The sequence below is a fragment of the Hydra vulgaris genome, chromosome 15, assembly GCF_038396675.1.
Source record: "Hydra vulgaris chromosome 15, alternate assembly HydraT2T_AEP".
NCBI lineage: Eukaryota > Metazoa > Cnidaria > Hydrozoa > Anthoathecata > Hydridae > Hydra > Hydra vulgaris.
The window spans coordinates 2,673,872-2,745,960 of NC_088934.1; the positions used below are offsets into that span (position 1 = coordinate 2,673,872).

The 72,089-nt window shown below is 27.2% G+C and overlaps 3 protein-coding genes across 4 annotated transcripts in view; 1 reads left to right on the forward strand and 2 right to left on the reverse strand.

Annotated features, from left to right (window-relative positions):
- Positions 1 to 6,505, reverse strand: part of LOC136072025 (tubulin beta chain-like) — a 17,008-nt gene extending 10,503 nt beyond the window's left edge. The window contains exon 1 of the mRNA XM_065819945.1: positions 6,275 to 6,505. Coding sequence (XP_065676017.1) covers positions 6,275 to 6,490 — 216 coding nt within the window. The 5' untranslated portion in view covers positions 6,491 to 6,505. The remainder of the gene's footprint in view (positions 1 to 6,274) is intronic.
- Positions 6,506 to 11,513: 5,008 nt separating this feature from the next.
- LOC136092198 (tubulin beta chain-like) lies at positions 11,514 to 34,067 on the reverse strand. 2 transcript variants are annotated; one of them, XM_065819946.1, is made up of 4 exons: positions 33,947 to 34,067; positions 17,428 to 17,536; positions 16,754 to 17,322; positions 11,514 to 13,088 (listed from the first exon to the last, which is right to left on the reverse strand). In XM_065819946.1, the coding sequence occupies exons 1-4, from the start codon at positions 34,001 to 34,003 to the stop codon at positions 12,480 to 12,482; spliced, it is 1,344 nt and encodes a 447-aa protein (XP_065676018.1). In that variant the 5' UTR covers positions 34,004 to 34,067; the 3' UTR covers positions 11,514 to 12,479. The 2 variants fall into 2 exon arrangements, with proteins under 2 accessions (XP_065676018.1, XP_065676019.1); XM_065819947.1 differs by lacking the exon at positions 33,947 to 34,067 and adding an exon at positions 17,650 to 17,760.
- Positions 34,068 to 34,990: 923 nt separating this feature from the next.
- Positions 34,991 to 42,345, forward strand: LOC136091537 (tubulin beta chain-like). The gene is made up of 6 exons (XM_065819210.1): positions 34,991 to 35,153; positions 39,267 to 39,315; positions 39,934 to 40,452; positions 40,538 to 40,646; positions 40,996 to 41,564; positions 41,656 to 42,345. Exons 3-6 carry the CDS (start codon positions 40,396 to 40,398, stop codon positions 42,253 to 42,255), a joined length of 1,335 nt encoding a protein of 444 aa, XP_065675282.1. The 5' UTR covers positions 34,991 to 35,153; positions 39,267 to 39,315; positions 39,934 to 40,395; the 3' UTR covers positions 42,256 to 42,345.
- The last annotated feature ends 29,744 nt before the right edge of the window (positions 42,346 to 72,089 follow it).

The window sequence follows — 72,089 nt, forward strand, 5'->3', positions numbered from 1 at the left end:
TCTTGTGCCAGATCTAGTTTGTATTTAGACATAAAAAGTATATTTTAATAAATATCTATTTGAAAGACATTTAGTGCTTTCATTTGTTCCAATTAGGGCTGAGCATGACTAAATTTGTCTTTTTTTTATACAAGTCTTAAGACATGTTTTTGACGTAAATATAACGGTTCTAGCTAAGATTTGTGAGCACTGCTAAATACTATACTTGCATACATAAGGTAGCAATGTAAAAAAGAAAACAAGTTTTAGATTATTTTGAGGCAACAATGGTCTTGCTTTGTAGGGTAAAACTATATTTTTAGATATTCGTGCGTTTATGTAACTAATATGGGTTTTCCAAGATATATTTTCATTAATCAAAATCCCTAAAGATTTGGTATTCTGAGTTCTTTCAATATTTATGTTTTCTAAATTAATTTTTGGAAGACTTATCTTATTATATTTATCTTAATTTTTTGTTGACCGTAGTAAAAGTTTTTTTTCTATATTTATTAATATTTTATTTATCTTAAACTAAAATGTTTAGTTTTTTTAGCTCAATATATTTTATTTTAAAGAGATTTTTGATTACTGTTGAGGTACAAACGAATAAAAAACGAATATAAAAACCAAAAAAAAAAAAAAAATTAAAAAAAGTTTAAAAAAATTTAAAAAATAATTTTATTTAAAGTAGTTTAAAGTGAACAAATTTTATCTTTAATTTTTAATGTCGTTTAATATTTCCCGTATATCTTCTTCTTAGTTTGCTATTGTGGCCTCCAGTTTTATGCTCTTTGTCTAGCGTTTCGGGTTTTATATGAAAGTTTATGATATCGTATCCTTTCAAATATTTAAACATTTGAATCATATAACCTCTTATTCTCCTATTCTCCAATGATAGTAAACCCAACTTTTTAAATCTCTCTTCATAGCTACATCCTCTTAAACTTGCTGTTCTAGTAGCTCTCAGTTGAACACTCTCTAGTTTATCTTTATCATACTGCCAATAAGGATTCCATATGGGAGCTGCATATTCTAAATGTGGACGAACTATAAGCAAGAGTTTTGTTGTTTTTTTCATCTAAGAATTTAAAAGTGTGCTTGATCTGACCTATTTACATGGTATTTCCATCCAAAATTGTCAGAAACGTACACACCTGCTTCTTTTTCCATACTTGAGTACACTAAAGCTGTATTGTTCATTGAAAATTTGTGTTGGTTATTTCCAATTACCATAATCTTACATTTTTGCTGGTTAAACTTCATCAACCAATCATTAGACCATTCCATTAATACGTCTATATCTTGTTGAAGTTCAATTATATCATTATCATTTTTTATTGCTCTAAGGATTTTCGTGTCATCAGCAAAGAGTTTACACCTTGATTTTATTTTATTGGAGATATCATTGATATAGGCTACAAATAGTAGTGGTCCTAGCACTGATTCTTGCGGTACTCCACTCATAACTTCTTCCCATTCAGATGTAATATCTTCTATCACCACTCTTTGAAGTCTATTTTTTCAAAAATCCCTGGCACCAATCCAATAATTTTCATTTAAAACCAAGAGCATTCAGTTTTAACAATAATCTTTCATGATCAACCGAATCAAACGATTTGGCAAAATCTAAAAACAAAACGATCATATCCCAACCATTGTCTATTGAACTCGTGATGAAATCTAGAGACTCCAATAGTTTCGTCACACAACTTTTATTATTAACAAATCTATGTTGGTTTTTATTGATTAACTTGTTATCTACTAAATATTTCATCCTTTTATCCTTAATTATCCTTTCCATGACTTTACAAACTACAGATGTTAAAGATACAGTTCTATAGTTGCGTGGGTCTAATTTGTTAGCATTTTTAAACAGCGGAACAATATTAGGACACGACCGTAACTTTGGAAGTTTACTTGTTTCAAAGGATTTATTAAACACTAATGATAGGGTTTGGCTAAAGCGGATTTACGCTCCTTTAGAACTTTTGGGTGAACTTTGTCCATTCCAGTTGCTTTATTAGTATCCAATTTGTTTAAGTATTCATCTACAACAGAGACATTAAAATCTGGATTTGTACAGAAAGTTTGTGTTTCTATATCTATGATTTGAACAGATGAATCTTACGGCTAGATAAATACTGATGCAAAATACCCATTTAATGCATTTGTAATTACCTTTAAATCTGTTACAATACTACCGTTTTTTAGTTGGATCGCTCTTATATTCTCTTTGACTTATTTTATTTTATATATGCATAAACTTTCTTTCTAAACGTTTTATTATTTATATATGCATAAACTTTCTTGGGGTTAGATTTCGAATTTAAAGCAAGATCATGTTCAAAGTTTTTGATTCTCTGCCCTACCACTTTTTTTAATGTCTTGTTTATTTCTTTGTATTTTGCAAGTAAATGAATGTCTCTGAATTTCTTCCCTCTACATTTGATACAAATTTTTCTTTTTTCTTTCGACAACGCTTTCAATTCTTTATTTATCCAGAGAGGTTTTGTGTTGATTTGAATATTTCCCACTTTAATGATTGGAATAAAAAGTTTACATCCTTCTTCGTAACGGCATAGCCATTTTTTGAAACATTCGTTTATTTCCAAACCTTTGAATTCATCGTTCCAGTTTATAATTTTAAAATAATTATTTAATTCATAGAATTTCCCTCGATTGCAAATGAACTTATCTTTTTTAAACACACTGTTATCAATACACTTTTTTCTATGACTGTAGTTAAATCTAATAATGTGATGACCGTGGTTAATACCTCCCAATGGTGGAAGGTGTGCCAGTTTATAAACTCTATTTTTATTTTCAGTTATAATCAAATCAAGTACATTTGTTTCATCTCCTATGTTATTTTGAAAGATTTGTTCAATCACATTCTGATGCATGAAGAAATTATTTAAACATTCTAAAAATATTTTGGCTTTGTTATTAGACTCACAAGTTAGTTCGCTATAATAATCCTTCATCCACCTAGTTGTGTGGAAATTAAAATCCCCACAAATAAGGACTCCAGTATATTTCTTTGATAGTTTCTTTGAATAAGCAAATTTAATAGACTTTGTGATGTTGATACAGTTATTTATGTTGCTATTTCCGGTTCTGTAAATACTACCACATTATATTTTTTCATATCCTAATTCAATAACACACCAGATTTGTTCTATATTAGGGTTTTTTAAAGATTTTTCAGATATTTCATAAGCCTTTATATCGTTTTTTATATATATACATACTCCTCCACCTCTACCAACATCTCTGCCTTTTCTAAATAAGGTGTATTCATTGATATTAGTTACTGACTCATTATTCCACCAAGTTTTACAAATCATTACTACATTAGCTTTGTTTGAGTTAATAACTTTGATTACTTCATCGAACTTATTGTTTAATGAAGTTGCATTCAAGTATAAGCACGTTATTTCACTGAGTTTATATCTTAATCTTGATGGTGCTTCAAATATTTTATTGGTTTTTTATTTCAATTTTCTGCAACGAATCAAATGTGGAACTTTTATCTTCTTCTAGTTTATTTAATCTATTTCTTTTACCAAGTAGCAATTTAAAGCTAGCTCTTTCTCTATAAGTTAGATCTGGATTAATAAATACTTTATTTTTTATATGCTTCAATTTTATTTTATCAATTGTTTATTAATATATTTTTAAATAAATATTGAGTTTTTCTAGGAATTGGATTCTTTTTCATGTTTAATTTTAGTTTCAAATATTTCAGCTTTCATGTAAATTTAAAGACAGCGATAATATAAGCTCTTTATATTTCCATTTGTCGAAACAATTTTTTAGCTCGAAATAGGAGTTCATCACTTGAAGTAACCCAGAAATCATGTTTTTTTATTGTTAATTTTGGGGATAAAATGTTTGTAGGCAATACAACGATAAATAAAGTGTTTCGATTAGTTGATACAAAAAATGGATTGTATTTAATAGTAAATACTTAATTACCTCGGTTGTAGCTTAAAATTAAAATTCAATTTTGAACATTGGTTTTGAAACTACTAAAATAATCTTTAGTGAGAGTTTCGGGCATTAAGAAATTAGAAGACATGTTTAAAATAGAATTTCTTTTATAGGTAAATTATAAATACATAATTATAATTAAAGAACCTTTAGTTGTTAATACCATCTAATAAACACATATAAAAACGTTCTTTTTACTCATATTAACATTAGCTCGTGACTTTTTTGAATAAATAAAAAGATTTGACCTCATTGATTTCTTAACGGAAAATATTTTTATATACAGAAGATTATATTCAGAAGAATTTTCGCACAAAATGAAAAACAATCTTTGAAAATTTGGAGCCTACTTTATCTATTTCATTTCAGTTACAAACAACGCGGTCATGTGATCCAAATCATGCCTTTTTCCTTAGCATTTATCAATAGTGAAACCGCATTTTGTCTGCCGTAGAATAGAGATGCTATTTTCTTCTTTTTCCCCGTCACGCTCTCCTACGGAAAAAAAAAGGAAAATACCAACCCTACCTTAGCAGACCAGTTTATCAGTATTTAAATTTTTTATTTTTAAATCTACAAACAAAGAGACATTAGTTGTTATTCAAAAATAAAACATTTTAAAAAAAGTTCAGAACTTTTCCACCTATTTCTCTTCTCGCTTATGCAATAAAATTTAAATTATTTATTCTTTCTATGAATATTTCTTTTCAATAATAAAAACTTGTAGAAATTGTTAAAAACGTTGTACAACTGTTATTTGTACTAAGTTAAAAAAAAACAAAAAAACACAATATAAAACATATATTCCGAATATTAAAAAAAGAAATGATTAGAAATCAGTGCTTTTAAAAATATTCCATTGTCTGAGCTTAAATAATAAATAAGCTCAAAATAGATTTAAAATATTTTATTAAAACTGAATACAAATGAATTAAGGAAAAAAAAAAGAAAAGAAATGAAGTTTCAGATGAAGTTATTAAATGTTAAAAAGGTGAAAAGCTAATAAAAAAATGGTAAAAAAGAAAAATCTCATTTAGAACTTTGATTTTCTTTTGAAAATAAAATTTTTTTATATAATAGAATCCCCCATCCAATATTTTAAACCCCCCATCTAATACTTTAAAATTGTATTAACACCTTTTCTTTCTTCACAGGGAAAAAACGCACAAAAAGAATTTAACTTATTTTGTAAAGTTTATAAAAAAATTGTCATAAAAAAATATTTTACATGTTTATAAAGTTCAAATTAAAAACATTTTTAATAAAAAATTAAAGTAAAAATGAACAGAAACAAAAATTAAATCCGTCAAAAAAATGTCGGAACCAGAATCATTCCATTGAAAGTTTTTATAAATGTCTTCATCAATATTTATTATAAGTAATAAATAATGAAATAAATTTCATTTTTATAATAAATGAATGAAATATATTTATTTATAGAGAACTACATTAGATATTTAAGATAGATATAATCTTTCGTCAATATAAATTTTTTTACAAAACTGTTAACAAATTGACTGGAGCAAGCAGAAGACGATGGTCTTATCATCTTGCCGTTACGTTAAGTTATTCAAAAAGACTTTTTTTTCTATAGTCTAATATTAAAGTCATAAACTAAAACTCTTAAAATACATATTGCAGAACATAAAAATGCAAAATTTACGCAAAAAATTTAGCAAAGCATAAATTGTAATACTACCCCACCAAGGCAGATAGAAGCAAGCCACCAAAATGTTATTTCTTAAGAAATCTTTACACTAATCTATTTTAAAACCCTTCTGGGTTCGAAAATTCACAAGCAATGATGTCACGTAATAAAATGCTTTAATTTTTATTGGCTGAATTCATTTTACCTTATTTTTTACTACTATTGCTGGGCCAAGATTGGGTTATACGCAGAAATTATGCAAAGTCAAACCAATTTGTATATACCATAATGTGGGACTTTTCCCCTTCATTTCAACAGGTTTATGTATGGTATATATGGACTTGCTTCCTTTTGCTGTGACAAGGCAGAATAGCAGATAATAAATTGATTTTATAAAAAATAAAAAATAAATTAATAAAACATAAAAACGTAAAAACATAATCAAAAAATATTATCAATAACAAAAATCTTGAATTTGTAATTTGAATATATAGTAACCATTCTGAATATTAAGTAAAAAAATATAACTTTTTTTTAACAATAAACTTTATAAGTATTTATAATAAACTAGATTTATTAATTTTAAAAACTAAAAAAGAGACTTTCGGTATATCGATACTAAAAATGGGAATTTATTTATTTAACATTTACCTTGGCACCTATTTGGTTTCCGCACTGTCCTGTTTGAACGTGTACGATTTCACGCATGGCTGAGCGTTCACCTAAAGATGTCTGACAACAAAAATCTTCCTTAAAAAGTAGATTTCTAAAATCTTTTTTTTTTTTTAGCAATTTAATATATAACATAAAACCAAAAAGACTGTCGGGGAAAGTAAAATTACCGGGGGATATAACTTTGCGCAACATTTTTTGTTTTAATTTTTTATTTTTCAAGTTAATTTTTGTTTAAGCAAATAAAAAAATATAATTATAACTTTATTAAATGAGTTTAAATGCAAAAAAAAAAAACATTAAAAAAATTTCAAAATCTAAATATACGTAGTAACTTTTGCCTCCATATACAATTTTCCATATGTTTTAATACTTAAATAAAAAGTTTTCTCTAATCGCAAAAAAAATTTCAATTTGATAAATTATTAAAGACTTTATTAACCAATCAATATTTTAACGCCTTTCAGGTATAATTTGATTGGTAGAAACAACCATACTCTAATTGATAAATACATTCCTTAGTTAAAATACCAACTTCTATACCTATACAAACTTTACATATGATTGGTTTTGATAACTGTGAAATGTTTTGATAAAACCTTTATGTATTGATTCAACTTTAAAAAATATGAATTTTTTTATTTCTTATAATTACTAAATTAATATTTATGCTGTTTTCTACATGATTCTTCATTATCTTTACTTTTGAGTGACACTGCAAAAATAATTTTGAATAAAAAGGAAAGGTGCCACTTTTATATATAGCTTTCGATAAAGTTTTTTGTTCTACAAGGAAGCCCGTACAATATTTTAAAAATAATATTACAGTGAATATGTTAACTTCTGTAATATTATTTAAAAAATATTGTACTGCTAAAAATAAAATTTGTTTATGCATAAACAAATTTTATTTGGTACGATAAAAAAACACAATTAATAAAGCTTTATTTTTTAAAATAATTTATATTTTAAAAAATCTTTCAACATAGATTTATGTTTTGGCGTTTTATTCGCTTTGTTTTATTTCTTGATTCTTTCCTTTCAGTTTTTATTATTGTTATTATTTTTTATTTATGAGACAAATATTTTGCATAGAAATAATTACAAAAACGTAGATAGACAAAACATACCTACTTTTGATTAAGAAAACGTTTTTGGAATGTGAGGCAGACATATTTTAGATATAACAAGGGATTGTTATTCTTATCAAAAAATCAAGACTGTTGTTAAAAAGTTTTGTTTTTTTTACCTTTTCTTAATTATTCATTTTAACTTTTTGTTTAAACTTTTATTTTATGTTCAGACATTTGCCTGATTTCATAAAGACAAACAGTTATAAAAGTATTTAACAAATACTATCAACTATCTGTTTGGACCCGTAAAATACGGGTCTAGGTGAAGGTATTCCAAACCGATCTCTATTTATATACTTAATCAGCTATACTTAATTATCTATAGACCTCGATTTCTATAATTATGGTTTACTTCAATGTTAATAAACAGTAAAAAAATAATTCCTTTTAATATTGCTCTGCCAAGTAATCTCAAATTCAATAATAAATTAGTTGTTGATAAATCTATGATAGCAGAAACGCATAATAACTTTTTTGTTAATGTTGGTAAAAGTTTAGGCGCTAAAATTGAACCATCTAAAATAAGCTTTAAATCATACTTGACATCAAATAATGCTATTATGCCTAATCATAAACTTACGAAGGAAGAATTATTAAATTCAGTATCCATGTTAAAACCTAACAAAAGTTCAGGTTTAAATGATGTCAGCAGTAATGTCGTTATCAATTCATTAAAATATATAACAATACCACTTTTACATATTTTTAATTTATCTTTAAAACATGGAGTTTTTCCTGAAAAACTAAAAAGTGCAAAGGTTACACCAATTTTTAAAACTGGTGATCCTTCTACAGACTTTCTATTATTCTTTCTAAATTTGCTTGAATCTATCACCTTAACATAAGTCATCTCTAACATAGATGGCTATTTCGTAATATTTCTACCCGAGTTCTTCAAAGTTTAAGGTTGCTCTATCGTTAAAAAACAAATTTTGCATTTTAAAGATAAATGTTTCCAAATAACTTTAAATGAAAAGAATAATCACTTTTTATCAACGAATACACTCCAAAAAATTATAAATTTTTTTTTGTTTTGCTGAGTCAGCAGAAAATAAGTAAAATATAAACACACTTTTAAAACTTTTAAAACCTAAACATTTCAGAACTTCTTTATTATTCAAACACAAAAGGGAATGTAGCAAAATTTTTTAGTAAAAAATTTGTACATCGAAAATGGCGGATAAAAGCAATCGAAGCAAAATTAAAATCAACTTTTTATTTAAAATAATTATTCCAAACTTACAACAATATCATTAGTTTTGTGTAACTCTGCTCCAGTCGCTCAAGTAATTGGTAAGGAGTACTCTCTAAAAATTTCAAGTTGATGGCTTTTATACTTTTTAAGAAAACTCATTTTAAGTTTTGCGCAATATAAAAAAAAAAAACAATCCCGTAAAATACGCATTTAAAAAACATATAGTAATATTTTCTAATATTTTCCTGGAAAGTAAGATTTACCACCTTCAACATTCTTTTCTTTATTGATACCTCTTATCATTTTTCTGTCCTTTTTAAGTGCTGCTGGAGATTTTCTTTTTAAAGCGATGTTGACAGTGGCTGTCTATTTTACACGAATCATATTTACCAAGATATATAAATTTGAGATTAAGTATCTCAAGAACTTTTAAAAAACCAGACATTCCATCATTGAAATGAATAACAGCTGAAGCTACACAAGTATCTAAAATCTCTTTACAAGCAAATACATCTCGAAAAAAAGGGATGTTACTCATTATATTGAGTTTGAATGTAAATTTTTTTTTTCAGTTTATTTAGATGCTGCCAGAAGTCCTACGATCTTATCACGGAGCACCGCGGGAAAGCATTTAATCAGAAGTTCACGCCTCCTTCCTTAGCAATGTCACTTATTAGGCTTGAGCCGGCGTTGAACCCCGCATCTCTGGGCTCTGAGCCAGAACTCTAACAATTGCGCCATGGCTGCTATATAAAGATACATTTTTTCTGAATCTAGAATAAATTTCAAACAAGATAACATTAATTTTTTGTTGTTGATTTTTTAGTGGTTTTTAACCATAGAGTTACCTTAATGTTATAATAAATCTCAACCTTTCAATAAAAATAATTTATTTACAAAACAAAAGAGGACCTAGAAAACGGGTCACAGGCAGCCAGATATGCTTAATAAGCTAACTGTCTATTAGACTTTTCTTGTAGCAACTTTTATACAATAAATTCTCATAGAGAAAAAACTTTAAATTAAGCTGTTTTTTCATACCGGTTTGGCGGGTTATTAAATTATGGCGTAAATTTAAGCAAGCAAAACTATCAAGGAGGTATGTGTGTGGTGAGGGGGAAGGGAAGGAGTGAAATGGTGAGGGGGTTTAACTTGGCTTTAATGACTGTCAAGAGCTTCGTGTACGCAGGAGTAGGTACTACTACTACTATTTATTTCAGCATTGTTATGCAGAGATAATAATTTTTTTTTAGTTAATTTCGCTGTTCATATAAAAATAATAAAATTGCAATGAAACTTTTACATTACACGCTAAAAATTAAAGGTAGAGCTTTTTAGTTGAGGTAGGATATGCGATATACCCTTAGTAAGGTATAATTTTCTACCTTATAAGGTAGAAAATTATATCTTTAAGTTAAAAAACTGTATGAAAAATAATTGTTTTTAAAAAAATTTTCTACCTTAAAAGGTAGAAAATTATACCTTACTAAGAGCATATCACATATCCTACCCTAAGGTAGAAATTTCTACCTTTTTTTTTTAGTGTGTACACAAAGAATATATATAAAACAGACAGGGGCTCAAAGAAGATACGGATGACTGGTGTCACCACAATCTTTTCATAGAGCACCTTTACAATAACATTTAAAGCCCACATGGCTTTAGTAAGTTTACAATAAAATATTTTTTCTGAAAAATATTACGTAAAGAATAAAAACTCGTATATGCATACATACTCACATATTCATATACACATAAACACACATTCATATACAACCATACTTACATATATGACAGAAATTAAGGAGTTTCATTCGTCGTTTAAAAGAGAAAGTGAAAGTGAAAGTGCTTTTCAAATTTTTTTATATTGCTACTTTTCAATTGATTCCATAATGGCGGACCTGGCTGAGAATTTTGACACTCGTGATTTTACTCTGCTCAAGTGATAGTTATGGTTGGTATTTGACCGAAGATTGTATTTTTGTGAAAAAGCCGAGGTAAAAATTTAGTTTTAATTCGAGACAGATGTTGGGACTTTATATATATGATAAATAAAAATGTTATTTAAATAACTTTTGCTATTTAATAAAAGATTAAGTAGTGGTAAATTAATTATCAAAAGAATTTTTTTTATTGGTTATATGGTTATAATGGTTATATTATATGGTTATAAGGCTAACCGATTTCTTAAAATGTTGCTTAAAATGTTCCGTAGGCTTTCTTTTAAAAATATAGTTCATATGCCAAGTAATTCATTTTTTTTATGAAAGAAGTTTTTTAAAAAATATTGTTAAAAGTTCATTTAGTAAACAAAACAGTACCTTGATCTATGTAGGGTATTAATCTAAGTATCTTGGGTAGTAGAACAAATTTCACTTTTACTTTTTTTAATGACTTACTTTAAACTATTCAGATTTGACACCGTACATACATTTTGCATACCTAATTTATGTAATTATGATATTTGTAAGTTAAAATATTTTGATAGGTCTACTAATTTAGTTTTCTTGCGTAAAGTTTTCTGTTAAGTTGTTATTCTGTTAAATAGCTCATTTTTAAAGAAAACTCTATAAAGACTATAAATGATGTAAAATTAGATTTTCTCTAAAAGTTTCCAATTAAATGAATCAAACTATCCAGCTGTGCTTATGGCTTTATTATTATAGTTCTCCTGTTATGTTATCGTATTATTGTAATTTTTTTATTTAAATCAATTGAACTTAATTACAATACTACAAAAAGTAAATGTGTATATATATATATATATATATATATATATATATATATATATATATATATATATATATATATATATATATATATATATATATATATATATGTATATATATATGTATATATATATATTATAGTTATTAGAAATAAAAAACTATAAGGAAAAATTGTCAAATTTTGATACAACTAAGTAGTAAAATTAAATGTTTTTAATTTTCTTTCAATTTGTAAAGAAGTTTTAGATTCTAGTTCACTAAAGTAGTTTTAAACCATTGACAAATTAAAACTTCTGCTTTGTTTGATCAGTGATTGTAAAAGCAACAAGCTTTTCTAGTGTTGTTTGACTTTATCATTCTTTACATAGTATCTCTTATTTATTTCCAGCTGATGTGATATTATAAATAAAACACAATGCTTTAGAAATTATTCCCTTTTTTTATGCTGATATATTCAAGTAATTTTACCGATTCTGTGAATTGGCCAGCCACATTTAAGCATAATTTTCACTGCCTTTTTTTCTAGTTTTTCTAGAATATTTAAGTTATTGTTATTTACATCAAGAAAAATAAAGTAATCATAGTGTAGAGCTTGAAATATTTTTTCACCTTTGGCTTGAAATATTACCTTTTGGTCACTTGAGTTAAATTTAATTTACTATAGCAAGATATCCAGTATTCTTTGCAACTTTACTTAATAAACATTGATGTGTTTAGTAAAATTAAATTTGTAATCTATTTAAATTCGTAAATATTTCACTCAACCACCAAATTCAATAACTATGTCGTCCAAGACTACTTTTACATTTCTGTTTTGGTTTGTTAAAATATCTCTTCTATAATATATTTTTCTCTTTTTAAAATAACAATAAGCATGACCATAAACTTTGTGGTTTTAGTTTCTTATTTTTTTACCATTAACAAAGTACGTTTAAGTTGTGGTTTAATTGACAAATAACATATGATAGATGAATTATAATAGTCAAATAAACTATTTTTGAATATATTCCTTGTCATATTTCTTTTCGCTATAACCATTTTTAGTTAATATTACTGAAAGTTCTTGTACTTATTGTACCTATTAAAAGGTTAAAAAATAATAACCATCCCAAACTCACTTATATTCTTCATTTTTCATTTTCTTGCTGCTCTTCATCATCATCTGTTTGTCCTTCTTCATTAGCAGTAGTGTCCTGACACTGTTGATATTCACAAAGCAAATCATTCATGTTTGATTCAGCTTCAAAAAACTCCATTTCATCCATACCTTCACCAGTGTACCAATGAATAAAAGCTCTTCGTCGTAACATAGATGTGAACTGCTCACTTATACGTTTAAAAAGTTCTTGAATAGCAGTACTATTTCCTATGAATGTTGCAGACATTTCTAAACCACGTGGGGCAATATCACAAACTGCTGTTTTAACGTTATTTGGAATCCAATCAACAAAGTACGTACTCTTTCTGTTTTGAACATTAAGCATTTGCTCGTCTATTTCTTTCATGGACATACGGCCACGAAATATTGCTGCTACTGTTAAATATCGGCCATTACGTGGATCGCATGCAGCCATCATATTCTTAGAATCAAACATTTGTTGTGTAAGCTCGGGAACAGTTAAAACACGATAATATTGGCAGCTACGGCTCGTGAGTGGTGCAAAACCAGACATAAAAAAATGAAGACGTGGAAATGGCACCATGTTTACTGCAAGTTTTCGAAGATCAGAATTTAACTATAAATATATATATATATATATATATATATATATATATATATATATATATATATATATATATATATATATATATAAATTATGTTAGTGTATTCTACAAATAGAGTGCTCAATGTTTTTAAAGAACAGAGTAATAGTAAATTAAATAAATGAAACAATATATATATATATATATATATATATATATATATATATATATATATATATATATATATATATATATATATATATATATATACACATTGTAATTTTTCTGCATTATATTATTGACCTTTTTTCTTTAGAATATTCAATATATAAAAAAAATTAAAATAGTTAAAGAAGTTTCGATTTTTCCAAGTTTCTTCACTTGAAGCAAATATATGATTGTCTATAGAGGTTTTCTATTATTAGTTTTATATTTATTTATTGTAAATCTTGCATTAAGTGCATTTCAATGTAATGAAAGGGATTTTATGATGGAGGATTACATTTTACCGTTTAATGCTAGCAGTACTTGCTGAGCAGACAGGCCTTATAATTTTTTCAGTTTACTTTGTTTGTGTGTTTTTATATGTAAAAATTTTATAATTATTTTTACTGTTTTTTTGATTAAATAGTAATAATATTTTGTATTAATAATAAATACCTTAAATATATAACATTACTCAGTTAAAAAGATTATACCAATTTGTTTATAACTTTAGTTAAAGTTCTTGATATAAATATGTTATATTTACACATTGCTCAATTATTTTGAAACATCTTATTTAAATATGACTAATAGTAGAGTAGAATATAGTTAGATGATTATATTACGCTCTGTTTTATTTGCTTACACTGTATTTTAGATAAGTTTAAGAAAGAAAACTCAAAGTTCAATCTAAAAATAAGAGTTCAACTTTTATTACTTTAGGCATCATTTTTACACACTCCTTTGATGCTTAATTAAATCTGATAATTTAAGAAGTGAAATTATTAGACTTTCTTAAAATGAAAGAAACCCGGTTTTGCAAGCTGTGATAAATTGTCTTCAAAATGAAAGAGATGAGCCTAGGCGAGCTGAGATGAACTGTAATCAAAATGAAAGAAATTAGGATTGGCGTTATTACTTGTTATTTTACTTCTTTAGTTCAACTTTGGTGCTCTACCAACTATCATGTTTACTTTGTCTACTGTTAAAATATGGTTTTAACTTAGTAAACTTTAATTATTTAAAATTTGCTAAGTTGATCATTAGCTAATAGTTTAAAAAGAAATTAGTTGTCACAATAAAGGTAAGAATAATTTTCTAATAAAATTGCAAAATTTATTTGCACCAATAGTTATTGTGTTTTTGTTATTTTGTGTAATAGCTAATTATCTTTGCAATTAATTTCTTTTCTTACAGATTTTGACTATTTTCAACAATGCTCTAGAAAAAGCATCAGCAACAGGTAAATTGGTTTGTAGTTTTTTTTCATTTTAGACAAATCTTACAATGCTTTTTCAGCATTGTAAGATTTGTTAATTTACCAATTGGTAATTGATATTGCAAATTTATTTAAATTTTTTATGTAAATATATCTTTTTTTTTTATATATTTTGTTTTGTTATTATGTATAAATAAATTGATTTCCAGTTAATTCATGTGGTGTATTTTTTCCTTTTTTAGTTCAATTACGTTTTTAAGATTAGTTCTGATGACGTGTTTGTTCAATATTATACATTATAAATATATGGAGTTAAAAACTATTAAAAATTGTTATGTTTTGTTAACTAATAAATTTGTTAATAAAAATATCTTTAAATATCTTTTATCTTTTACTTAATAATTTTATTGCGGCAATATTTGTTTAATTTTGATTTATATGAATTCTTATAAAGCATTTATTTTCCATTTTATAAAGTTTAATGAGCCTTGTATTTTTTCATTTTTATTTTTTTTATTTGTTTTCATTTTTTTTTTTAGTTTTATCTAGGTGCCCCAAGAAGCCCTTACGATCTTATCACAGAGCACCGCGGATGAGAATTTAATAGGAAGTTCACGCCTCCCTTCCTAACCGATGTCATAAAACTTGCACAGGGGTGGGGGTGGGGAGGGGGTGTGTGAGCCACGGATCCTTTGTTTCTGAAGCAAGTGCGCTGCCACGGCTGCTCATTAAATAGTGTTAAAAGATAATATTATAGTATACCAAAGTGGTTGAAGTGGTTCGTGTGGGCTTAAATCCGTTGGTTTTCACACTTTTTTTTTTAAATCTTTTCCAATTTTCTAGAATACAAAGTAAAACAATTTTAAAGGTCTATAGATATTATATGCATATCATATATATAGATAATATATACTATAACAAACGAAAGGGAGAGAACTTTTCAAAAAGCTTTTAAAAATTACTAAAAACATGAAAACACCGTTAAAAATTTGTTGCGCATGTCATGGTAGAGTTTAAGGTTTTCATATGCTTAGTAATAGATTGAGTGATCGCATTAAAGAGACAACTTTAATGCGTGCACTCAATCTGTTTCTAAGCATGTAAAATCTTTTTTCTACAAACTTTTATAGAAAAAAGATTTTACATGTAAACTTAAATTTTCTTTAAAATTAACAGAGTTAGAGTCCTAATAACAGGGATTATCTTTTTCTGGAATTCAGGATTTTTCTCAGCTTTTAGTTTTTCTGGACAGCCAAAATTAGAAATATATTTTTGTAATATATTTGTTAATATATTAATAATTTTTTAATATATTTGTTTTTTAAGCTTTTTCACTCATCACTCATACTAAAATTAAAAAGAAACAACCCAGCTGAAAGCAAATTTAAGAGTGAAATATATTCCGGATATTTTACCCAAACAATTTTCCAGTTTTTTTAAAAAAATAACCTGGACAATCTATGGAATAAGCTGCTGATGGCCTGGAAAAAATTAATAGAAACTTATTAAATAAAAAAATAATAAGGTCCATCCTGGTTTTTTTTTTATATATGTATATAAAAGTTTACAGAAGTTGTAAAGCATTGAAAGTTAATCGTAAACTCAAAAGATTTTCATATTTTGCTCTTTTTAAAAGATTATTGAAATAAAGCGAAATTATTAAAATGGTAGGTGTGGAATAGACTTACAATGACCAGTAATATATTAATATTCAGTAAAAATTATACGGGTAAGTCCGTTATTCCACATATTTAAGTCACCTCAGGTTTTTTGAAACTTTTTATACCAATGGCATTTAATTAACACATTTTAGGCGGGTATTCTAAACATTATTCAGACTGGTACTAGTATCCAATTTGTTGATAAATAGCGATTCGCACAACGTCTATCGAAACATTTAAGGTTTTTAAAATTTAAATATAATAGAAAATTTATTTTCTAGCTTTAAAAGGTAAACAATGAGTATAGTTTTTATATATGTATTTAATTATTTTTCTACCTCTTACTAAAATATATTGAAGTAAGGAATAAGTATCGAGTAGGTCGGTGTGGAATAGATTTACTAAGACCCATTTTACGGGTCATGACAGCTAGTAATTTATAATTCTTTAAAACAAAGTTATGTTAAGAAGGCAAATTGCAGCAACTTTTATTTAATAAACAGGTGTCCGTGCATGTGTGTATAATTAATACAATAAATAATAATCTGAAGGTTTTTTAAGAACAATATTTAAAAAGTACAACCGATATTAATACAAAATGTTTTAAATTTACCTGACCAGGGAATCTTAGACATGTAGTTACACCACTCATTGTTGCTGATACAAGATGATTCAAGTCGCCATATGTAGGCGTGGTCAACTTAAGTGTTTGAAAGCATATATTATAAAGAGCTTCATTATCAATGCAAAAAGTTTCGTCTGTATTTTCAACCAACTGGTGAATTGATAAAATTGTGTTATATGGTTCAACAACTGTGTCTGATACTTTGGGTGAAGGAAAAACACTAAACGTGCTCGTTATTCGATCAGAATATTCCTCACGAATTTTAGAAATAAGAAGTGTCCCCATACCAGATCCTGTACCACCTCCAAGGGAGTGTGTAAGTTGAAATCCTTGCAAACAGTCACAACCTTCAGCTTCTTTTCTAACAACGTCTAAAACGGAATCTACAAGTTCTGCGCCTTCAGTATAATGTCCTTTAGCCCAGTTATTACCAGCACCACTCTGTGCAAATACAAAATTATCGGGTCTAAAAATTGCTCCAAACGGTCCAGACTTAATTGAATCCATTGTTCCAGGTTCCAAATCAACGAGAACAGCTCTCGGAACATATTTACCACCTAAATAATTGTAAAAACACAGACTTAAAAACCACTCTAAGTATAAATTGCTCATAAAAGCTGTTAAATATAGTTTAAAAAATTATTAAAATATTTTTTATTTACCTATTGATTCTGCGTAGTATACGTTAACTCTTTGACATTGCAAATCAAATTCACCCTTGTAACTACCAGTGGAATCAATACCATGCTCACCAGATATTACTTCCCAAAACTAAATTATACAGAAAAAACAAAAAATTTTTTTTTTAACTAATAATAATAAGAATTATAGCAAGCAATCTCAATCTCTCTATGTTCAAAAAATGTTCAAAAAAGCTTTTTTACTGTCAGTTAGAGTTTTTCTAGAACGCTCCAATTTCTTTCCAGATTTGACCAAAACAGCATGAATTTTACTTTAACACTGTTGATAATATCTATTCAAAGTTATCATTTAACTAATGACAAAAGCAAACAGTTTTTGAATTGCTATTTTAAATGAAATTCTAGCTAAAACATTTTTGTTTTTAGCGTCGTTAGGTTTTTACTTATCATTGTTATCATTATATATTATTGCTTTTAAAATATTTTTGGATTTTATGTTCACTTTTTTTACAGTATTTTTTATAGTATATATAATGTATATATATAATGTTTTTGAATTGAATTAAAAAGTATAATTTTAAAATTGTATTTAAGTTTATTTAATAATAATTTTAAATGTTCAAAGTTTTTATTCAAACTTCGAATATTTTTACTTATCAACCAAATTACAAAGTAAGTTGGTACAATAAGTAAGGAAAGTCGTTAATATTTGTGTTTATTACTTTTAAAATTACTTGATCTATCAAGTCTAAGGTTATTGAACTTATCTTTTTTATAAACTCAACTTTCCAAATGTTATAACGTCTCATTACAATTTTTACAAGCACTTTTTCATTTTAACGTCAAGACGTTTACCCGCGTTAATTTTCATTTTAACGTCAAGACGTTTACCCGCGTTAATTTGCAGGTAAAAGAGAAACCCCTCTCATTTTTTTGCACATGTGTCTTTTGTGATGTTTCTTGCTACTCAAAAATGATGTAAAGACTAAGATTGCTCCTCAAAAGTAATAGAAAATATATGCATATTAGTAAAGCCTTTATGAAATGAAAAGTTAATAAAAACAAACATAAAAAGTCAATAAAATAAAATTAAAAATTCAATTTTACACTCATGGTGCATCAAAGATGGTGCATCAAAGATGGTGCATCAAAGAACTTCTTTTGCAAATTATGTATCGTAAATTATATACAAATAAAATCTGATGAAATAAAAAATAAAAAATAAATCTTGTACTATTAAAACTTACTTCAAAAAAAGCTTTAAGCTGAAATCAGTGTTGTGTTGAACAAACCCAAGGGCTGAATTATTTGCTTCTTTTTTGTTTGCTCTTTTTTATTTTCAACACAGTTTATTTTTTGAAAAAGTACACTTAAAAAAATACTGATTCGGAAAGTCAAAAATTTTTAATATCATATATTAAAGCTATATTTGAAGTTTAAGTTTAACTTCGGTAACACCATTTTCTTCAAATGAAACAAAATTGAAAATTTACTAGTACTTGTAAAAGAATTGTGTACTAAGCAGTAAGATAAATTAAAAAATAATTTTTTTTGTCCAATATCCTTAATTCCTTTGTGCCAAAGAAAAATGCTGTGTCAGCAAAAATATTAAATAAGTTAAAAACTTTAAGCATTAGATTTTAAGTATATGTAAACAGTATTTGAATCAAATTTTAAATGCGTGAATAAAAAATAGTAAAGAAGTAGAGAACTAAAATCTAACTTCAAATTTTACAAATCCGCAATGGCTGACATTTCTATTCGACCATTAGGAAGTCTTTTTACTTTACAAAAAAAAAAAAAAATAATTTCATAAAATTTGTTTGCTTTTTATTGTTGCTAGTTCAGAACCTAGTACTAACATCCTAGTTCCCTATTTCTAGTTCCCTAACCTATTTTTAGCTCAGAATCTAGTTCCAATATCGAAGAAAGTGCTGTAAAAAACTCAAGTCAATTAGCCTAATAGATGTTTCAAAAATGTTGTTTAAATTAACTTGAAATTAACAAAGTCCTATTTCTGAGAGAATTTAAAATTTTTTAAATATTTTTAATGTATGTTTGTTTTTTTGGAATAATATTGGTTTTTAAGAATAATGATCAAATGAGTTTAATTTGTTGTTAATTAAGAAATTAAAGATTTAAACAAATGGCTTTAACTTTTAAGATTGATTGGAAAGAAAATTGGTAGGGTGTATATTCAAAAAATCTGACCCAGAAACTGAAGCCAAAACTAAAAAGACTTTATGTTCAAGCTATTTTTTCTAGCATTGGAGTAGGGTTACCACACCAGTGTGGGATTGAAGCTGCTGTAACCAATATTTTGAATTTGATTTAGATTGTCTTCAAGCTGAAAAAGTTGCAGCAGGAATACTCAAAATGAAAAAGAAAACTGAAAAAAACAGCTTATGGGCCTATTTTTTATATATCAACAAGAGAAAAACCACTCACTATAAAGGTTGGTACATCTGGAAACAAAACTTCAAGGCAATCATCAGTTAAATTATATATATATATATATATATATATATATATATATATATATATATATATATATATATATATATATATATATATATATATATATATATATATATATATATATATATATATATATATATATATATATATTAGTGTTTGAAATAACGCGTTCTAATAGAAACGATTTCTGGAGCTCGTTCCTTTTTTGAATAACGAAGCTAGGAACTGGTTTCTTTTAAAACTACGAAACGTGGAAAGAGAACGAACTATTTTTTTGTAAGAACGTACAACTTACTTAGGCGTGATAAAGTTCTTCCTTCCTCTATTTTTAGTAGTTTCAGAACTTACATTTAAGAGGTTAATGGTAAAGGTTCCTTAAGGGTTTTATCGGTGCTGGTGTGTTGATCGTGATGTTCTTGCGTTTGTATAAAATCTTGTATAGTAAGAGATGACGACAAACTCCAAAAACACAGGCTCATGCCTTTTTTTTCTTCTTTTAATTTTCTCTCTCTTGCCCTTTCTCCTTTTTCGGCTAATTTTTTGTATACACTCATTAAACATCCTGGAGGGTTAAGACAGGTTCTATGTTAATATAAATGATCAAGAAGAAAATTTTTGAAAATTTTTGAATTTAGTAAAAGCAAAGTTGAAGTCTCGTAGAGTTTCTTCAAGGTTTTTAAAAAATGAAGTCAAATGGCTTGATGAGGAGATCATAGTGGAAAGATTGTTACCACATATGTAGACACGTTCAGGTAGACCACGGAAAAGCTGGAAAGACACACGGAAAAAATCCAAAAGACAGATAATTTCTGATCTCTTAGAACATGCAACTCAAGCTCTTTCCTTGGCAACTGTAAAATGTGCAAAGTCCAAACCTGATTTAAATGACTTTGCGTTTTTAATCAAGGAGTCTACAAAAAAAGTCTCGAGAAATAGGAAAATTGTAAAAACTGATATCCCAATTCTAATGATACCACCAGATGCTCTTCCACTAAAGGTTCACTGTAACCTCAGTTACAATCAATATCATATGATTAGAAATATCTCTCTGATCCAGAAGACCTATATGTATCCAACTCTCCACAAGATACTTGAAGCGAAATCTGAACGTTATCCTCAGGGTTTAGTGATATCTGAAACATTAGCCGAATTAAAGATATGGTAAACCATACACTGTCAAGGATTCAAGAAGTAGTAAACACTAAGATGAACATTATTTCTCTTTCTATGAAGGATTTAAATGGAGTTTTTTATTTAAAGCCTGGCTTTGATAGAGCATCAAATATAATTTGGCAAAAAATAATTTGGATTTAAAACCCTCTAGCTCTCATTTTTGAGCCTTTACAATAAAAGAAAAAATCAACAGATTTTAGCAATACAGAAGAAAAAAAGATCACCTCACAGATAGTAAATCTACAAGATTTTACCAAGAGTATTAGTTTGAAAGATGATCAAGTATGCGCTCTAAGAAATTATTTTACAATGTTTGATAGCAAATTGATCTTACAATGTTTGATAGCAATCGATGCACTGACTGACAACCAATTTACACAGTCCTGTAGCATATGTAAAGCTTAACCATCAGAAATAAACAACCTGACAGTCATAAGAGCAAAAATATTAAACCAAGAAGCCCTTGAATTTAGATTATCAAAACTACACTACTAGATCAGGTCTTTTGAGTACATTTTGGATTTAAGTTATAATCTGGAAAATAAATTACATCTAGCCAAATCAGCTGAGGAGAAGCTATCAGTCCAAACCAGAAAAAAGTCAATCCAAAAAGGTTTCAGAGATAAATTAAAATTTGTAGTGGATGTTCCCAAGGTTGGATATGGAAATACAAATGATAAGAACAACGCTTGGAAAGCTATTAAAAATGCTGAATTTTTTTCAGAAATTACTGGATTAGAGTTAGAGTGTATTACAAGAATCTGTATTTATAGTTCTTAGTTCTGGATTTGATCCTAGATATATTTTTTTCTTTCTGCCATGAGACTTCAAAATATTAGGTCAACTACTATGGATAGTATATAATACCCCCTTCTGTACACAAGATACTAAATATAAGATACAATCACCTAATAATCAGAATTGATTCAGTTATTTCAAGTTTTATCCACAAGAATATGGATGAAAAATCTTTACCAGATAAAGTCCTGTGCCGCTTAAAATAATAGACTGATTAATAATTTTGTGTATTCTTTATTAAATTTTTTATTTAAAGATTCAACTTTTAAAGTAGACTTAAATAATAAGCATCGATAGATAAATAATAATAAGTAAATATGAAGAAAATAATAAACAAAATACTATAGAATATAAATTATGGGCAGATTAGTCTTACTAAGTATTAAATTTGGAATAAATAAGCAAAATCAACTTCACTAGGACTTAAGTACGAGTATATATATTTTATGTGGTCATCTATTTTCATTATATCTTAGTTTTTTAACTAAACATGACTTACACAGATATATATATATATATATATATATATATATATATATATATATATATATATATATATATATATATATATATATATACATATGTATACATGTATATATGTATACATATGTATATATATATATATACATATGTATACATATATACATGTATACATATGTATATATATATATATATACATATGTATACAGGCCCCCGGTTACTACGGGCCTGTATATACATATATATATGTATACATATATATATATATATATATATATATATATATATATATATATATATATATATATATATATATATATATATATATATATATATACAGGCCCGTAGTAACCGGGGGGCAGCAGGGGCATTTGCCCCCCCCCCCCCAAATAATTTTTCAAATAAATAATTTTGAAGAAATCGACTGAAAAAATGACTCAACAAAAAAAAAGGTCCTAAAAACTATTTCGGGGTAGTACTGCACCCCTAATATAAACTTTGTTCCTGATATATATATATATATATATATATATATATATATATATATATATATATATATATATATATATATATATATATATATATATATATATATATATATATATATATATATATATATATATATATGTATATATATATATATATATATATATATATATATTTATATATATATATATATATATATATATATATATATATATATATATATATATATATATATATATATATATATATATATATATAAAGTATTTAGTAAATAATAATAATAATAATGTAGTAAAGTCACATAAAATCCTAGTAAATTTTTCCCATTTAGTTAGTTTTAATATTGTATCAAAAAACTTAGTTTTCAAAAACTTTACCCAAAAAATTTAATTTAGTCGCAATACAGTATTTTTGTCATTTTCACGTTAAAATCATGACGGACTCACTGAGAGATCATTAAATATTTTTTTTCTCAGATTTAGAACCCTCATAAAATTCTTTTGCAAAATTAATCCTATTCCCGTTTTTGAAATTTGAGAAAAAGAAAAGAACACTCTCTACCCAAATACACCGCTTGTAACATGCTTGTCAGATTAGTTAAGTTTAGCTTTTAACATTAAAGGTCAATTCCTCGACCCAGAAAAACCCTTAAAACATTTTAAATAAAAAAATAGTTTTGGCCGTTTTTTGACCTCTTTTAGGCACTGCGCGGCGCTTGTAAACATCTTGTTTTTTTTTTTTTGTTTTTTTTTACAACTCTCTCCGAGTATTGTGAAGATCTAAAAGTTATTTACACAGTTAGGTATAGCTCTTGTCAGTATTCTAGCTTTTTCCCAAAATATAATGCACTCTTGAATGCGTTTTTACTAACAATTAATTTAACTTCGCGAGTGTTAAAAAAAGTGCTACAAGAACTTTGCGCCTGTTATATGATAATTCACGTCACCATCTAAGAAAATAACTGTATATATATATATATATATATATATATATATATATATATATATATATATATATATATATATATATATGTATATATATATATATATATTAGAGTATTATAGTAAATATATATAGTAGGGTGTCCCACTTTTAGTCTAACCAAAAAAAATTTAAATGCACCTTATCTCAATCATCCTTTTTTGGTCCCAGGGCACACTAAAATAATTTTTAGGTCTCCAAGTCAAGGGGTTCCAGATATTTTCATATGCGATGTTTCATGAATTATTCGCCCCCTCTCCCTTTCGGTGCCCCTAATTTATGAATTGAGTAGTAGAAAATTGAACATTTTACATTAATATTTGTTTTAAAAAAAATCTTTTATTTAAGAGTTAATACTTGTACAAACTTGTCATCTACAACAATTAAAGACAAATAAAGTCAAAAATCACATTAAAATTACATAAACTCGCTTTTTTCAAGTCTTTTCCAACCTCTTTTTGGTTTATTTGCATGAAATCTTCTAGAAGACCTTCGTCATGACTTTCAGCCACATATTAAGATGTCTTATATTAGACATAAAATGAGATTTTTTGTACAAAAATTGAAATATTATGTCCTGGATAAATAAAGGTAGATTCAAATATGTTGTTTTTGCAATATTTGTCATTGTTTTAGCGGCATTAATGCTCTATTCAAATAATTGCTTTTATGTTATAAAATATTATAAAACCCTTTCATTTTATACTTTTTAGATTATAAAAAATTTCTTAAAATATATAATGGCTGAAAATGATGACGAATTCCTTCGTAAATCTCCAAGAACTAGAAATGGTCAGAGTACTGTAAGAGAGAAAAATAGGAGAGCTCCTTGGTAACTACACGTGCAGAAGTCTTCCTCCAATGAAATGTACCTCTCCTAGGATTAACAAGGATTGTCAACCAGGAACCTCAGGTACATCCTTCAACATAAGTTTAGCTCCACAGAGAACAAATAGGTGTAAAAGAACAATCTATATATTTTAGCATCCATTACATATGTTTGCACCAAACAGATAATATTTTAGGATTTAATTAAAATAATGAATTGGAAAAGCTTTTTTTAGGTGTAAAACTTTTAAAACAAAAATGTGAAGACTCTTATATATGTTTAGACTACCCACACTGAGAGAAGTTTGTCGTCGAATATATTGGCTCAGGTCAAGTAAGAGTAATCAAAACGCAAAACTATCCTGTGCACAAAAGACAATGTCAAGATCTATGCTTTGCATTGGAGGGGAGTGTACAAAAAGTAACAGGGGAAAATTTACTAGTATGCATTCTGACAGAACTGTCAAGTATTTGGGACAAGGGTGGGTTTGATTCAAGATTTCGGATTACAGAGCAAGTAGTGAAGAAACAGTGTAGTCTTAGAACCTTTATGGAAATAAACAAGATGAGAAAGATAATAAGATATAAGATATAAGATATAAGATATAAGAAAGAAGAGCAATATAAAACAGAAACAGAGAGTTTTATAAAAGAAGCAAACTGTGTTTTTCCTGTTTATATAACAGGCATCTTAAAACTTATAAGAGATGACGAAAATAGAGACAAGCAAGCAAAGACAGAAGATATTGAATTCCTGAGAAGAGCATTCAGAGGTGAAATGGTTAAGTTTGACACTGGGAAAGATAAATCTTATCAAGAAAAAATGATAGACGGGGAAAAACGAATGTTAGATATGATAAAATGTATGCGTAGAGAAGAACAACATAAAAAAGAAAAACAAGAAATGTCAAAGAAAAAAGCTATAGAGGACATAAAAAAGATGAAAGATTTTGAGAATTATCTCCAAGTGGTACGAGTGCCACTGATACTGACAGTGAATTTGAACCTTGCCAAAAAAAAGAAGATCAGTGAAGATAAAGTTTACATGGAGCTTTCAATGAATGATGTTCTTAACAAGTGGGTTCCTTTCTTGGCTAGGCACAAGGTCAATGTTCGAGCTTAAACTTCACTTCTGTCCTCACTTTTCAAGATTGGTGGTGTTGATCTAAATACAGTTCCTGTATCAAAGAGTAGTCTACATAGAAACAAAAAGAATGTGATTGAAAATGAAGCTAGAATAGCGAGAGAAGAAAATCTGGAAAAAGTTTGGAGTTTAAAGGTTGTCATTTATTTTGATACAAAACTGGTCAAACACTATCGAACTGACCAAAAATTGTCTGAAACTGTAGAAAGGCTTACTCTCAGTATAATATCCCCCCAGGTCAATGAACCCTTAGATTTCTTGCTAGGAGTTCTGGAAATTGAGTCATCTAAAGGGCAGGATCAAGCTATAGCTATTCAGAACAAATTAGAGTATTATGAGCTCGCTGAACAGATCATTGGTTGTAGTGCAGATACAACGGCCTCTAATACTGGAAAATGCACGGGGGCAATTAAATTCTTTGTGGATTATGAGCTTAAACGACCTGTGCTTTGGCTGCTCTGTGGGTAAATAAATATTTTGATAACATATTCTAAAAGTTTGTTGCACTAAACTGTTGCAAAATTATTACATTTTGTATTTTTTGAAGATTGATCTTTAAAGGCACCATATATCGGAAAGGCATATTTCCCACGCAATGGATTATACTCAAGGTTCAACAAAATCTCCATCACGTGCAATACATTAAGATTTTCAAAAAATTTGGCCAGAAATAAGAGAAAGGGCAAATAATGTTAATCAGTTGCTGTTTTTCAATTATGGAAGTGAGGAGTATATGGTAGGTACTGATTTTCATAGAAGGGTATTAAATACTAAGAACTTCTGCATAACAGCCCTAAAACAAGATTGCTTTCAAAGGGGAGATTATAAAGTTCTTCGTTAGCTAATAGTCATTTACCTTGGTGGCCATGTACCTGGTTTCCAGTTCAAACAACCAGGTGACCACCATCAATCAAGCTTCATGGCTAATTGTCTATACTTGCTTACAATGCAGCTGACTTCAAAGAATAATTTAAAGTTGAATAATAGTGAGAAAGATATGCTTGAACTGTCAACTGACTTTATTGTCACTTTATTGTCAGCTGAAGGAAAGAGCTGGGCTAGCTCAGAAGCTGCTAGATTCCAATTGTCTTCAACCTGATGATTTTGAACGGGAACAACCTTAACCTCCAACTCATGTGGTTCCTATGTCAGTTTTGTTCAACTTTATCACTAAGAACTCATGGCTGCTCTTCACATACTTAGGTATAACTACGGGAGTAATCAACACATGGATAAAGGATAACTTTGAAAATAATTCCTACAGACATTTTCAACATAAGATGCAGAATATAGCAATAGTAAATTACAGGGCTGAGCACCATATAATACTTGTGCAAGATTTTGTGGCTGAAAGTCATGAAGAAAGTCTTTTACAGGATACCATGCAAGTTGTGCAAAAAACCCGAAAAGAGGTTGGAAAAGACATGAAAAAAAGTGCTTTTATGTAATTTTAATGTGATTTTTGACTTTAATTGTCTTTAGACATTTTAATTTCATTTATATATATAATCTTTTTCGTCAATATAACAAAATAAGCAATTAAAAAAAAACAACTATTGATTTGGAAAATCGTTCACGCCGGAACAACTTAAGAATTGATGGATTACCTGAGCTGCCTAACGAAACTTGGAATGATTGTGCAAATCAACTTAGAGATATTTAAAAACAAACTGGGAATCTTGAATAACATAACTATTGAAAGAGTTCATCGTGTCGGGAAAATAAAAGATGAGAAATCTCCAAGAACAATAATTGTTAAACTATTAGACTTTCAAAATAAAAATAGAGTTTTATCACTAGCGAAAAAACTCAAGGATACAGGGATATTTATCAACGAAGATTACACGAATGAAACACTAGAAATAAGGAAAAAGCTATGGGAAGAAGTTAAAAGATTTCGCAAAGAAGGTAAATACGCTATTATTAAATATGACAAAATATTCGTTAAAGAATTTCGTAAATAAGGAAGTCGGCGAGTTGTAAAGCCACAAATTTTTGTAATTAAAAAGTTATTCAACTAACATAATGGCTTTCGAATCAATTGACTTCGAAACCCATTACTCCGATAATTCTAAAACCACAAATAAAATATTACCTCATAACTTTTATCATGCGGATAAAAAAATATTTAACGAAAAATGTTGTAATACTGAATATTTTGATATTGATACTTTTAAAACCCAATTTAAATCATCTAATGATGATTTTTCGGTCATACACATAAGCACAAGAAGTATTAACACAAATATTGACTAACTAAAACGTTTCCTTTTAGAATGTAATTATTTATTCAGCATGATTTGTGTTACTGAACCATGGTGTACTGACGAATTTTCACAAACAAATTCAAATTTTCATATTGCTAATTACAAAATAATTTCTTTTGAAAGAAAAATACTTAAGAGAGGAGGAATTATAGTATGTATTCAGAATGATTTAGAAAAAAAGATTAGAAATAATCTTTCATTTTCTGATGGAGACTGTGAGGCTCTTACAATTGAAATAATTATTCACAAAAACCAAAAAGATTCTAGTAACTACTTGCTACAGACCACCTGATAGCATTTTATTAAATTTTCTAACTATTTGAATCAAATTTTTATTAAAACCAACAGTGAAAAAAATAATTTTTTTGTATAGGAGACTTGAACATTGACTGTTTAAAATACAAAGAACACGCCAATACTAAAACCTTCTTTGATAATTTATTTCAGCACGGTATACTCCCATTAATAAACAAACTCACACGAGTCACTTCAACTTCAATTACTGCCATAGATAATATACTAACAAACTAATTTCAGGATGCATCTCATAAAACAGAAATTTTTTCAATAGATATATCAGATCACTTCCCGATTTTTTTTTCACTTTCACAATACTCAACCTCATTAAACAATTCAAAAATTAAAACATATAAAAGACAAATTAACGAGTTTTCTCTTTGAAAATTTAAAGAATCTCTATCAAAAACAAATTTACTGTTTATGTTCAATGCAACTAAGGGCTTACAAATACTGCCAATAACACATTTATAAACATTTTCCTTAAACAATACAATAAGCACTTTCCATTTACAGAAAAAGAAATAAAAATTGAATATATGAAATGTCCATGGATTACAAATGAAATAAAAAATCCTCTAACAAAAAACAAAAGTTATACAAAAAATATTTAAAAAATAGGAATCGAAAAAATCTCATGATCTATAAACAATACAAAAATCTTTTTGAAAAAATTAAAAAAAAACTCAAAAAAGTTGTTTTTCTCCAATCAATTACAAAAACATAGTGATAGTATTAAAAAAACATGGGATGTTATGAACGAAATTATTGGTAAAACTAAATTAAAACCAGAAACTTTACTCTCCAGAATCGAAGTAAATGGATTGAGCATACAGATAAAGAAACAATCTCCGAAAAATTTAATAATTTTTTTGTAAATGTTGGCCCAAACCTAGCATCACAAATAAATAATTCAAAGAAATCATTTAATTCAAAGAAATCATTTAACTATTTTACTGACCATACTAGCTTACATCCTGAAAAATGATCTAGAGTTAGAGGAGTTCAAAGAAGCAATAAAATCACTAAAAAAAAAACAATGCTCCGGGCATTGATATTTCCATGATATTTCCATGATGATATTTCCAGCAATGTAGTAATAGATATCTTACCCTTTATAAAAGATCCTTTTTTTAATATTTTTAACTCATCAATTCGAGCAGGAGTTGTTCCAGAAAAATTAAAGATAGCGAAAATTATACCAATATTTAAAACTGGAGACATGGCATCACCAACCAATTACAGACCAATCTCAATTCTTCCAGTATTCCCCAAGCTTCTTGAAAGAATAATCTACAATAGGCTGTATAAATATCTAACAGAAAAAAATTTTTTAAGTGAATATCAGTACGATTTTCTTACGAATCATTCAACGGAACATGCAATCATAGACCTCATGAACAGCATCAGCTCATCTTTTGATAAAGGAAAATTTGTATTGGGAGTCTTTATTGACCTTACAAAAGCTTTTGATACGGTCAACCATAAAATTCTGATTGAAAAAATGAAAAAATATGGTATAAAAAACAAAACTATTAAATAGTTCACCAGTTATTTAAATAATAGACAATAATGTGTCATAACTGATGATATTTCTAATTCAAAGCTATTAAAAATAAAATGTAGTGTTTCACAGGGATCAATTCTTGCCCCCCTTGTTGTTCCTTATATACATTAATGACCTTCCTATAGCTACAAATTTTGATTGCATTATGTTCGCAGATAATACAAATCTGTTTTATTTATCTTCTTCTATCGATGACCTTTTTGACAAAGTCAACCTTGAGCTTCAACAACTTAAAACATGGTTCAGTGCTAATAAGTTATCAATAAACGTACAAAAAACTAAATATATTTTATTTCATTCAAAGCAACATAAAAAGGTACTTCCATCAATTATTCCCTCTCGAATTATCGATTTCAACAATATTGAAAAAACCCAAACAACTACATTTCTTGGAGTGGTTATAGACAAAAATGTTACACGGACAGCCCAAGTAAAGGCCATCAACACTCAAATATCTAAAAATCTTGGTTTACTTTTCAAAGGTAGACCATTTTTATCACAAAAAAACTTAAAATTTTTTTACTTTTTATTTATACATAGTCATCTTACATACGCTAACATTGCTTGGGGAAGCATACACAAGACAAAATTAATGTCTCTTTATCGACGACAGAAACATGCTTCTAGAATTATATATTATAATAACAAACATACACATGCTAAACCTCTATTAAAAGAAATGAAAGCGCTAAAATATTCAAATACCAATAAGTTCAAAACTAGAGTAACTGGTAACTTTATCGTACCCCGAAAAAAAACAAAAAACTCTCAATTCTCTATCTCTTATCGCAGCCCTTATTTATACAACAAATTAATTCTGAAATACACCTTAATTACTCTTCCTGACAATATATTTTCTTTAAAGTCAGAACTCAAAAACCTTGTTCTTAATATAGATAATTACATAGAGTTGTTCTAGTTCACATGATAAATAAAAATTGCAACAAAATTTGAACAAAATTTGAACTAAAACAATCTACAATGTGAGAAAAGTCTGATTTATATATAGATATAGATATATATATATGTATATATATATATATATATATATATATATATATATATATATATATATATATATATATATATATATATATATATATATATATATATATCTCTAAAAAACATTAAAAAAACAAACAAATAAAATAAATAAAACAAAAAAAAATAAATAAAATGCACACACAAAAATCACAATTCAACTAGATAAAAAACAAAATTTTATCACAATATTTAAAATATTTGTGCATAAGAATAACAATGTTTATGTGTATTTTGCGTAGAACCCTTGGTTCTCGATGATAAGACTTTTGTCAGTATTTGGTTAAATATAATCTTTTGTAACGGAAGTATATTTTGCTTATATAACGATGTCAAAAATTTGTAACTAATATGTCGTTGTGAAAATGTAAATTAAAAATAAATTAAAAAATATATATATATATAAATTTTTTACAAAATTGCTAACGTAACAAATTGACTGGAGCAAGCAGAAGGCGATGGTCTTATCATCTTGCCCCGTTAATTTCAATTTTATTTTACAATCAATATCAATTAAATATAAGATAAACACAAATTATAAGATGTTTAAATATATATAAATATAAGAAATCGTATAAGTAAAATAGCCAAGAAAATGTATCTTTATAAATATAAATACAATTAAATGCATTTTTATAAATATAACCATAAACATTTCCAACAATTGTGTAAATAGAAAAAAAAAATTTAATTGTTGTAAATGACAAGTTTGTACAAGTATTAACTGTTGAATGAAAGATTTTTTTTTTCAGAACAAAAATAAATGTAAAATGGACAATTTTCTACTATTCAATTCATAAATTAGGGGCACCGAAAGGGAGAGGGGGCGAATAATTCCATGAAACATCGCATATGAAAATACCTTGTACTGGAACCCCTTGACTTGGAGACCTAAAAATTTTTTTGGTTTGTCCTGGAACCAAATAAGGATGATTGAGATAGGGTGAATTTAATTTTTTTTTGGTCAGGTTAAAAGTAGGACACCCTAACATATAGTGCGGTACGGACAGATTTATAACCTCACGAGAAACTCAAGATCTTGCATATAAATAAATGATCATAACTAAATTATTCAACTGCTTAGCATTTAACTTAATCAATATTTTATTTGTAATGAGGTCTGGTTTCATTTTTTTAATTGATTTGAAAATTTTATAAAAATGATGGCGCAAAATTATAAATAATAATATAATTATAAACTATTTCAGTTTTGTTCAACAACATTTGACGATGTGCTGCATCTTATTTTCAGTTTAATATCAATACTTTTTTTATTACCACAATTCTGAATAACTTTAAATATTTGATTTGGCATACTTTCCAAATATTTTCTGACATTAACAAGAGATATGTTCTTTCAAACATCTAAAACTGCCTTTTTCAATTTATCGACATTTGAATATTGTTTTCCTTCTTCATAAACACGTCTTGCTAAGGTGCCTGATATGTTTTCAATGGGATTTATATAGGATGAGAGCGCTTGTTATTTCAATAATTGAATTTTCTTGCTGGTAAACCATGGAATAATTGGAGCATTATCTTGTTGGAAAATAAACTTCGTGCTTCCAAATTTTCGTGAAATATCCTTTAAATTAGAATGCAACAAATCTCTTCATCCTTCAACATTTCTTTTAGTAGTATTAAAGCCAATTGTACTTTTTTCAAAGTAACCGAACGCATACCGAATCATTACTCCTCCGCCTCCGATTGCTCTTCTTTTTGACAATATTTTCTTTTTTAATTTCATATCAATAATAATTAAAGCCATCTGGACCATTAAAATAACATTTTTTTTCGTCAGTCCACACAATTTTTTGTTATGTATTCCTTGGCCCATTGAAGACAAATGAAGTGTGCTAGAGATGTGCATTTTTTTGCATATCTGAGAATGTCTGACTTGTTAATTTCACGATTCACTGTTCATCTTGAATGTTTTAATCTTAAATTTGCGCTAATTCGTCTCGCAGAGACTAGCGGCATGCACAATCCATCGCAATTGGCAAGCTGTAAGCAGTCAAAAGTGCGACGGATTGCCAACTGCGACAGATTAGCGTTCTTCTACAAACTCGATGCTTTGTGCTATAATTTATATGACCTGCTTTAATCTTGCTTGTTTTTTCAACGGAGAGTGTAATTACTCTTAGCATTTGTTAAAATGTATTTAATTGAATAAATTTAATTTGAAAACGGAATTCACTGCTGTTTATTTTATAGCTTTTGGTGTAAATTAGATAAAGAGATAATATCTTTGCAGCAGGGTATGATGCGAGTTCCGGGTACATTATTTATAATCGGTAAGAAAGAAGGCGTGAACTTCTTAGTTAAATGACCTTTCGCCGTGCACTGTGATTAGATTGTGAGTACTTCTTTGAGCACCTTAAATATGTTTATAAAGTCAATTTAAAAAGGTTTCTAAAAGAAAAACGAAGTAAAAATGAAATAAAGCAAAATTGAACCAGTCTAGAAACAAAAGGAATCTGAAATCTTCAATTTAAAGTTTTTACAATAAATATTTTTTTACAAGTAATAATAAATGTTAACGAATGAAACATATTTATTCTTAGAGACCTACGTCATGTTTAAAGTTCTTGTAAAAGCTAGATTTTCTGTTCACGGTCTAATTCTGTTTGAACTCGTATAGATAAACGTTATACAGAAAAGTTATGCAATGTTTACGTAAAAAAAAAATATAATAATAACTAATCATAAATTGTAATAGCAGATAGTAAATCGTATTTTATAAAAAAATAATAATAAAAAAAAAAAATCATTCCATAAAAAATTAAAAAAGTGTTTTCAATTAAAAAAATCTTTATAAATATTTGAATATGTAATTTGAATATATTTTAACAATTAAGCATGAAAAATAAAAATTGTTTTTAATAATAAACTATATTTATTTTCACCAAAACAAAACAAAAAAAGACTTTCAGAGTTCGGTATTAAATAAGTCTGTTAGGTATTGAAAGTGTCTGTATTGTTTATTAGTTTAACTTTTACCTTAGCACCAATTTGGTTTCCACACTGTCCCGTTTGAACGTGAACGATTTCACGCATGGCTGAACGTTAAAATAAAGATGTCTGACAACAAATTTTTTCAATAATTTTTTTAAAGAAATCTCTTAATTTTTATTTTAGCAATATAACATATAACATAAAGCTAAAACTAAACTGTCGGGGAAAATAAAGTTGCGGGGTAAATAATTTTGCGCATTTTTTCCCCTTCAATTCAACTTTTGTTTACGCAAATAAAAAAGTATATAAATAGTTACATGAAATGAACTTAAATGAAAATTAAAAGATTAAAATAAATATTTTAAATCTTAATTTTTGTAGTAATTTTTGCCTCCTTAAATAATTTTCCATTTAATTTATTACTAACATAAAAAGATTTCTCTAATCGTTAAGAAAGTTCAATTTATAAATTGTTAAAGACTTAATAAATAACCAATCGATATTTTAACGCCTTTGAGGTATAATTTGATTGGTAGATTTGAAACAAGTATCTTATTCGTAAATACATTCCTTTATTTAAAATGCCAACTTATTTATAATATAATACTTGTGAAATGTTTTAATAAAACTTTTCACAAGTATTATTAAAACATTTCAAAAGTACTCACTGTTCGATAGTTTTAGTGTCGTATAAACTTTTATCAATTCTTTCCTTTCAGTTTTTATTTATTTATTAATATTTCCTTTTATCAGATAGATTTTACGTTTTTTGCACAGAAACAATAAAAAAAATCTTTATAGACAAAACATGTCTTCTGTTCATTACGAAAATTTTAGGAATATAAATCAGACATATTTTTAATGCAACATCAGTTATTCTTATCTACAAATTGAGACTGTTAAAATAGTTTTGGTTGCTTTTTATTAAACTTTTGTTTTATGTTCAGACATTTGTCTCATTTCATAAATACAAAAGAAAAAATTTTTTTAAATTTTTAAATAATTTCAAAACTTTTTTTCTTTTGTATAAAATTTTTTTCTTTTGTATAAAATTTTTATAAATAATAACAAACTTTTGTTTTAACTATCGAGACAAAATGTCGACACTTTATGTTAAAATTTTTCAACACCAATAATAAATGAAAGTGTAATGCAAATAACATTTGTTATTGAATATAAAAGATAAGTGAATTAAACATCAAAACAAATTGAATAAAAGATAAGTTAATGGTGAAAAGTGAAAAAAAAGAAGGTAAGGCTAATTTGATTCATTAAAATTTTTATGATTTTTCTTTGGAATATAGTTACCTCTCATTCAAAAAAAAGCTTAAGGAAACCATTTTGTCTATTGATGATATATTTTTGCATTTTTAAACAATGAATAATTTACTTTTTTATTTTTTATGCAGCGAAGTAACTGAAAACGTATATAGACGCACTTAAATTTTTCTTGTGCTTTATACACTTGACCATGTATGTATGCATTTGATTTTTATGAGATTTTTAAATTTACGAGCTGTTCTCGATGAACACTTGATGGTCTTGCGAGTGTCCGCTTTCTTTTTATATATTAAATCAAATACTTGTATATTTTTTGATTTTTTATATATTCTAGTATTGTAAAAAGATTTTTTAATTTTATCGGTTTCATTTATTTGTATAACGATTTTTATACTTTGTATAAATTTTAAGTTTCAAGTTTTTCATTAGAGGTTATCTGTGACAAGACCTAATGGTCTTCTTTGAGTATCCGCATTCTTTATTTATTTATTTTTTATTATATATTTGTGCGATATCTTCACTTGGAATTTTTCTCTTGTAAATTTGTATTTGTATCTTAAACATTGTAATAAAAGAACAAAACAAAACCAAAAAAAAAAAAAATCTTTCTTAATATGTTCCCTAAGTTACAGTTATGATCATATATGATCATAATGATCATCTTGTACTACTTTTATGATCATATAACCACCGTATGTACATCGTATGCAAAAAAACACAACAACATACAACATTATACAACAACACCGTATGTGATTCGCATAAACCACATTCATGAAATTATGACAACTGTACATTATAATACTTTATTAGGCCTGTGAAAATAGTTTTCTTGCGCAAAATCTTCTGTAAAAGAACTTAATATTCTCGCTGGCTTATTTTTAAAGAAAACACCGTAAAGATTATAAATGATGTAAAAATAAATTTTCTCAAGAAGTCTCCAATTAACTGAATCAAGTACTACACAGCTGTGCTTCTGGCTCTATTATTATATTTCTCCTGTTATCGTATTGCCATTACTTTTTTATTTATATTATTTATATTATTATTTTTTATTTATATTATTTGAACTGAATAACAATACTACTTACTATTATTTTTATTATTATCATTTTTATTAACTATTTTGTCTTTATTTAAATAATACTTTGCTGACCTAAGAAATAGATTTTATAATGCACTAATATATATATTTTTATTATTATTATTATCATTAACTATATATTTTGTCTTTATTTAAATAATACTTTGCTGACCTAAGAAATGGATTTTATAATGCACTAATATATATATTTTTATTATTATCATTATCATTAACCATATATTTTGTCTTTATTTAAATAATACTTTGCTGACCTAAGAAATAGATTTTATAATGCACTAATATATATATTTTTATTATTATCATTATCATTAACTATATATTTTGTCTTTATTTAAATAATACTTTGCTGACCTAAGAAATAGATTTTATAATGCACTAATATATATATTTTTATTATTATCATTATCATTAACTATATATTTTGTCTTTATTTAAATAATACTTTGCTGACCTAAGAAATAGATTTTATAATGCACTAATATATATATATATATATATTTACTGAACTAACGCAAGGTAGATTTTTAAAAAAGTAATTTTTGAAATATTTTTTAATTTTCTGAAACTTTTTTTTCTTTCTAGAAATGGTCCAATGATTACTTTTTTAATCATTGGACCATTTCTAGAAAATTTTAAAGGATTTTTTAATCTTTGAAACGTGACACTTTCAGGCAGTTTACAAACTAAAAAACCAAAATAGGGTCATTACAAAAAAAAAAACGAAAAGCGTTTTCCCTCCCCTATCCCGAATGTGAGGGCAATCCAGTGGGAATTGGACGTTCTATGACGTCTAACAGACGTCTGGACGTCTACAGTACGTCCAAAAAGTTTCTTATCACTTTTAAAAGTGATAAATAATTTAACCATTTTGCCAAAATGTAATAAAATATTAATTAATTTGAAATATAAAGCAAAAAAAAAAAAAAAAAAAAAAGGAAAGAAAACAATTTTTTGGTGTTACTTTAGCACTAAATGATATTAATTTTCATATTCAAGTTTGAACTTTTAACTAAGCTAAAACCTATGAACCGAAGTATAATAAATCAGATGATGTTTCAAAAGCATATTCATTATTCTGTTGCTCTTAGAGAAAGTTAGTTATTGTTGACTTGATAAAATAATACTGATATAAATAAATACGCAATATATAATTTAAGTATATTACCATTAAATTTGTTTGTATTGAATGCACCTTCATAATAAAAAAACACAAAAATCTACGTGTCTTATGTACTACGCTACTAATAATGTCGCAAAGAAATAGCAGCGCAAAGGAGGCTTTTACTCTCGCCATATATATATCGACTAAGGATTTGTATTTCAACATGTATTATATACATATGAAGGGAATCTATAAGGTAAACCAAAATAAAATCATTCTAACCTCAAAAGAGAAGTATTGAGATAAAAATAAATCAATTATTTTTATTTACTAACGTTATATTTGTAAGCATGTATTGCTTATATAATTTTAATTGAAAAACTGCGTGGGCTCGCACACAAATAAAAATAATGAGTATGCAATGTGTTATTATTATATGTGTTACAAATTACAACACAATAATAACAACTTTACTTGATAAAACCTGGTAACAAAATTATAAAAGAAAAATGATATGTAATTATGTGCATAAACTTTACATTGCTTTACATTGTAAAGCAAGGAAGAGTATGAGGAGCAAAAAAAACAATGAATGAAAGAATGAATGAATGAATAAAAAACAATTAGATAAATACATTTCAATGAAATATATGTATATGAGATAAATATATTTCAACATCATATATTTCAATTTTTTTCTAAAACCATGTGAAAATTTTTAAAACAAAATTTAAGATAAATTTAAACGATAACTGTCCTCTGCGATTGAACGAGAAAAAAAAAAAAAAATTACACTGCCTCGCTAAGAAACTAAATAAAAAGAAAGCAAAAACACATCGAGCAGAATAACACATCAATAGCAAAATAACACGTCGAGAAAAACAGCGAAGCAGCAAATCGAGAGACTAAAATATATCTAAAAAATACCATTTCAATGATGATGAAATACCATTTCAATGATGATAAAATAAATTAATTTAAGCTTTAAATAAAAAGAAATTTTAAGAGTTATTGTAATACATAAAAATATGATGTTTCTTTACTAAATATTTTGTATGGTAAAAAAAATTACTTTAGCTTATTTTTCTTGTATTCATTAAAACTTTTATATTTGAACAAGTTTTGAATTGAATTAATTCACTGAACTAATTCACTTTTATTTAAACATTTGATTTCAACTTATTACTTAATTGCAGAGATGCGGAGCCCCAAAAAGGACTCTAGATTTGAAAGTCACAAAAAGATTACTTTATCCAAGTTTTTCGTATCCAGGAACTCTAAAAATATAAATAAGTTTATAGACAACTAATAGGAAAAAATTAAGACTTTTAGGTTAGAGGAACAATTATTTTTTGAACCCGGAGTCCTTAGGTATAATGGCGGCAAGGACTCCGGGCTTAAAAACAATAAGTTTTATGTCATTAAATCTCATGAACTTTTTTCTTATAGCAGATCATAAGTCAGCAATCATGTTTAAAGCTTCTGGACACTACAGACTTGGAAAAAGTAGAGGTATAAAGCCGGAGTCCTTTTGGGACTCTGCATCCCTGCTTAATTGACAAGTTGATTTTCAACTTAACTTTATTGAAATATTTAGAATTGATAATATAAATAAGTTTAATGATAAATTACTTTTTTATTTTTATTTATATCTATAAACCATTTTTCTGTGTTTCTAGTTACTTTGATTGTTTCTGATAATTGATTAATAATTTTTTTTTACCGTGCACTACTTATTCTTGCAAAAAACTTATATTAATTTATATTATATTATTATTTATATTATTTATATAATTTTTTATATTATTATTAATGTTTATTAACTTTTTCAAATTTTGATTACGTCACTAATTTTTTTTATCTTTTTTTAAATTTAGATTAAATAAAAGTTAAGATTTCGTAGAAAAAGAAAAGAACAATTTTGAAGTAATGTGTTATATTTTTAATATCATCAAAACATTTATCATTTTTTGTATGAAATAAATCCATCTTTTAATTAGCTCAAAAAATCGGCACTTTTAATAAAAATTGCCAATATTTTAAGCAGCTAAAAAAATAGTTCTCAAAATATGATATGCTGCATGAATGATTTTTTGACTTCATCTTTCACTTTGAAAAAAATTTGCATGTTGTTGTTTAGGAATCTTTTTAAATTCAAAAATTTTATCAAATTAAAGGAAACGCTTAATCTATTTTCATACTTAAAATTTTATATTTAAAACTATTTATTGTATTGGATTAATTCATTCACTTATTTTTTTAATATGTAACTTTTATTTTTCTATATATAACTTTTTATATATATATATATATCACATTTAATTTATGTGTTATTTTAGAGTTTATCCTATTGTTATTTTAAAAATTTTATAGTCTTTTTAAAATTATTCTTTGAATTAAAATTTTTTTTTGCTTTTTATTAATAAAAGAAATATTTATTTTTTCAAACGTAATGTATTATTTTTTTTCTCAATACATAAACAATATGTTACTAAGTGTTGAAATAAAGTCTTTCGATAACTATATTACGTAAATATTGTTTAGTGATCGTCGTTGAGGTGACTAAGAATTATATACAAGTTCGCATTCGAAGGATTCACTGAAAGTCTTATTAAAATTTGATGAGTTTAACGTTTCATTGAATAGTCTATTTGATTGCAAAGCGGGAGGTTCAAATTTCCTCGAGAAGCTTTATTTTATCAGCTGTTTATTGTTTTTAAATCTCACCTTTGACCAAATCGTCATTTCTTCTTCATTTGGAATTATAAATAGTCTTTTTTTTCATACCAATAATATTGATTGGATATTCAAACATCAATTTTAAATTTATGTTGATTCTTAATTAGAGTTTTAAGCAAAATCTATTTTAAACAAAAAATTAAGTTTTACCCCCGGATTTTTGCCATGGTTTCACAATAAACGCCAAAACATTTCAATAAAATATTTAAGAAATAATTCTGAACAGATTTAGTTGAAAATTTTTACAATCGAAGATACTTAATCAACATGAGAGAAATAGTACACGTTCAAGCCGGCCAATGTGGAAACCAAATTGGGGCAAAGGTAAATTATCGTTTTACAAAACTCTATTATTTCTTACTTTCTTTTTTTCAATCTTATATTTTACTTAAAAATATTTTTTACTTAGTTTTGGGAAGTCATATCAGATGAACATGGTATAGATCCCACTGGCATGTACCATGGCGATTCTGATTTGCAGCTAGAAAGAGTAAATGTTTATTATGCTGAAGGATCAGGTATCAGAATAGAAAATTTTAAAAAATATTCATATAAAACCAAGATTTAACTTTTTTTTTTCTTATATTTTAACAAATTCAAGTTCGTACCACTTTTAGGGCGCGATAAAATTAAAAAATTTATGTTTGAACAAAAGAAATATTTCAAAAAATTTGTTCTAAACATCTCGTTATATATATATTCACACTTTTATTTGCACTTCCCATAATAAGATATTGACCCCACCCACTCTCCAATAAAAAAATTCAACTCTCCGCCTCTAAGTTTATGTTTATATGTCTTTTTTTTACTCTTAATTAGTAAATTTAATGTTTCAGAATCGTTTTTAAACATTTTTAACTTCTTTAGGAGGAAAGTATGTTCCTAGAGCAGTACTTGTTGATTTGGAACCTGGTACTATGGACTCCGTTAGATCCGGGCCATTTGGCGCAATTTTTAGACCAGACAATTTTGTTTTTGGACAAAGTGGTGCTGGAAATAATTGGGCCAAAGGCCATTATACTGAAGGTGCAGAGCTTGTGGACGCTGTTTTAGATGTTGTTAGAAAAGAGGCTGAAAGTTGTGATTGTTTACAAGGTTTCCAGCTAACACACTCTCTTGGTGGGGGAACAGGTTCAGGAATGGGCACATTGTTAATTTCTAAAATTCGCGAGGAATACCCAGACCGAATCATGAACACATTTAGCGTTGTACCATCTCCTAAAGTATCTGACACTGTAGTTGAACCTTATAATGCCACCCTCTCGGTCCATCAGTTAGTTGAGAATACAGATGAAACCTTTTGCATCGACAATGAAGCACTTTACGATATATGTTTCCGAACATTAAAGTTAGCAACACCTACATACGGAGACTTAAATCATCTTGTGTCTGCAACTATGAGTGGTGTGACCACCTGTCTTAGATTTCCTGGACAGGTATGTTTAAAACAAATGTCTATAACTTTCATTACATTTGAATAATATTTTTCTTGTGTAACTCATTAATTAAATTAAAATTTTTTAATAGTTAAACGCCGATCTTCGAAAACTGGCCGTAAACATGGTACCGTTTCCTCGACTTCATTTCTTTATGCCTGGATTTGCACCACTCACAAGTCGCGGCTCTCAACAATACCGTGCATTGACTGTTCCCGAGCTCACACAACAAATGTTTGACTCTAAAAATATGATGGCTGCATGCGATCCCCGTCATGGTCGATACTTAACTGTTGCAGCTATGTTTCGTGGTCGAATGTCAATGAAAGAAGTTGATGAGCAGATGCTTAATGTCCAAAACAAGAACAGCTCCTACTTTGTTGAATGGATTCCAAATAACGTCAAAACAGCAGTTTGCGATATACCACCACGTGGTTTAAAAATGTCGGCAACATTTATTGGAAATAGTACTGCTATTCAAGAACTATTTAAACGCATTGGAGAACAGTTTACTGCTATGTTTCGACGAAAAGCTTTTCTGCATTGGTACACTGGTGAGGGTATGGATGAAATGGAGTTTACTGAAGCTGAATCAAACATGAATGATTTGGTTTCGGAGTATCAACAGTATCAAGATGCCACCGCTGAAGAAGAAGGAGAGTTTGAAGAAGAAGAACAAGAAAATGAATAAAACTTAAATTTGAATGTCAGTGTTGCACTTAGATAAATGTTATAGAAGCTCTTTGTAAAGTAATTTCAATACTAACAACCGAATTTGAAAGTTTTTTCTTTTTTAAATTATAAGTTGCGCATACGCATTAAATTTTTATCTATTATGTTTTTTAAAACTTATTAAAAAAAAACAACAACAGCAATGATTTAAAATAGTTTCCATCTTAATCAATGATAAAAACTGTAGTAACCGGTTGTAAATCATTCAAAAACTTTCTAAGACCTTTTGTAAGATGTTGTAAACCTTATTATGTAACCTTATGTAACCATAGCAATAAAAATTTTATTTTACACTATCGAACCTTTTTTTATGTGATTTAGATGTTTTTTTGTACGAAAACTGCTATTCTCTCTGTTTTTTTTTTCCTTTTTATTCAGCATAGTTAAAAAATTATGTTAAAGTTATTTGTACATTTCTATAGTTCATACAAGCATAATAAATATGATTCATACACAACAAAAATGATTAATTAATAATATAAAATCTTTAGGTTCCAAGAATTCAAAGAATTTAATTACTATAACCAAAACAAAAATAAAATAACTGCATAGTTTCAAAGAAAATGGATTCTTAGAGTGGAGTTTTTGTAACTAATTGAAGTAGTTTTTACGCCTTACATTGATTTACACCTTTAACATACACTCATTAACACCTTCCCACCCTTCCCATCCTTCTCACCCTTCCCACCCTTCCCAAAATATAGTTTTATAACTCACCATATTAAGCCAAGTGTAAGAAAACTAGAAAATAATAAAAACTTTAGAATATTAAAAAATAGATTAGTATTCACCGCAAAAGTTATAAAGACCGAGGCACAAAACATTTAACCTATCAATACCAAAACAAGTAAAAAATTTTAAAATAAGACAAAATTGAGTCAAAACTAGTACCAGCGCTATATATATGGTTTTAATCAAAATTGTATTTTAATTATTTAACAAGAGGGAATAGTAAAATAGAAATTTAAGAATCAAGCTGAGCTATCAAGTTCAAATTTAATCTGTCACTAGACAAAAACAACTCTACATTAATAGGATATGATTTATATATATATATATATATATATATATATATATATATATATATATATATATATATATATATATATATATATATATATATATATATATATATATATATATATATATATATATATATATATATATATATATATATATATATATATATGTATATATATATATATGTATATATATATATGCTTTTTTGGCGATTTCAGATTTGGCTTTACGTTAGTGATGTTATATTGTATGCTATTATACCATAAATAACTTATAAAATTTTTTGCAAATGCTCCTCCCGAATTGCAATAGGCGGAAAATACGCGCTAAAAATCCATTTAAGGTTGGACGTTTGTAAAGAATTTTAATCATTGCAAAATATATTTTAGGAGAATAAATGTTTAAAATTTTTTTTTTTATTCAAGACAAAACTTCAAATGCTAAATGTTTAAATTCAATAAACTTTTTAGTTTTAAAAATGTAATTAAAAAAGCTTTAAAAAGGTTATGCAAAAAATAGCTAGTTTAAAAAAAAATATTTATTTGATATACGTTCCTGGGGGAAAAATAAGTAATAAGAGTTCTGAGAATTCAGATGTTTCAAAGCTTTTTTAAAATGTTTGTATTTCAAAGCTCAGGCCAGATAAGCGATATAGGTAAAGAAGAAGACGTGAACTTCCTGGTTAAATGATCTTTTGCAATGCACTGTCATTAGGCAAGGTCTGTTAATTTACCACTGTCTTGTGGTTAAGCACACTTTCATACGTAAACGGGGTCTGGCAGCCTGTTAAGAAGTCTGGCAGCCTTAGATCTAGTCTAACAATTTTTCAGATTCAGAGATGTTCATTAGGTTCCAGTTCCACTTATTTTTTAACAGCTTTTTAAAGCAAAATTAACTAAGACATGTACCTGAAAATATTTCAAAGAATGTTTATTCAGCTATTTTATTTCGATATTGAATATTTTAAAATTGGTATATTTTTTATATTACATATTGATATTGATATATTTTAAAAGTACATATATTAATATTCTAAATTTCATTTAAGAAAGTTTATGAAGTTGTGCACGTGAGAACGCACGCTCTTTGCGTTTTACACTCGACATTAGCTTTTGCACTGTCTATGGATGGACTTTCTTTTAAGCTCTAACGAATTTATTTTCAAAATCTTGAATGTTTTTTACTTCTTTTACATTGAACGTTAGTTTTACATTAACAATAACCAAATATCTTTTGATAGGACATGGTTCGGGAAAATTTGCTGGTCTGCAGTTTTTTTTCAACGATATCTACTTTTATTCAGCTTACTAGTTTAAAGTTGTCCCAGAGTAATGACATGATGCTAAATCGGGCGAAAATAATGGATTACTCGTATGAGATCTTAAAAACGGCAAAAAACAGTTCTTAAGACCTTTTATCTATATTTTGGTGTTAATTACTGCTGTAGTCACAAAACAAGAGCTTCTTTCACCGCATTCACAAATTGCTTGCTAAGCTAAGAAGTTTTTCTGGTACAGGTCTTACAATGTACCCTTTTTTAATGGCTAAAAAGTAAATTGCTAAATTAGTTTATTTCTTCTCAAACTTAGCGGTTTCTTATTTTTAAGGAAGTTAGCAATAGTTATTCATCATGTTTCGGAGGACTTTACGTCGGCGCGAACGCTATTTTGTAATTAATTTTTTGTAATTTTTTGATTGGGCAACTTCTGTAAAGTCACTTTCTAATTTGAATGCTCTCTTCAAAATTGAAAATTGTTTTTGATTGCTCTGCACCTCTCAAATAGCATTTTTGATTTGCCCAGCTTTTTGAGACAGTGAAAAAGGAATTTTATGCAAGCCTAATCTTAAAGATCATTGACGGGTGCAGGCTAACCACGCATTTTTTTTCTTTTTTCCGATGAGGAGTTCTTACTTCAAACTGGAAAACGGAAAAAGTACTTTTGTTGTGGCTCCTTTAGAAAAAAAAATTAATAGAAAAATTGCAACGGTTCACATTTATTTTATTCTATTTTTGATATTACATAAAACTCAAAATTTCATTAAAAAAATTAATTTAAAGCAAATTTCATTAAAATTAGAGGTAAAAGAGGCAAAAACTAAAAAAATCAAAACGTCGTTTTTTAATAATCTTTGAGTGAAACTGCATAATTTTTTGTAAATAGATTCGTTATACTTTTTTTACTTCAGGGTTAGGGTTCGATTTATTTTAATCACGTTATATTTTTTTACACAACAAACTTTTTTTCCCGCCCTTTACATCATTTTTATATCACGCCTTAGTGATTATCTCACCTTAAATTTATTTTATTAAGCACTTATTTGGCTAAAATTTATTTAGTCATAATTACAGTATTTTTAAAATATTTTTTATCCGCTGGTTTTCGTAATTTAATTATCAAAGAATTTTAAGATACATTATCTCGTATTCTTTACTCAACTTTTTCTAAATTTTAGACACAGCTTTCATCTTTTATTAAAATCCAAAGAGTTTCTTATATCCTCTAATAAACGTTTAACTCTTTATATTTTTGCAGATAATACTTCTTATGGTTTCTGTTCGATGTCTATCATATTCTATTATCATTTATTTAATGCTTTTAATGACTTTACGTTGCGCAGGCTGTTCATTTTCTTTCACTTTTGATTGGTTAACATAATTCGAATGAGACATTTATGACTGCGTTAGGAATTTTTTGATTTTTTGATAAGGTATATGACTTTCTGATCATCTTAGGTTTTTTCTAATGCTAAAGTACACATTTGGTTTTTATCATTTTAAAAAGATTTGGTTTTTATTATTTTAAATATTAATTGCATTTTTATATTTTCTACCAGTGGTATGATAAGTGATTTGATTTAGTTATTTTTATTTATATTATATATATATACATATATATATATATATATATATATATAATATATATATATATATATATATATATATATATATATATATATATATATATATATATATATATTATATTATACACTAGATCTACACTTTCAATATCAATTAATCAAAAAAAATATTAGTGCTTTCACTACTTTGGGCGGGTTCGGGTTTTGGCGTAAATCGCGAATTAAAACATAAGTGGCAATGACGTTTATTTAAAGGGTTTAGAGATTGATGGTCTTGAGATTGATGGTCTAGTAAAGATGGTCTAACCGTTTTTATAGAAGTACTACCTAGAAAAATTAAAGATATTGTTCAAACCGTTTCTGCAATGAGTCGTGTCTATGAGTTGTATTGTATCCAAAACTAAGCTGCGCCTGAATTTACATCGGAAGTTAAACAATGGCAGTACAAATATATGAAGATGAAGGATGAGGGAGGAATCGCATCACTGTCTACTAATCTCTCTATTGTTTTAACCAGGTGCAACATCGAATCACCCACAAGTTGTTTTAAGTTGTTAAATTATGCCCTGTAAGTGTTGCCAGTGCTAAACGTAGCTTCTCAACCTTGCAATTTAAAACTGGCTAAGAACACGACGTACAGAAAACGCACAAGTTGGATTGGCTTTACTTAATGTGTACAGAGAAATTCCAGTAAATTTGGAAACGTGCTTGACCCTTTTGCAAAGTCATCAAATTGTAAATTAGAAATTGTAATATAAGTTGTGAAAATAATTACCAAATTAAGGTTTTGAATACGTATTTAGTTAAACAACTGAGTTCTTTAATCTTTGTAAAATAGTTGTGTTTTAATAATTTTAAATTATTTTAAGATATTTTAATATTTTAGTTAACAATGCATGCTTTTTTTTTGCAAAGGAATGCAAATATCAAGCATTAATTCCAAAAAAAGTTTTTTAAATCATGTAAAGGGTGGGAAGGGGGGGGGGGGTGGTGGTGGTGGAGTCGATTATCTAATTGGCTTTCTATGGATCCGTCCTATATTACACAATTTTATTATTCTAATGTGTTTCATACTTTTAAAATTTTGGAGGTCAGTGATTTGTCAGTCTACCACCAACAAAAGATGGACCATTTAAAAGAACAGAATAGATAGAATTTAACAGAACAGCTAAAATAACAATAAAAGAAAAAAGAATAACATAAAACCATATGAAACAAAAAGATAATGTTTTAAAATTAGTTATTACAATAAATTAATATTATTGTAATGCTTAATTTTAAAATATGCTTATTTGATATAGGGGAAAGGCGCCTATGATGGCATAATTAACTTTGAAGCTTCATTATACAGTATCCTGAAGACCAAAAATCAAAAGTTTTATATAGGTACATTCCTAGTAACAAGTGGAACAATAATGAATCTCAGAATTTTTATCAGTTTAACTTTTTTGAAAGTTATTTCTATTTTTAAAAAAGTACAAGTATGCCATCATAGGCAACCAGCTGCTTATGATGGCATACTTTTAATAAATTACTGAAACAGTGCTTATTTTTTGTTTTTTAACAATAACAAAACAGTATATTCTTTTAAAATTTATAAACAAAGTTCACATATAAATTTTTTTCTTTTTTTATTAACGCCTGCACATAAACAATGGCACCAAAAATTGCATTTTTGACAGCAAATCCAAGGTTCTTTAGAGTAAGATTGTGAATAAAGTTCTTCGCAAAACAAACAAGCTGTATTAGATACAAAATCATTTTTATTAGTACTTGTATTACTTGCAACACTGCAGCCTTTTTTTTCAATAGCATTTTTCATTTACTTTTTCTAACAGTTTTTTCCTTTTTAACCACTCGTTTTTTTTTCTTTTTTCTTATTATCATTTTCTGTTGCTTTATCTTTTAATTCTTGGATGTTTCTGTTGCTTTATCTTTTAATTCTTGGAGTAGAATACAGATGCCCAGTTTTCCCACGTTTTCTTGTGCGTTTAAAATCATTTTTAGGAGTTGCTAAAGGCAAAGGAGACTAATTTTTGTATACTAAATTTTAGTCCTTGTGTCGACACAGAAGTTTCAGCGCAGCCAGACATATTTGATGCAGGAGAGTTTATATCTAAATGTGTTGATTTCTTAGGTTCTTGTGTTTTATCTGATGTAAAAGAGCTTACTTCTGAGTGTATTGGATTCTCAAATTCTTGTGTTTTTTCTAATGTGGGTGAGCTTATTTCAAAATGAATTGATTTTTCGAGTTTTTGTGTTAAATCTAACGTGGAAGAGCTTATTTCAAAATATGTTGCTTTCAGAAGTTCTTGTGTTTTTTATTGCTTTTAACTTTTTCAACTTTGTTGTTAATGAAGGTTCAAACATCCAGTCTTCAAAAATATTGGCATTGAAAGGATATATTCCAGTTTTGGCAAAAGCATACACAGTATTTGCTAAAGTTGCACTTTTTAAGTATGCATTGTTTAAAAGTCCAAGAACCTGGAAATGTGTCACAACTCTATCGGGATGATGCCTTAGCCATGTAATGTACCAAAAAATCCAACATCAAGTGATTGGACACGGTGCGTACAGTGTGCGGGAAAACAAAATGTTACAACACCATTTTCATTTGCATACTCCAAAACTGCCAAGCTTTTATGAGTAACGTGGCCATCTAATAGAAGAAGCTTTTTGTTAGTTTTCGACGCGCTAGAGTATTGCACAAAATGTTTTAGCCATTTTAAGTAAATCTCACTTGTCATTCACCCTTTTTCCTGGCAAATTGTTTTACTGCCTAATGGAGCGCTATCCATCAACTCATTTTTTAATCTTTTTCTAGGAAATATGAATACTGGTGGCACAAATGTTCCTATTGCACTCATACAACATACTACAGTCAATTGCCGACCACGCTCAGAACTACTGAGTGTTCCTATTTGTTTTCTTCCTTTAGTAGCTAATATCTTCTGTGGTTTTTTTTGCACAGTACTTAGCCCTGATTCGTCAACGTTGTAAATATTTTCAGGAAAAAATTTGTGCTGTTCCATAAATTTTGTTAGTGCAGTGAAATAACAGTTTATATTAATTTTATTAAACGCCTGTGCTCTAGCGAAGGACGTATTTTCTGGTGTTCTAAGTGAGATTTTTGTGTTACATTGTAAATATCCAGTCAACCATTTTTTACCTGCCATTCTAAAACATATATTAAAATTATGCTTTACATTATTTTTTTCAGTTATTTCGAACACCAGTCGCCATAGATCTTTTGTTGTAAGACCAAAAAACCTTGTCTCCATATCAATTATATGCATATTTAATTCTTCTTTAATGGAATGACTTAAAATTGTTCTCTGACCTCCCAAGCCTATTTTTTTAGAAACTTGGTCTTCTTTATATCTTCGACGCAATGTTGTGGCTGGGACATAAACAAAAGTTTTGACAGCTAATGACCATCCCATTTCTTTTTCCTTAATACTTCTTAAAGCATTTTCCATTGCTATTTCTTCCCATTGGAGTCTTTATGTTTTATTAACAGCCATTATACTAAATTAAAAGAATTTACTACAAAAAAATATGAACATTTTGATATTTATACATATATATATATATATATATATAATATATATATATATATATATATATATATATATATATATATATATATATATATATATATATATATATATATATATATATATATATATATATATATATATATATATATATACGTATATATATTATAATTTTTTATGCAAACAGATATATATATATATATAATATATATATACAGATATATAGATATATACAGATATATATGTATATATATATATATATATATATATATATATATATATATATATATATATATATATATATATATATATATATGTGTATAGGTATATACATCTACATCTGCATGTATATGTATATATATATATATATATATATATATATATATATATATACATATATATATATATATATATATATATATATATGTATATATATAGGTGTATAGGTATATATATCTACATCTGCATGTACATGTATATATATATATATACATATATATATATATATACATATATATATATATATATATATATATATATATATATATATATATATATATATATATATATATATGTATATATATATATATATATATATATATGTATATATATATATATAGGTGTATAGGCATATATATCTACATCTGCATGTACATGTATATATATATATATATATATATATATATATATATATATATATATATAATTTTTTTTTTTTTAATTTTTTTATTAAGGTGCTCCAAGAAGACCTATCGGTCTTGTCACAGAGCACCGCGGAAGTGCATTTAACCAGAAAGTTCACGCCTCTTTCCTTACCATGACGCGAAAATATGTCCAGAGCTCGTTTTGAACCTGGATTTCCTGCTTAGAAAGCAAGTGCTCTAACCACTGCGCCACGGCCGCACATATATATATATATATATATATATATATATATATATATATATATATATATATATATATATATATATATATATATATATACATATATATATATATATAGGCAGATTTTAGAATAGACCATTGTAAATTAAAATTTTTATTTTTTGCTTTTAAATCCCAAATATATTTTGACAGCATAGTCTCTTTTGAATATTTTTTGTGTTTAAACGATTGTTTGTGGTTGGCAAAACGTTTTTTTCCATTCCCCTCGGTTAAGCCAATATATTGTTTATTATTATTTGTGAGGAAACAAAGCACTTGTAAATTACATTTTTCGAAAGGCATTTTCCATTTAGAGGGCAATCTATTTTTTGTTTACAATTACTATAATCAGTGTTTTTTTCTTTTATATGTTCATTTTTATTAATTAACGAGTAGTTGTGGCCTTTTATAATTCTTTCTAAATTTTTTGTACAACTATGACTTACTTGAATGGTATTTCTGTTAAAAATCTTATGTAATTTATTAGAGGGAGGAAAATGTTTGTCTACTAATTTTAGAAAATTTTTACCTATATTTGTTGAAACATTTTTGCTGGGGGGTTGAACCAAATTATGTTTCTATTTCTATTACGCTTTTTTGCAATTTTCTTTTCAAATTTTAGCTCGATATTTTGAAAGCCACTTTTTTTAAGGGCGTCTTCATAAACGCGTTTAGAGGAGTTAAAAATATTTTCATTAGAAGAGTTTTGGTTTAGCCTATTATTAATTGAAATTGGAATTTGTTTTAGAATTTGAGGGGGTGGTTCGAATTCATATTAATATACAATAATTCGTCATTAGGTTTTTTGTAGGGCTTATAGGAACTTTCTGAGAGGTTAAATGTGACATCAAGAAAATTCACTATTTTTAAATTTATATTTATTTCAATTTGGAAGCCAATGTTTTTAAAAACATTATTAATATCTTTTCTAATTTTATCGAGTTGTGGCCCTGATTTTTTATGCATTATTATTAAACCGTCGTCGCGATAAAGACCTAATTGATTAATTTGGATTATTTTAGCTAGGGTATTTAAAATATACAAACCTACAAATTCGCAAATTTCTGCTCCGTTGTAACTTCCCATTGTTACATCAAAGCATTCGTGCGTGGTTTTTTTCTTCCACGTTTCCTTATTAAAATGGAGTAAAAATTTTCTGCAGTGCTTAATTATACGGATAGTGTGCTCAGTAATTTCTAACTGGGATTTGCCAAATTTTATTGTTTTATCTAAAATTTCTGCTGTAATTAAGGGGTAAAAATCAATAATATGTTCATTAATAATAGGGGTGAAAATCAATTTGCGAAATTGTTGGTTTATATATTTTAAATACCCTAGCTAAAATAATCCAAATTAATCAATTAGGTCTTTATCGCGACGACGGTTTAATAATAATGCATAAAAAATCAGGGGCACAACTCGATAAAATTAGAAAAGATATTAATAATGTTTTTAAAAACATTGGCTTACAAATTGAAATAAACACAAAAAATATTCAAAAGAGACTATGCTGTCAAAATATATTTGGGATTTAAAAGAAAAAAATAAAAATTTTAATTTACAATGGTCTTTTCTAAAATCTGCCTCTGTCTATAATAACATTTCCAAAAAATGTATGCTATGTTTGCAAGAAAAATTTGAAATAATTACTTATTCAAATCAGGAAAATTTATTAAATAAAAAATCTGAATTAGTTTCTAAATGTAGGCACGAAAATAAATACCTCTTAAAAAATTATAAAAACAAATGACCAAATTAAATTATCCCCATTCCAAAGATATTTATTTAATAATTACTTTCTGAAACTTCCGGTTAACCAAAAAAATATAGTAATTAAAAAAATTATTTTATTTTTAGTTATAATAACTTATAACTTCCTGTAAAATATTTTTTTGAGATTTAGTAACTCTTCCTGATGATCCAGCAATGGTGAAACTTAAAGTTGAAGAAAAAAGTTAGATAAGTGTTTTTTACTAATTTATATATATATATATATATATATATATATATATATATATATATATATATATATATATATATATATATATATATATATATATATATATATATATGTAAGTTCCTAAAATTAAACAATTTATTATAAGTTCAAAAAGCTAATGCGTTTTGTATTTGTATTTGTAATATTAAGCGCCGTGTAATTTAAACACCAAGTCCAATGATAGCATACCTATGCCAACATGCGCAACTAGTTAATATGCCATCATAGGAAAAAGACACCATTTTGATTTAAACTAACTGTGTCTGCCTTGTTCAAAGGAAACCATTAAAGAAAGTCTTCTAATTAATGCACAAAACATGTAGATAAAATGCAAAAAAATTTCTTTTTTTTTTACATTTAATATTAAAATTTTATTCTTAAAGATATAAAATGATTAAAATTACTTCATGATATACCAAAATTGATTTTTATTAATTATAAAAAACAATATTTGTGCAGGTACAAATTTTCATACAAATTATTGTAAAGCCAATATACAAATGTAGGTGTAATCAGTTTTTCACCAAAACCAATATTTATGGAAATATGACCAGTATGCGCCATGCCATCATAGGTGCCTTTCCCTTATACATTTAAAAAGGAACAATTGATTGGCGACACTGAGACAGAAATCTGGGCAAAATTGTGACAATAAGAAAGATACGGAATTGAAATCTATAATAATTCTAAACATAAAAAATTAAACCTGCATTAAAATTTAATACTTGCTTTAAAAAGAGCTCTGCGCTCATTATTAATTTTTTCATCATCAATTTTTTCATCAGGCTAAACTGACATCATTTCTCAGAGAGCTTTTAGAAAAGTTGGGATACTTTCATATTTTAATTTCTGTGAAAAATAGCAGGTTAGCTCATGTAGAACTAATTCTATAATTAAAAAGAATGTTCGCTAGGGTACATTGCAAAAATCTTTTTGAATAAAATAATATACTTATATTCCTATATAAAATTAAATTTTAATTCGAGTTTCTTTCTTGTGTTTTTTTATTTGAAAATGTTTTGGTAGTGTAGAGTTTGGTAGTACAACCCTGACCCTAACCCTGACAGATATTTTTAGCTTTGCATTTTATTGTTTATTGTAAAAAATTACCCATTTTTTGAGAATGCGTTGTAACAACCGTATTAATTCTCAAGGTGAATAATACTGACGTTGTAAAATTAATACCGGTCATAAAGTTCGTTTTTAAAACGCGTTCATACTATGCTTACTCTGTGAATATGTATAGTATATATAGAGTAAAGTCGTGTAGCCCGGACGGCGGATAACTTCAGACTTGATGTATAGCTTAAACTAAAGAAGCTAGGTAATTTTAAATACTATAAAAACATTATTTGAGTGAAAATATGGCATTTGCAAAATATCTATCATAACATGCCGAAGCGATTAGCTGGGAATGCAAGATATTGTTTCCTCCAGAAGAACGATGTACCCTACCTCCAGAAGAACGATGTATCCTACCTCCAGAAGAACGATGTATCGTAATATTTGATTCAGTTATTATTATACCTAATTTTTAATATACATTTTTATTTACAATATTTATTAAAAAAAAAATCGTTCAATACTTTAATTCACTGATTTTAAAACTAGTATTTGTGAATGAGGTATGATTGGGTGATATCGGACACATGTTTGGAGGGTGGTTCCAGACAACTTAATCCGTTTACATTTTAAAAATGAGCCACTTTATTATATAAGCAATAATACATATAATATTATACACAAACCCATTATAATAATTCATTTAATTCCAATAAAAAGTCCTAAGATTTGAAAAAGTGTTTTTAAAGTGTTTGTTTTCATTAGTAAAAAGAGAATGTTTATATTTCTAAATAATGACATTTTCATTCCCATTCCTTATATATAAGAGGCAATCTTTTAAGGCAACTTTTTTTTTAAATGTGTTGATAACAGTCTAATGCTAATTAGTTATATATTATATTTGTGTCACACGGGTAAAAAAGATGTTAAATCATAGTTAAACAATGTGTCCAGGGGCAACTTTCTAATTTAGAAAAATGTATTTTTTCTGACATTTTTCTTTTTATGTTTTGTAAATTATTAATGTACAAAATAATTATTTTCTGACACTTTGTTTTCACTTAGTACATGTGTACAATCTATTTTTTTCTTAAGTGTCCGGAGTTTTACCCAACTTTACCGAAAAGGATAAGATGTGTTAAAGCAAAAAAATTACTGGATACTATAAAGCATCCTTTTTAACAAATGTGGCAAATATAGATTTTCTTGGTTAAGGTAACGACGATAAAAAACTTTTTCCAGTAACCACAAAGTCCATATGATCTAGATTATTGTACTTTTTTGAAGTATCAATTTTGGAAGGTAATAGAAAAAGTTTACTGGTAAACAGAAGCTTATTTTCTATTTTCAATATGATCTCTAGAACAAATTGCTATCAAATTTTCCCTCATGAACTAATAAAACTATCGTTACAAATGGAACTTTAAATATAGAAATTTCCTAAAGCCTCCCAGAAGCACTGCAGCCGTAAATAGAACAATTAACAGCAGGAATCAGAAGTATTGGATGAAGAACATGCAATTATAAAGAGCTGTTCGTAGATAAACAATAAATACTAAAAAATTTTGTGCACTCTGTAGCTGACTGGACACTAAAAAAGAGCAATCAAGTAGTTGATAAAAGAAATACCGTAAGTGGCCAGGCTATCTATTTCTATATTTCTATTGGCGATATTATTTTCCATGTAATTTAACAGCAAATTTATAATGTTGTCAGAGGTGGCCGAAAAAATTGCACGAGGGCGGCAAAAAAGCTACAGCCATCTCTACCAGGTGTAATTCTCCACGAATAGCCACAACAGTAATGATATTCAAATGTTTCTATTTTTTAAATGATTCTTAAAGGTAGAATACTTTTTAAAAAAAGTAAACTTACTTTTTAAAACTTTTTAAATGTTCAATTCTCCTAAAGTGAATTCTTACTGAAGTAATTTTCCTTAACGATTGTGCCTCTCCGCATCAAAACCCGTGTCGTGACAACTAAATATTCGAAACCTGTGACCCTGACAACTTAACACGCAAGTAAACACACAACTGAACACACGAGTGAATAAAAAAGTGAACACACAGCTGAACACACGAATGAATATACAAAATAGTACACATTTTTGCTATTTAAGTTGCTTTAACATACTTTTTTTTGTCTATTTTTAAGCTACCACAAAGTAGCCATTTATAATTTATAACTTCACTAAAACATTTAACATTAATAAATCTCAATTTTCCAACTAATGGTACAAATATTAATTGAATTGGGAAAGTAGAGGGGGGGGGGGAGAGAGATACCATACCTCCTTCGCGCTGGCCTTAATTAGAATATTCATTTCTTTTCTGTTTGTTAAACATTATACTCTTTGACTTCTCGACTAGTTAAAATAACTTAATTTATATAAATAATTTTATATAAATTATTTGAAAATTGGTTTATATACAAAAATAAAGAAACAATGCTGTAATTATGTAGCTTTACTACATATTTCTTAACTTATACGCCCCCCTCCCCGAAAAAAATCCCCGTGAAAATAATTTCCCCCAAAAAAATCCCCCGAAAAAAAAATCCCCAAGTAAAAATCCTCTTAAAAAAAAATTCAATTTTTTTAAATAATTTTGTGAAATTGATAGGTTGCATGCCCAAACCAAACCCTCAGTCAGTATAGCGGCACTCCTTGCATGTTCTACCTATTTATCAGTCAATTGAAAAATGAAGGATTAAGGTATTGCTTGTAGCATATTATGCATGTATGAAATATTTATACTATAAATTACTTTTATATTGATATATTGTTTATTTTATGCGTTATAAAAAAAATTCTGGGGATTTTTGCGAGGGGGTTTTTTTTCTCGAGGGATTATTTCTGGGGAATCTTTTTCAGGGGGAGTTTTTCTGCTACCTTTTTTCATAATAAATAGACTAATACGATACGTGTACCTGCCGTGGTAAAATTAAAAAATTCATGATTTTATCAAAAAAAGTATTTTAAAAACAAACAAGGGGAAAAAAAGATTATTTATGCTATGTGACACAAATTTGAACGCCCGAACATATTAGAAATTTAAGAAAATAAATTCTTTTTTTAAATTGTTATAAATATACAATGTTTTGTCTGTAATTCATAAACCGACTCAGGTAAATAGAACTACTGCAACAGCAATAAATAATAATTTTATTACAATTACTTAGAAACATCATTTGGGGCAGAAGTATTTAAGACTGATATTAGTGATTGTTTCCCAATATACATTAACATCAAATATATAAAAGTTATTCCAAATAATCAACTCATAATTTAAATTTAAATAAAAGAAACTTTAACTTTTAGTAAAAACATTATAAAAACAGGAAAAAATTATATAATTATATAATTAGTGCGGCCGTGGCGCAGTGGTTAGAGCGCTTGCTTATTAAGCAGGAGATCCAGGTTCGAAACGAGCTCTGGACAAATTTTCGCGTCACGGTAAGGAAGGAGGCGTGAACTTCCTGGTTAAATGCACTTCCGCGGTGCTCTGTGACAAGACCGTTAGGACTTCTTGGGGCACCTAAAATAAAAATTAAAAAAAAAAATTAAAAAAAAAAAATATATAGAGAACTAGAGTGATGTTTATAAGAGTCAAAATGCAAATAAAGCATGTAATTTATTTTTAAACAAATTTCAAGAGATTTTTAATGAAGCTTGTCCAAATGAAGTATTAAAAATAAAAACATGAACACTTGCTAATCCACTTATAAAATGATTAGATCAAACCAAAACTGTATAATAAGTTTCCTAAAAATAAAAGCACAACTAATGAAAAAAATTATAAAACATATAAATACTTTTATATTGATCTTCTAAAAAAAAACTTTAAAAAATTATTGCAGTACATTATTACAATTTACTAAATGTAAACTTGATTCTAAAAAAACGTGGGCTGTAATCATATCAATGATTACGAAAAAATAAAAATAAAACTTCTTCGCTATCAAAATGAATCAATATAAATAATAATGATATTAAAGTCCTAAAGAAATATTTAAAAAGTTTAACATATATTTATATATAAATAATGGACCTGATTCAGCTAACAAAGTTATACCACCTTCTAATTCTGATAAAACCTGATAAAAAATTCTGATCTAACATCGTTAAATGACAAAACCTTATATGATTTTGACTTGACATTAAAAAAATTTGAAATGGCTTTTTCTTAAAAAAACAACAACAAATCATCAGGATTTGAAGATATCCAGTGATATACTAATTTCAAATAAGAAAAAGCATTAGTAGATCATTGTTCTATATAGTCACGCTTTTCTTGGACCAAGGAATATTTCCTGATGTAATTCCAATTTATAAATTAAATTATGATCATTCAAATGTTTCCTACCACAGGCCTATATGATTGCTTTCTAAAATTTCAAAGGCATTCGAACATGAAATTTATAATAGAATCTTTGAGCTTTTACAAAAAACAATTTTTTTATCTAAAACAATTTGGATTGCAGAAAAATCATTTTACTGAACATGCAATTATTGAATTAGTTTATCAAATAAGTAATGGGTTTTATAATATTAATTAATGAAAACAAATTTATCTTAGGTATATTTATTGACCTAATTAAAGCTTTTGACACCGTTGATCACTGCATCTTGCTAAAAGAGTTAAAGTATTTTGAGGTAATTAATTAGGACTACAATTGGATTAAAAGTTACCTTACTGATAGAAAACAATATATCCAAAACAAGGTATACGGAATATTTAAAATCGAGTGTGGAGTACCACTAGAATCAATACTAGAGCCTCTCTCATTCTTAGTTTATATAAACAACTTAAGTAATGCATCAGTCAAATTAAACCCAATTATTTTTGCAGATGGTACAAATCTCTTTCTATCCAACCATAGTATCAAGTTACTTTATGCGGACATAAACGTGGAATTAAATATGATATATGATTTGTTTACAGCAAATAAACTCTCATTAAACGTTAAAAAAAAACAAAGTATATATTATTTCATAAAAAGTTGCAAGAAGTAAACTTTCCCCTCAAATTACAAGATCTATTTTTAAATAATAAAGAAATAAAAAAGGAAGACTATAAATTTCTTAGGATTACTTGTTGACAAGCATTTGTGTTAGCATATTTATTTTTTTATGCTTAATTATTACAATCAAAAGTTAGTTAAACCATTGGTATGATGTACAGAGTTCGTTCTAATGTTAATATACTATGTCTTGAACTAATATACTTCTCTTTAATTCATTGTTTAACTAATTTATGCCAATTTATGCCAATTTGTGCCAATATTACATGGAGTAGTACAACAAAACTTAAAAAAGTTCTTAGTGTTCAAAAATATGCGCTTATAATTATATACGGGAAAAAACGAGGGGAGCACACAAAATCCTTAACGAGAGACATGAAAACGATGAATGTCTATGAAAGAAATATTTATCAACACCTAATTTTCATGCATAGATATACAAATAACCTCAGTACTGCAAATTTTATTATTATGTTTGAAAAAAATATAAATGAAAAGTATTTCCTTAGAACAAATCAATCAAATCTCTCTAACTTGTTTAAGAAATTAAATAAATACACAGAATTTTCAATAGCATTTCGCGAAAATAATTCCATATCTTAAGTCCTCGATGAAGGACCTAAGATATGGAATTATTTAAAAAAAAAAAAAAAAACGCTAAAAATGAGTTTAAAAACTCATCTTTCAAGCAAAAAAACATTTTTAATTCTGAGGATTAATGACTCCGATGAATTTTTTCTAAATAGTTTTACTTTTTATTCGCTGAAGGAAGTAATTGTACACTTAATCTTGTAGTTAGTTATGTATTGGTTTATATATTGTAAACCTTTGAGTATTTAAGTTGGAAATTTTACATCTTATAATACCTTCAGTTTATATGAACTTTTTGACGATATTTTTTTTTTTAAAGTCTTTATGAAAAAGATTGAGGTAGTAAATCAAATCAAATCAAATATATTTCGAAATAAATTATAACATTTTAAGGAAATTTACAATAGTACAAGTACTAATATAAAGTAAATACCTGAATATACAACATAACATTATAGTCAATGATGAAAATAGTAAAAACAACTGATGTCAATAATACTAATTATGATAATAATGATAATAATAACAATAATAATAATAGTAATAATAGTAACAAAATGATAACAATTATAATAAAAGGAGAATTTCATAAATAAGGACAATGACAACAGCAACAAAAATTTAGTAAATAATGACAGCGGCAACAAAGATTTAGTTCGAAGTAGAGAATGATTGAATGAAAAGAGATGAATAAATAGATAGATAAATAAAGAATGCCAAAATATTGGTACTTTTATTAATAATATTAGAATGAAAAAAGTTTAAAAATGGCAGATAGAAAACCAAAATTTCAAAACGTTAAAAATATCAAATAAAAAACTGAAGGATCACGAATTTATATATATATATATATATATATATATATATATATATATATATATATATATATATATATATATATATATATATATATATATATATATATATATATATATATATATATATATATATTATAAAGAATTCCAATATTAATTATTGTTAGAATTATTCAATGAAAATATTGAAAGAAGATTTCAAAGAAGATATTGGTATTGCATCACCGATATCTTCTTTGCGGTTTGTTTTTTAAATTGTCTTATATATTTATATTTTTCGTGTAACTCTTATGTAACTTATTTTATTAAACAACAAAATACTACGACAAAATAATATTACAAAAAATAACAAAAAAATAACAAAAAAAAAAAAGCATAATTAAATATAGCTCTTAAAGGTTGTCTCGATTTCCATATGACTTGTTGCCGTTTGACGTCAGAGCAAACGTAATTATTATTATTATTATTATTATTATTATTATTTTATTAAACACCCTCTGTAAATGTGTTTACAAGGTAAAAATACATAAAAATAGTTTAAGATATATAAAGAGAGAATAAAGTATATCACTTGGGAATGTTTTCTTCAAGAGTATTTTTAAAAATTGTTCGCTGTTGCTTTGCATTCCAACATTGAATTGCCTGGACTAAAATTTGATAAGTATCTTCAGGAATTATATTTTCTGAAATATTAATTTTCACTTTCTTTTTATCCTGAATTAAGTTTTTCATATTTATTTTATGGATCTTACATAATTCCTTTATATCATCTAAAAATGAATATTTTAATGAACAATAGTTAAGCTGAGAATTGATGATTTCAAAAGTTACTTTATTATTTAATAGACGGATAAATAGGATAAATAAAAAATGACTTAACTGCATTTCTTCCAAGTTTATTAAGTCTTTGCATTGTTGACTCACTATTTTCACAGAGTTCCAGACCATGCGTTAGGGTCGGAACTGCTAAAGATGTATATAACTGAATAATTGAAGATGGATGTACAAACCGGATACCATATTGAATCAGAGTTTGCACTATTGTTTGGAAATTTGATACTCTATTGTTAATATTTGTTCTATTGAGTGAGGCAAAAATAGATTTTTGTGTATCCCAAATAAAGCCTAGATGATTAAGTTTTCATTTGGTATTATTTGATGGTCGTCTAGGGTTATCTTGCAATTAGTTAATTGTCTTTTTCCCGAAAGCAACAGTTCCGTTTTGACAGCATTGAGCTTTATGCCGTTTAAGTTATTGTAAATATTACACGTTGTAATCAGCCTTTCAAGACCAGATAGAGTAGAGCTGAGAAGAATGATGTCGTCAGCATAAGCAACAACACCTGTGAAGTTTCCATGTATTGAAGTACCCACAACGTTATCATTTTTTATAGTTTCGAGTAACTTTTCGGTGTATATGTTATATAGGTAGGGGGACAGAATGGATCCTTGTCTCACTCCTTGCTTAAGAGCAAATGAAACTGATTTGGAACCTAGGTAAGAGACAGTTGCACTACTTTTGTGGTATAAAGAAGATATAGTGTTAACTATTTGGAAAGGTAAGTTTTTATCAAAGTAAAGTTTATCAAAGAGAATGTCCCAGTTGCAGCTGTCAAAAGCTTTTTCAGCATCTAAAGAACATAAAGAAATAGGCGAATTATTGTTGTTGTAATGCTTAATTGTTTCGCTTATAACAAATTCAGCATGCAAGGTCGAATTCTTACTATTGAAACCAAATTGAAGGGGATGTGTTTCTTTTATCTCAGGACTGATGAGTAAAATTAGGTATTATAAAAGTTTCGTAAATATTGGAATAATACTGATACCTCGGTAGTTATTTGGGTCGTTAAGTGATTTTTTATACGATTTGACAAGCGGTATAATAGTTGAAGTTGACATAGACATAGGGGTCCATCCATGATTAATTGAAAAGTGAAAAAATTTTCTTATCCATTGCGTTAGTGCATCACACTGGGCATATTTTAAATGTTCTGCAGATATATTGAAATGATCTTGGCATTTATTCAATTTTAGGCAAGAAATAGCGACTTTTATATTTTCATCAGTAATAGCAATTTCATCAGGATTTTCACAAGGTGGAACTTGACGATAAATAGAACTATGATTTAACCTTTCAGTGTTTAATCGTTTTTCAAATATAGTAGCAAATTCTGCGGTAATCAATTCTTTATCCTTTTTATTGTTTATAGCAAAAAGTTTTGGATTTGAATTCTTTTTTATACACTTAAAAACATTCCAAAAGTTTTTTGGGTTAGAGTTTTTTAGTTTTTCAATTTTTATGTATTGTTGATATAGTTTATTGTTTTGGGCTGCTTTGACGGCTTTGCGGAAATTCTTTCGAGCAAAGAGGTATCGATTAAAGATAGAAGAGGTGGAGTCTTTTACGAATCCCGTTTCCCTCCATTTTTGAAAATAATGTGAAAGAATTTTTTTACTTCGAGTTAACTCGGGAGTCCACCAGGATTTTGAATAATCAGATCGTTTTTTTGACTTTAGGTGTTCTCTTCTGTTAGTAATAATAGTATAGATTTGGTCAAGTTCATTTTCGAAATTACCAATAAGGTTAAGATTATTAAAATTTGTATTTAAGTGATCCTTATATAAGTTTATAAAGTCTAGATTATTCCAGAGATATCTTGGAAATAGTTGGTTTAGACGTCTTTAACCGTGCAATGAGATCATCCGATCCTCTTATTAGTTCTACCTTCTTGGAATCCAGACGGACAAAGAAAGCTGTGCTCAAACTTCCAGAAAAAGTAAAGAGTTTTTTAATTTTAGAAGTGAATTTGTCTTCTTCTTGCCCCAGCCGTGTATACACATTTTATAAAAGTCTAATTTTATAAAAAAATTCTTTATGGCAAAATACATACATACAAAGAAAAAAGACAATAAGGAATTAATAAAACTGACAGAACTAGAATCCTTAGACTTTTTCGGAACCAACAGAAATTATAAATTTATAAGATGAAATAATGAACGATTTAGAAGCTACAAATGAAGATTATTTGGAAGATGAAAACATTGACGTGTGAAATAAATATTGCAATATTAAAAGTAAAAATTGTGAAAAATTATTACCTTGAAGAAATTTTTTAAATATTCTCTTTTTAAAAATTAAAATAAGTTTGTAACCTTTTGTAGAAGTACTAGTGTCCTCTTAGGTATTTATTATTCACAGTTTACTAATTAGGTCTATTTACTAATTAGGGTAATGGGTTATCTTTACAAATTACATGCTCCAACAAAACAATAAAATTAATAATAAATAATATAATCAGTGGTGCGGCTAGTTGTTCGGATTTGTCCCCTAAAAAAACAATTATTAGGGCCCAACAAATCTTAAAAATTTTTTCTTCATTAAGCTTAACTTTAAGAAAAAAAAAAAAAAAAATCGAAATTTGTACTTTTATAAAAAACTCTTAAAATTGGGTCAAAACGCAGCGCCATCCGGGTGTTTGAACTAAATAAGTTAATAAATTGTTAGTTTAGATGACATAAAGATAAAAAAATTAAATAAAAGTTATTACTTTCTTCAAAACTATTTTTGGCCACCCATTTCTATAAAATTACGACATAGTGGCATCCTTGATTCAATCCCGGGTTTCGTCAAGCTTTTTAGCAAGAATAATAAAGTGCATGAACATTGCTTGGTTGCATTATGCAACCAAACATTGCACAGTGGGCCAGGTGGTGGACAAAAGTAAAAAAAATACATTTTCAAAATTACACTATTATATACAATTTTATAGCTTAAACATTCAACTTTCTAAAACGTATATATTTTTATATAATTATCATGCCGTATGCTTCTAAGCTGTAGAACAAAAAGCTTCTTTTTTTTAAAAAAAATTTTTTTTTTTTGAATTTGATAGTATTTTTTATGTTACTAATAAGCATGGAATAGACGTTAATTTTAAAACCTATCTTTTTATTTTATAATTTAATAAAATCAAATATTATCTTTCATATGAGCTACTACAACACTATTTTACACATAAGCCATGTTGAAAAAAATGATTTCAAATGACGGGGTATTTGATGTACTTTTTTAGTTAAAATTTCACTTATATAGCCTTATATATAAGTGATATATAACTTTTGCGGTCAAAAGTGGTCCAGTAATTTGAAACTTGAAATACATTGTTCAATATAAAGATTATCAATATAAATTTGATTTATAATCCGCGGATGTCCGCCTGGTCTCTATTAATGATTTTTACAAGTTACCCGTTGGGAAAAAGATAGCTTGTTGACACAAGGCGTGTTTAAAATGTCTAAAAGACGTATTACTACGTATTTTATTTGTCTTAGACGCGTCTTTTACCCATAAGTAGCGACCAGCTAGCTACTCGCTAGCTAGTTGCTAGCTCATCTCCCACCGGGTAAATGATGTATCCAATTTTATGAGGCAAAAACATTACATGTATTTAATTCTGAATGGTTATGTAATAATTGGGTCTCAGCAAAACTAGATTCGTGTTACACCCTTGTTTTATTAATTATACATCTTAAAATTTTTATAAAATTTAATTTATGAGATTTTGTAAACAAAATTTATATATATTATATAGTTAAAACATGAAAAGAATTGATATTTATTCATATATATTACAAGAAAACTTGAAGTTAATCCTAATATTTTGGATGCAATTGTAAATGGTATAAACTTATCTGCAAATAATAACCTGTCTAATTTCATAATGCATCTTTAATTAAAATTCGTTTTGAAGATAAAAACAAACAATGGTTACAAAATAAACTAATATCAGTTCTATTTGTAATTGATAATAAGAAAATTCTACTTACTGCTTCCATTGATTAAGAAAACTCTTCCTTTATCCAACTGCACTATCTAGCGGGCCCTTGGTGAATTTTGATACTCTAAGTAGTAAAACAAAGAAAAGAAGATTGGCGCCATTAGTTGCGTTATATTCATCTTAAGAACTATTGTTTGCATCAAGTTGTAGTTTGCGCTATAATGGTAAAGAAAATGAAGCCATAGCTGTTTTACAATTATCAGAATATACGAGTTTTGGTTCGAAAAATGATTTTAAATTAAAACTTTTATATTATTGTATACACAAAAACGTTTAAGCTCAGGTTTCTTTTTATATTGATTGTGTAGTAGTTTCATGAAATATAAAATAGAGCATTGAAACTGCATAAAAATACTTTAAATTAGTAATTGAGAATTTGTTGAATTTTTTAAATGCATAAAATAATTTTTAATCAAACTGCCACATTAATATTAGTCTAGTTATAACCAAGGGTGGATCCAGACCACGTTGTAAAGGGGGACAATTTGAGGTTTTTTTTCAATTGGAGATTGGGGGATGCAGACGATCTAGTAAGGGGAGGGGGCGATTTTCAGATTTAATGGTTTGTATGCGAGCAATTACACAGTTTTGAATTTTATTAAAATTATAATTTTATTAAGACAGCCTAACTATATTATTTCCGTTTTCAAATAACTTGCTGTGTTTAATATATAAACTTACAAGAATAAAAAATTTCAAAACATTCTACGGAGGAAAAGGGATGGAGGGGGGAGGAAGAAAGGGGAGGGAGGGGGGGGGAGAAGAATGCCCCCCCCCCCTATGGAACCGCCCTTGGTTATAATATTGGCGCTTTAAGAAAAGTTACTTAAGCTAGTAACTATGCAAAATGAACCATTGCCAGGCATTTCAGGTGTCACTATCAACCAAATAAAAAATCCACAGTACCACTTTATTTGTAGTATAAAAATTAATGTAATTATGTGGTAATAATGTTATAATTATGTGGTAATAATGTTATAATTATGTGGTAATAATGTTATAATTATGTGGTAATAATGTTATAATTATGTGGTAATAATGTTATAATTATGTGGTAATAATGTTATAATTATGTGGTAATAATGTTATAATTATGTGGTAATAATGTTATAATTATGGGAGAAATCCAATAAGTTATAACTTTTTCCAGTTTATATTTATTAAGGTAATAAAATATGTGGTTGCTAAGCAATTTAGATATCCATAGCAACCCATAATTAAAATAATGTTCCCATTAAAACCGCAATCCTTAAATTTGTAAACAGTGCAAAAATTGTTCTTAAATCTTTTTTATATAATGAGTTATTAGTTTTGTCCAGTAAAAATGAATTCTGGCCTACTGTGCAATGTTCAAGACGTTTTATTATTCTTGTATTCTTGTATCATAATTTATAATCACTTATAAAAAGCAACTTGAACATTGCAACCAAGTGGTTTTTATTTTTATGATTATTTTTATTTTCATATGATTTTTATAAGTGATTAAATATAAGATAACAAGCATGCTTGGTATCATAGTTTATAGAAATCACTATTTTGCAAAGTGCGTACTCATATTCTTATGTAAATATAAATTTTAATTTGAGTTTCTTTTTTTGTGTTTTTTTATTTGAAAATGAACTGGTGAGGTTCATTTTCAAATAAAATTATGGTTGTCCATAAATTACGCCACGCAATTTTCGACCGTTTTTAACCTCCATTACACCCTTCTCGTCACAAAATCATAACACTTAAGTAGCAAGTTTTGTATAAGTCGTCACAAAACCAATGACCCCTCCGACTCCTTCAAAGCGTGACGTAATTTATGGACGACCTCTAATACAATTGACACTTTTGGTGTCAATTGTTACAATGGACACTTATGCAATATATCATCAATTGTAATATTATTAAATTTTTTAGAAAAGTGTAAACTCCAAATCATTTTATATGCATACTCATTTCCATCACCATTACAAGTGGAAATATAAGATAGCACAAAAATATCTTTGTGGTCCTAAAGTGAACTATATGTCATATTTGTCCCAAATAGAAGTCACATAAAACAAGTGTGTTTTAATTCGTTTTTTATACCTAAAATAAACTTAATATATAAAAAAAACTAATTAAAATATTAATAGAATACAAAATGCTTAGCAAAATTGTTCTACTTAGTGATTATTATTAGCAGTTTTTTTGAAGTAAACTAAATATTTTCAAATTTCTATTGATGAGATGTGATTCTCTTTACTGCGTGAATTTGATATATTCCGCAGTAAAGAGAATCACATCACAAAAACACAAAAACACGTAACCTTAAAACAGTTACGTGTTTTTGTGTAGTACAGGTTCACACCACATGTTTCACAGAAACCGTCAGTGCAGTTTTCATTACCATGCTTGGCACATAGAGCACATCGTTTGCGTTGTTCTTTCGTGATCAAACGATTTTGTGCTTTTAGTGTTGTCGATAAATCTTGAAGATGACCTAACGGCTGCTAATGGAGAACTTCTTTGTCATTAGAATATTCACCAATAAGACTTCTAGCAACCATTTGTCTATATTGTAGTGGTGCATCGACTTGAATTCTAAATTTCTCTCTTGATTTGTACATAAATACAATGACTGTTGTTCACAACAATATCAAGAAGATCAAAAATTTTTTTAAATAATACTTGATTTTAGACATTCTATCAGGCTCATATGATACATTTTTTTTTTGTCTATGAGGTCCACACCACCTATATACTTGTTGTAAAGTGTAACAATAGTTGGAAATGGAACTCGTAACTTTTCTGCGCATCCTGCATTCTTCCTAAGCTCAAGCGATACCTCATCTTTTGAACATGGTATAAAAAATGGTTTAATAATGGTACAAAAAAGGTATTTTAAAAACTGATACAACGGACCGTTTTCCCATTTTTCCCGTTTTTCCATTTTCAACGGACCGTTTTCCCATTTTTCCCGTTTTCAACGGACCGTTTTCCCATTTTTCCCGTTTTCAACGGACCGTTTTCCCATTTTTGTAACAATTGATACATATATAGCAAAAAAAATTTGACAATAAAAAAGTATTGAAGAAACGTATTATTAATCAGAATAAACTTAATTTACTCAAAGACCAACTATCCTTACTCCATTGCAATAATATTAACATAAATGATAATGCAAACAACATACATGAAACTTTCTTCAAAACTTTCTATTCTGTATCTGCGCTAACTTTCCCATACTTGAAATAATAGCAAAATCTAAGAGTTTGAATTCTCCTTGGATTACCAAGGGGTTTAAAAAATCTTCCAATATTAAGCAGAAGTTATATATTAATTTTTTTAAAATAAAAACAATTGACAAACGAAAAAATTTACAAAAACTATTAATATTTATATGAGAAAATTCGTAAAAACTTAAAAAAAAGTTATAGTCGGAATTACTTAACAAATTCAAAAATAACACTAAGCGCATTTGGGAAATAATGAAGGAAATTACAGGAAAACAAAAATCATGCTTTGGTTTTCTGCCACAAATGATTTAAATTGCTAACACTAGTATATTTGAACCAAACGCTATATCAAATATATTTAATAAACTTTTTACAGAAATAGGTCTTAAACTATCAAATAAGATTCCTATCACCAGAACTTTACTTAATGACTTCTTATTACCCTTGGATAAGTGCATATGCTCTGATGAGCTATCCTCTGATTTATCAATTGAAGAACTTGAAAAGGCCTTCCAATTTATTTAAAAAATAAATCATGTGGACCAGCCAAAATATATGGAAACGTGATTATAGATTGCTTTGAGCAACTAAAAGATGTTCTTTTCAAAGTTTTCAATGCCTCAATTAAACAAGGAATTTTTCCAGAACAATTAAAAATTGCCAAAGTTACATCTATTTATAACGAGGGTGACCAATCCCAAATAAGTAATTATTGCCCCATCTCTGTGCTATCTGTATTTTCAAAAATTCTAGAAATGATTATGTGCAACAGAATATATAAACAAAAATAACCTACTCTATGTTACAAAAATAACCTACTCTATGTTAATCAATTTGACAAAAATAACCTACTCTATGTTAATCAATTTGGTTTTAAAAAGAATAGCTCAACAGAGCATGCAATTATCCAATTTTGTAAATTTAAATTTGTAAAATTTGTAAATGAAATTTTAGAATCTTTTGAGCAATTAAAATATACATTAGATATCTTTATCAACCTTTCGAAGGCCTTCGATACGGTTAACCATCACATCCTACGCGAAAAACTAAAATACTATGGAGTAAATAACCAAGTGTTAAGGTGGTTCAGAAGTTTTTTAACAAACAGAAAACAATTTGTTTTTGTTAATGACAACTATCACAACAATTGTTTAAATATAATCTGAGAGTTCCACAAGGTTCAATCCTCGGACCCCTCCTATTATTTATTATTATATTAATTTTTAATTAATATAAACGATGTAAATAAAGCAACTAATCTGATGAGCATCATGTGTGCTGATGATTCTAATTTATTCATCTCTAAGAGTGATATTAGCGAACTTTTTGCCACCGTAAATAAAGAACTTAAACTTTTATCCCACTGGTTCAAATCCAATAAATTAACATTAAATACTGACAAAACTAAATGGACACTCTTAGATTCGCTTGGAAATAATTTTTTTTACCCTTAAACTTGCCTCAAATCTTTATTGATGAAATTGAAATAAAAAGAGACTCTTTGTTAAATACTTAGGCAATTATCTCGACGAGAACATAACTTGGAATCAACATATTAGTTATGTATGCACTAAAGTCTCTATGAAAATTAGAGTTTCATACAAAGCTTGAACTTATCTTAATAAAAAAAAACTTATGACAACTTTATTTCTCATCAACTGCTACCTAAACTACGCGAATAATGGGTGATGCTCAAGTTATCGGACAAAATAAAAACGCCAATAACTTATTTATAAATAAAAAAACAAACTACTATTATATTTTTTTAAAACAAAGCATTTATCTTTTAATAAAAATGTATTATTTTTTATATGAAAAAACACCACCATCTGCAATTGATCTCAATTTTGCTCTGACGCCTTTCATATGCGACTGTAAAAAGTTTAAGAGTCATTTTTTGTAAGAATCAGGCAGTCAATGGAAGTGACCTCCTCCAAATTGCTTGAATTTTTTATATATTGATCAGAATATAGAGAAAACCTGTTGGGGAAAAAAAAAATTTTCAAAAATGTTTCGTTCACTCGGAATCTGGGCTTAAATTTTAGAGAATTTTTTAAAAATTTTTAGAAATTTAGTTTTTGCCACCTTTAAACCCATTTTTTTGGCAAGGCAAAAAGTTGCACATAGCTTTTGTAGTTAATATCAGACGTAACCCAAAAGCTCTCTCCAAAAAATATAAAAAAGTTGCGTGACACTGTGCGGTTGGCTAATTATCATAGTTCAAAAGTACAAAATCAATCAGTTTTGTCAACTTTTAATCGGAGTTAATTCTAGCGGCGAAGTGTTGCACACAATTTTTCTTTTAGGATTTGAAATTATCAAAGGTATTGAGTCTAAAAATGCAAAGAAAGTTATGTGATACCTAAGGCCTATTAATATATTAAGGCTTGAAATTGGAAAAAATGTTTTAGTATACTTACAAAATGAACCATTACGGCAGAGGCGCTTAGTTTTGTAAAAATGTAAACATATCCAACTGTCAATACAAAAAGGTCCTAACATAATAATAAAAAAAATTCGTGTGATCTTTAGATATTAAGTTAAAAATAAAGGTACAAATTGTAAAAAATGATTAAGTACGAAGAGATATTTTTTTGGACACACAGATGAGGTTTTCGCTCACAATAAAATTTCTATCATCCAAAATTAGCATTTAGCATTACACAAAACATTGCACGTAATGTTAAGAAAAAATTTAAGCGTTTCTGACTATGATATAGAAATCATAACAATTGAAATAAATAATAATAAAAAACAATACATGATCAGAAGTGAATTATTTAAATTTACGTCATAACCAAATAACTTGTGGTGATCGAATGGAAGAAGAATCGCTGATATCACGATTGTGGAGAAACAAGTTAGTGGGCGGTTGTTTACTTTACCATAAAAATGTCTTAACTTTATTTTAACGATCTTTAAAATTTGCATAAATAGAGTAGATATTTTATCATTGCTATTGAGAAATAGGTACTGCATAAATAGAACTTGTTTTTAGTTGAGTATGAAACAAAACAAATATTTTTATGAAAACTGTTGTTGCTTTTCAAAAGGACATTGCGGATCATTCAAAAAACATAAAATTATAAACAAAATGTTCTACATTCATCAGCTGGGAGATGTTGATGTTAAGAAACACCTCATCAACTTAAAGGTAATTATGTATTTTAAATTTTCGCAGACTGTAATATAATTTTTATAATTACATACTTTATAACTTCTCTGCAATAAGATTTTGAGACAAAGTTCTTTAAACAAAAAAAAATAGCTCTTTTAATTAATTCCTCACTCTTTTAATAAATAATCACTAAATTAATCACACTCTTGCAATATTGTATTTAATAATAACAACAATGTATTTCAAACTTGTAAACATTTTTCGTGAAGAGTCAGATTATAAACAATGCTTTAAATGACACACTTAATAATTGTTTAAAAAATTGTTTTTAGGTCATGCGATTAAACGATAATAATATTTGGGAAGAAAATGGACTTATTGCAAATAGACTTAAAAGAAATCTTGAAAAGGATGAACAAATATGTGCTTTTCACCGGTACATGTTTGGTATTGCATGGAGTCCTCCAAAAACATGCTTTCATCCTCACCATCTAAATATAAAAGGAAAAAAATCTCCCGCTTTAAGGGCGTCACCAATACATGTCGTCATATCAATGTCAAAGCGATACAATGAAGTATTTTCAGTTAGTGCAATGCTGTGTTTTACCCATTTAAAGCAAGAAACTGCTTTATCTAGAGTCAACGAAAACACCAATTTATGTACAGAAACACAAACACAACAAGAACAAACATATATGACACCTGCTACTCCAGATGAAGAATTTGATCCCGGTGAAATTAATGTTTCACAGGAGATTTTGGACGAATCTCTAAGAAGCCGTGAG

Excerpts from the sequence above, each read along its gene's own strand:
- LOC136092198 (XM_065819946.1), bottom strand. The coding sequence starts at position 34,003 with ATGCGTGAAATCGTTCACGTTCAAACGGGACAGTGTGGAAACCAAATT. Across the intron at positions 17,323-17,427 it reads ATACTACGCAGAATCAATAG|GTGGTAAATATGTTCCGAGA; the intron begins GTAAATAAAAAA and ends ACAATTATTTAG. Across the intron at positions 13,089-16,753 it reads GTCTAAGATTCCCTGGTCAG|TTAAATTCTGATCTTCGAAA; the intron begins GTAAATTTAAAA and ends ATATATTTATAG.
- LOC136091537 (XM_065819210.1), top strand. The coding sequence starts at position 40,396 with ATGAGAGAAATAGTACACGTTCAAGCCGGCCAATGTGGAAACCAAATT. Across the intron at positions 40,647-40,995 it reads TTATTATGCTGAAGGATCAG|GAGGAAAGTATGTTCCTAGA; the intron begins GTATCAGAATAG and ends TAACTTCTTTAG. Across the intron at positions 41,565-41,655 it reads GTCTTAGATTTCCTGGACAG|TTAAACGCCGATCTTCGAAA; the intron begins GTATGTTTAAAA and ends ATTTTTTAATAG.